Genomic DNA, 72089 nt, shown 5'->3' with positions numbered 1-72089 from the left:
AAGAGCATGTGATGATTATTATCTTCCTACCTTATGCTTGTGCACTCACGATTTGCTTAGTATAAAGGACTGCTGAGACCCTCAGCAGGATGATACCTGCACCCTGACTGTTTGCGTCTCCTCATTCGCCCTTGCCCCTCCCTTACCATTTCTCTACAATTGTGCCCACGCCTTCCCATCCTTCAGGAACCCCTGACACCCAGACTGCTGCAGCTGGCCCCCAACAAGCAGCAGCACACAAAGGAAGACTCTGTCCTTCCTGGGGGTTCAGGGATTCGTCTCTCAGTGCTATGAAGCTGTCGGAGGCCACTGTGGCCTGAGTGCAATCCCCGGCCAGGAAGCATCACGCCACCAAAAAAGGCAAACGGTTAGAAAAGATGAACCCAGTAAAAGATTGTGTGACAGAACACACAATCAGTATAGACACAAAACTCAGTTGTGTATCTAAACCCTCATTACGACCCATCAGAAAGCATCCATAGGAAAATAAGGGACCAGGAAAATGAATAACTATAAGAAAGTGAAAATCAAAATCAACAAAAAACTATGAACCAGAGACACTTTTAGGGGGGCGGGGGCGGGAGGGGAGGGATTGGGGTCAGAATGGGGGGCTGCAATTGTATGGGGAATATAACAATAAAATTTATAAAAAAAAAATTGTACAATTGCATCAAAAAAGAATGAAATACCTGGGGAAACAGTTAATGAAGAAAAACCTGTACACTGAAAAACTAGAAAATGACGGTAAAATAAATGAAAAGCAGAAATAACTCTGTGCTGTGATGGGAATAGGTAATAGTATGAAATGTGCAGACTTCCCAGAGCAAACCACAGAGTCAGCGCAGCCTGATCCCACAGCAGCTTTCCCAGAAACTAACCCTCCTGAAGCGCTGGGGTGGGGGGCGCAGAGGCCCAGAAGCGCCGACTCCCCAGAGTGAAGCTGGAGGCGTCTTGCTCCCTGACTCAAACTGTGAACCAAACACAAAGTCTCCACTGGAGGTAATTTCGTAGATAACGAAAGTGAGGATCTGAACCCAGGAAGCGGTGAGTGTTATTCTGGGCGAACGACGCCAAACAACAAATCTGAATTCAGCTTCTCCGGAAAGAGTCGCGGACATTAAGGATGTGCTTGTCCTGGGCAGGGGCTTCCATTCCAACCGGCCCAGCCTAAACAGACTCTGATGCAGGAGGATCTTCTTCCTTCTGAAGGATGCCTGGAGAGATGCAAAGGCTGAGCGCCCTCCTCACATCCTCTCCCCCACCTCCAGGGCCACAGAGGGGTGAGAAGGGGGGGGTAGCTGCTCAGACCCGGCCTCTGGGGTAGCTTTGCCTCCAGCCGGCTAGACCAGGGCGGGAGAGGGTCGTCAGGCCCAGAAAATGCTCCCTGCTCCCCAAACTCCATGTAAACCCGCTGTGGTAAACACATCCAGGCCAGGGGCGCAGAAGCGCCCGGAGGGGTGGGGGTGGGGGGGGGCGGCGCAGGAGGCCGTGCTTCAGCCCCTGGAGGCGGACACGGAGGGTCACGCTCAGGAACGAGTCCGGACCCCTCTATTCCTCCTGGCCCAGTACGAACCCCAAATGCCCCCCAGTTCTCCACATCCAGCCCTCGCGCCCTGGGTCCTCCACTGCCCTCCGCGGTCAGCCAACCTCAGGGAGGTGTCCTCAGCTCCCCTCGCCCTCGGCTCACCTCCTCTGCGGGCCCGAGTGGAACCCAGATAAATGCATAGATGACGACTCCTGGCTGGATCTAGAGAGACCAGGTCCCAGCAGCCCCAACCCCACCCCAAAGTCCCAGAAGCCGGAGGGAGCAAAGCAGCCACGAATGCACTGCGCGGATGCGTGGTCTGGGGGGTGCAGCGCAGGTGCGGCAGGTCGGACGGGCAGGTGGGGGCGGCCATGCCCACTGCGCAGGCCCGCTGCTGCTGGACAAGTTGGGAAATCAAACTCAAACAGAGGCAAATAGCCCTGTCTTCTCCAAAACTATGTCAATGAAAACTCCAGAAAGCCACTAAAACAGCAAAACGGGTCTACTTGGATTTAAAAACTTGCTCAGGGCCTCCCTGGTGGCACAAGGGGTTAAGACGGAAGCTATGAATCCATCCGTCGCCTCTGCAGCACGAGTTCGATGTCCAGCCAGCCAGGGAGCTACCCACATGGCGCAGCAGACCTCTCCTGTCTCCCCGCTGCTCCCCTCAGCAGTGTGTTTCAGTCAATCTGCCTGTTCGGTTCCCGGCTCTACCTCTGGTGAATCTTCTCACCCCCCAGAACTCTGGCCTGTACCCCAGTTCTTGTAGGCATAAATAAATGAATCTTCAAAAAATTAAAAACTTGCTCAGGATTATTTAGCAGTGACCACAGATGACTCACCAAACCCGCCCCTCCTCCTGGGAGACAGAATGGGGCGCTCTCCCCAGCCCCTTCCAACAGTGCTACTATCAGTCTTGGGTGGAGCCAACGCTCTTTGATCATATTTCTGTCATCATAATTAACACGATTACTTTTCTATTTAATGTAATAGAGCCTTCCACTTGATTTTAGAGCCCAGGTGTACAGGGAAATACTTTTGTGGCTACAAGTCACAGAAAAACCTGACTTCAACCATTAGGAAAATTCTAGTTTACTTAGGAATGCTCGAGAAGGCTGGGACTGTTCCAGTCCCACGTTCTTTCTGTCCCTCTACTCTGCTATCACTGGCTCTAGGGCAAGGGAGCACCCTGGGATGTGGCAGGACGGCTGGCCCAGTTGCAGGCATCATGGGACAGCCCAATAGTCACAAAAGGAAGAGAGAAGCAAAAAGCCTCTTCTTACACCTTTCTTCCCTACCAGGAAGGGGGATATTTCCAAGTAGCACCAGCAGAATTCCTTTTACGCACACTGGACAACACCGGGTTATACGTTTTCTCCTTGACCCACCTCTGGTAAGGGAATGGACTCCTGCACTTGGAGCCAATCGTGAGATGTTCCCTAGAGTTAATGTATTATTCAACGTAATTTGGGTTCCCTCAGGAAAGAAGAGAGGGAAACGCCCAGGCAGTCTTCCATGTGGAGAAGATGTGTGATGTGTCCTCAAACAAGTGAAAGGCAAGTGAAGAGTAGGAAGGAAGGAGAAGAGACAAGCAAAGAAGAGGCAGGAGGGAGAGAGGGAGGAAGGAAGGATGGAAAAAAGATGAATTTACTTTATAACTAAATCATATCTTTATGACTTACTTCAGTGCAATAGTTTTAAAACTTTTTTCAGCAATAGAAACTTTCATATAAAAAACATAAAATCTTGGTTTTTGTCATTCTGTGGGTCAGCGTAAAACAAAGATAACCCATTTTCCATCTATTATAAAAGTAACAGACACCAGATTTTTTTGTCTTATTCCTGTTTTAATTCTTGGGAAAAAAAAAGTTCCTTGCCATTCTAGCGTGAAGACAAGCACTTTCTTTGGAGAATTTTAGGGAAACTGGACAAAACTAAATAATATGCTTCTGCAAAGTTAATTTTTTCAAGGCAGTAATGTCTCCCAAATCCTCTTTGTGGACTGCCCTGTGGACATGCTCTTTGGATGCTTAGGCATTGTTGGTAGAATCTCAGGAACCATGTTCTAGAAGGCCCAGGTTGTGGAGGCTTCCTTCTGTGTATCTGGTCCAAGAAGCCAAGACAGGAGACGCACGTCAGAAACCAAGAGACAAAGGTGCAGAATTATACACCTCCCCACGAAGTCTAAAAGTAGAGGTGCTCAGTTAAGCAGTGGATAGCAAGGTGTGGACCTATTTTCACCACCTTGCTACCAGATGGATCCAAGCCATTTTCAATGGTTGGTTTTTTTTTTTTAAAGATTTATTTAGAGGTGCAGGAGGGTGAGCAGATTCACCAGAGACAGAGCAGGGAACAGAACAGGCAGTTGGACTGAAAACACTGCTGAAGGGGGCAGCGGGCGAGGCAGGAGAGGTCTGCCACGCCATGTGGGTATCTCCCTGGCCAGCCGGGAATCGAAACCGTGCTGCAGAGGCTACGGACAGTTTCATAGCACTGCGTTCAACCCGCTGTACCACTGGGGAGGTCCCAGTTTCAATGGTTTTGACAATGAAACTCACCTGGGTATGTGTGGTTTGCTTTGTCATGTGTAGATACTCCCCAAAGTTAAAATGAAACCCTTGAATTGGTGTCTTTAAAAAGGCTATGCTGTAATATGTAATATACTGTAATGTGTGCTTCAGTTTCATGTCAACTGAAACCAACCTCACAGCCCAAAAGGACCCATCTCCCCAATCACAGATCTCCTGGAGCTAAGGACTGAGTCAGAACGAAGGGCACCTTGACCCCCAAACAAACTCCATTCCCTTCAGACGCTTTCCCCTTAAACTTCCTTCTGATAGACAGAGATGATTCCACACATCTTCAAATTCATACGCTCATGAAATTATTATCAATATACACATATACACACAGAAATCCATAGCACACATGCATGCACATATATACTCACATCTGTGTGTCTGTGTCCGTGTATGTGGCTTTGAATCTTGCTTTTTACTTAGTAGTGCTATGACTTGCAGAAGTTGCCATGTCAGCATGTATTGGTCTATCTCATGCTGTTAATAACCGCAAAATATTCCATAATATGTATATACTTTAATTTATCTAATTCTTTTTTTTAATAGAGGCATGTTTTATTTATTTATTTATTTGTTTGTTTGTTTTGTTTATACAAGCACTGGGTACAGTCAGAAGCGCGGGAGGGTGAGAGAACTCACCAGAGCCAGAGCGGGGAGCAGAGCAGGCAGAAGGACCGAAGTACACTGCTGAGGGGAGCAGCGGGCGGCAGGAAAGGTCTGCGCACCATGTGGGACCCTCCTCCGGTGGCCGGTGGCCGGGGAGCAGCCGGGGATGGAACTGGCTCTGCAGAGGCCGCGGGCAGCTTCGCAACCCAGCGCTCAACCGTTGCGCCACTGGGGAGGCCCAATAAAATAAATCTTTAAAAAAATTTAAAAAAAAAAGGAGGCACAGTTACTAGTGTTGGAATGAACTAGTAAGGTTTAAATTCTGAAATTTTCAAGAGGTAATTTCAGGATTCTTTTTCAGCATGTCTTTCCTTTTTGGGGCTAAAATTGTGTCATGGAGTCCAGCTTAGTAGAAAAATAACTTTAAATAATAATACTATATACACAATAGTTCATTTGAGAAGGAATAAACTGACAAATACAATAGGTCATAACAATACCAATGTGCTTAAAAACTAAACAAAAATGTTAGGAAATTCAGAACACTTTGTTTTCTAGGTTGCTTTTAACACTTTAGCCAAAATAAAGTGATTTCATAGTGATAAATATCAGGAAGTATAAGTATCATTGTTTTAATTCTATGTATATTACATATATCAATATGTGCACTTACAAATATATTAATAAGTATCTGAGGAAGGAGATTTAGAGAAAAGAGGTTAATCATTTTTTCCAAGGTTATCTATATATGACATTCACTCAAAATAAACAATGACTAATAATTGAGAAACTACACTGTACTTTTGTAGAATTAATAGTGTTCTAGTGATCAAGATATAGAGAGAATGTTGTGGTAAAACTGACTTTTCAGTGACAGGTAAAAAAAGCAATATAAATAAGTTTTAAAATATCCAATGGAGAAATAACAAATGGTGATAGGATCTGTACAAAGGATCAAAACAATCCAATTGAATATTCAATGCCATTTAGGATAACATCAAAATATGAAACCCTTCAGGATATTTTTAATAAAATGTATGTATCTGTAAAGCTATGAAAACATTATTCTTTGATGGAAATTATAAGGCTTCAATAAATGACAATATGAACTCTATTTACAGACCAGGATGCATACAGCAAAGTTTGGGAGAAAGCATAACTGCAGAGGGGAGCACAGAAAGGCAGAAATGACTGAATCACCCTTCAGTAAGAAAAAGGAGGTCAGTGTTTCATGTGGACAAAGGAGAAGGAATTGTGAGACAAGGTCACAGATATTCACAGAAACTAGTCACTCAGAACTTCCTAATTCAGGGTGATGGCCTGAACTTCATGCTAATTGTGAAAATGGAGAGAGATGTTGGAGAGTGGAGTGAATTGAATAATTTGTGTTTGAGAAAAATCTCTTTGCATTGGGGAAACTAGATTGTAGGAGAACAAGAATGCAACAGGGAAAACAACCGAGAAACTTGCAGTAGACAAAGAGAGAGGAAGTGGGTCAGAGTGGTAAGTTGCTTAGGATGTTAGCTAATAGGGCTGATGTGGATGGGTATAGAAAGTGAGGGAAAGACAGAAATTAAAGATGCTGCCAAACTTTCTATCCTGAGCAACTTGGTAGACGTAATTGCTATTTGCATTTTTTTAAGACTTATTTATTTATTTATACAAGCACTGGGTACAGTCAGAAGTGTGGGAGGGTGAGAGAATTCACCAGAGCCAGGGCGGAGAACAGAATAGGCAGAGTGACGAAATACACTGCTGACGGGAGCAGCAGGCACGACAGGAGAGGTCTGTCGCACCATGTGGGACCCTTGCTGGTGGCTGGGGATGGAACCGGCGCTGTAGATGCTGTGGGCAGCTTCGCAGCCCAGCGCTCAACTACTGTGCCACCAGGGGAGGCCGGATATTTCTATTCTTAGTTTGGTTGGGGATTGCCACACTATTTTCCATGATTGCAACAATCGAAATTCCTAACAACAATATACAAAGATTTTTTCTCTCCACAACTTTACCATCACTTGTTTCTTGTCTATTTTGATAATAACCCTCTTAACAGATAGGAGATGATCGCTCATTTTGCTTCTGATTTGCTTTCTGAATAAGAGAAGAGGAACACATGTTCATGGGCCTGCTGCCATCTCTGTCCCCTGTGGACAAGTCGCTCTTCAACATCCCTGTCCACTTTTTAATGGATATATTTGTTCTTTTGGTAATGAGTTTAATGAGTTCTTTATAAAATTTCTATATTAAGCCCTTGTCTGACATATGTAAGTATTTTCTCCAAGTCATTAGCTTGTCTTTTTTTTAATGGTGGTTTCTTTCACTCTATAGAAGCTTTTTAGTTTAATATTGTCCCATTTGCTTATATTTGTTTTTGTTTCCTTTGCCAATGTAATTCAATTAACAAAAGTCTCTAAGGCTGATTAAGGAACTCAGTCATTTTTGTTTTTCTGTGTATTTTGTGATTTCAGAACTTATATCCATGTCTTTACTCCACTGTTGGTGGAAATAAAGACTGTTTCCCTTCCTAGAAAAGTAGGATAGATATTTCTGAAAACACTAAAAATAGTTCTACCTTATGATCCAGCAATCCCATTCTTTAGATATCTCTCTGAAGTATACAAAAACACTAATATGAAAGGATATGTGCACCCCTATATTCATTGTAATAGTATTTTCAATACTCAAGTTATGGAAGCAACCTAGGGGTCCAACAACAGATGAGTTGGTTAAGAAGATACGGCCCACAACACACGGATACTACTCAGCTACTAAAAACAAACCCACCAGATTAAATCTTGCTATTTGCAATAATATCGGTAAGACCGGAAGAGACTATGACTCACAGAATTAGTTAGAAGAAAGGTAATACAAGAGAGAGTAAATGGTTTGCTTACAGATACAAAACTATAGCCTAACTTGAAAATAAACCAAAACTCTCTTACTTAGAGACCAATTTTCCATCACCTACTGAAAAATTTATGGGCACAGAATGACCTACATCTATATCAAACATAGTGTTTTTCATTAGACTGTTATTTCATTGCAATCTGGTTCAGTATGCAAACTTGTAACATAAAAAGGTGATGAAGACCTATTTATTAAAAGAGATGGATAAAAGGGATCTGAAAAGTATTATCCTTCAGGGCTACCATGTGAAACCCTGCCATTTGTTATTTTCCATTTTGTTATAATAATTTCAGAGTCACTAAAAAACCAGAAAAGCTGTTCATATCAACCATGTAGTATATATTCCTTATACATGCATACCAATTAATTTAAATCTAAAACTTGCCTGTTACATGATTCATTGATCAGTAAAGACACATTCATTTTCTATTAAATTCTATATGGCCAATACTGCAGTGAGAAATTATTGGGAAAGTGGCCTGGCTGGTGGCTTAGTGAGTAAGTCTCAGCTCCGTCACTACTATAGTCTGAGTTCAATTCCCCCACGAGGGAGCTAAGCCACATAAGGTGCAGCAGCCTTCTCCTGTCATGCCTGCTGCTCCGTTTAGCAGTGTATTTCAGTACATCTGCCTGTTCTGCTCCCCACTCTCTCTGGTGAATCTTCTCAACCATTGCACCTCTGGTCTACACCCCAGTTCTTCTATGCTTAAAAAAATACATTGGGAAAAGGTGGCAGTCTTTGGAAAATCTGCAAAGCAGATCAAGGAGAAAAGAGTTTAAATGAGATACTATTTGAGAATAGCACAGAGCAATATGATGAAGGGATAAACATGGTAACTCAAACTAAAGCATAAACTAACTGAAGTATAAACATTTTGAGAATAAATCAATTGCTAATTCCGTTACATTACATTCATTTATCAACTGTTAATCAACTTGCTTCAGTGTACTTCTGCTACATTGTCTAGTGCACAAATCACTATACAACAGAATACAACTTAAATATGTGAAGGGAAACTCCGTTATGGAAGTTTGTGGATGGCTCACAGCTATTCCATGCAAACACAATTTGGGGACCTCACCTCAGGAAACCACAGGAAACAGGTCTTGGGCCCAAAATCTCTAAAAGGGTGGTGCCACAAAATGCCCCCAGTGTGGCAGAGAAGTGTGCATGCATGAGCCACAAATCCATGGTCCTCCTTGGAACCCAGGCCCAGGTTACTTATATAGGCTTATGAAACAGGACTCGGGCCCTATTCCAACATGTGCTAGGGATCAAAACCATGGCAATACAACCCTGCATTTCCATTACATTGTGAGTTCTCCTGCATCAGGAAATAATCTCTTTTCACCACCACAGAGGACACTTGATTTTCCTAGGGCTACAAGACTTAAGGAGTGATGTATTACTATCTCATCTATTTCTTTCTCTACCACTGTTCCCTATTGGAATTTTAATTTGGCATTAAAATTAGCCAAATCAGACTGGAAAGGAAAGGAAAACAATGAAATAACTGTAGGGGACTTTTTCCAGGACATAATTTGAGGAAATTCAAGGATTTTCTATATTATTGATGCAGATGTTGGCTACATAGATCAACGGAGGAGCAAACATTTTCTTACCCATGACCTAGATGTGGTATAAATGGAATTATAAATTTCCTCCATATCTGAGGATTGGAAAGCTGATAGTATAATATTCCATTTTATATGCATACATCACATCTTTTTATACAGTTATTATTGATGGACACTTAGGTTGTTTGAATGCCTTGGAAAGCCCAGGTGGAGTCTGATGAGACCAACTTTGTTCCTGAAGCCTACATGGACCGGATGTCAAGAGTTCTCTCTGATCCTATATGGAGTATTCCAACGAAGCCAGCTAAAATTGCTGTTTAGTTATTCTGCCCTATCATTTTATGCAAAATTAGGTAATATGGCGTGAAGGGACAGTCACTTTTCCAGTGACCCTAGATGTTGCGGATGAGGCACTGTCCTGGCGAAAGGCTGGGGTTGGGGCAATGTTTGGACCAGTAGCCCTCCAGGCCACACTTGAAGCAGGCTCCTGATGGTGGTTGATGGGGGCCCATGGGGCCCATTGTCGTCCTCTGTCAGGCAGCAGGTGCTGCGGTCACTGGAGGAGCAGAGCATGACAGCCTCAAGGCAGCTACTAGGGCCTGAAATTGAAGCTCAGGCAACTATGGGTCTCTATCCTGTCCTGTTCCTCCCAGTTGTTTAATACTTTAAAGGCCATATTCAGCAGATCCCAGAGAGGGGGCTGAGGACTGTCCTCACTCTTTTTTTTTTTTTTCCCTAATGTCGGGGGCTGAAAGATATAAAATGGGTAGCCAGAACTGTGGCACCTCCAGGCGAGTCAGGATCTAACCTACTGTATTACTGGAGGGCGTCAGTGAGGCGGCTAAGGAAAGTGGACGGATTTTTGAGGGGAACTGCGTGATCTCTCGCAGCTTGTCAAAATTAGCTGCTTTATGGGCTGCTGCTTGGAGACCGGTTAAGAGGCAGGTGATGAAGCATCTCAGGGAGCTCTGCCCCCCCACAACCCATGTCAGTGTCAGTCTGGTATTCTCAGCCAGGCTCCTGGGGGCACGGTTGTTTCAGTTAAGTGGACCTGATCTGTATGGTCTTGGGCAGACCAAAAAACATGTACCCTTTTATTAGAGGTCAGGGTGGAAGAGAGGGTAACATGTCAATCATGACACGTACGGTCATAGGCTTGGGTAAGATAATGAAACTCTTTGGCATAGGTAGCGGGGTCGTTAGTGAAAAAGCCGAGACGCTTTTCAATCTGGGAGAGATCAGACAGAGGGAAAGGATCGTGGACTCCACCTACTCCTTTGGTCCCCGCAACCTCCCTAAGGGCACAAAGAGGACGATTGTGAGAGCAGGTGTGGTGGCTGGGAGGTGGAAGTTGGGGGCTGGATTGGGGAGCTGAAGGAGGTGAAGACTGAAAATCTAGAGGATCAGAGAACGCAGAGGAGGGGTCCCAAGAGGGCGAAGAGTGAGAGGAATCTCGAGACTTGGAAAGTACTACAGGTTTTCGGGAGGGACGGGAGTGCAGGAGAAAGCAAGCCTGGACATAAGGGATCTCTGACCACTTTCCATTACAGTGACAGAAATTGTTTAGGTCTGTGTAGGATAAATGGTTTTTCAGGCTTTTCTGCCCTCCCACCATTAGGTTGCTCTGCCTGATGGGGCACCTGCACTTGTTACATTGTTGTGTTGTTTACTTCTGTGGGCCATGGGAGGAGTACTGAGAGAGTGGGCAAGAGAAGCAGGAGAAAGGCAGGAGAGAGAAGGCAAGAAAGAAGGCCAAAGAAACCCAGAGTGAAGGCTTGCAGGGGCATGGAGGCCTGCCAGGTACACTGCCTTCCATGTACCTGGTTGCTGCACTACATGTAAGAGCGCAATAAAAGCCTGAGAAAGCCACTGAGGGCTCCAGGACTCCTCTCCTTTACCTGTCTGCTGGATCAGAAAACCTGCACTGTGCCCATCCTATCCTGGTACTACAGTCTGTAAGGACCGTGAAATGGAAAGTGCCATGTTCTGGCCAGTGAGAGCCATTCTCCAATTGATATTGAGGCCATGCAGTGTTGCAGGAGAAGATGGGACACTTAGGGTGCATATCTGGCTTAAGTTCCAGCGAACTGAGGTTTGAGAGAAGTGGAGTGGCCGGGCTAGGCTTGGAATTGGCAGACCTCATGACTAAGTCAGCTCCTCTACCCAGTGAATGGGGGTACAGACTCAAGACCGCAGCGTCCCACGACCTGATGTGACCTGTGGGGGCACAGGCCCCGAATCACAGGGTCCCACGACCTGGTCCTGGCCTTTGGGATGGGGGCAGGCAAGCGAGGGGGACGTCTCCACCGCACGGTTGTTGCCTGGACTGGGACACCTGGACTGGATGGGCATCCCTAAATCCAGAACCAGGAGCAATGGGGGTCGACTGGCGTAGGCCCGCGGTTTCTGGAACAGTCGACCAGGATAGGGGGTGAGGAGAGGAGCCGGGTAACCAGGGGTGAGGGCCTCCTAGGAAGGAGGGTCAGGCAGTGACTCACCCCAAGGATCAAGGCAGGTGGTGGATGTGAGGCGTCTGCAATGGAGAGGAGAGGTCCCAGGGACAGGGAGGCGGCCCCGGCGCCAGGGAACACAGCCTTCCGGGTTTCGGGCACCAAGATGAAAGGTTTGGCGCGATAAAGAAAAGGGGAGCCAGGCCAAACTTTCTCAAAGGAAGGGAAAATTTATTGTGCCCCAGGGTCAGCTTCTCAGACCCAAGGTTGGGGTCCCTGAAGTCGTGCCCCTTGTGGGGGGAAATGTCCTTTTATAGGGTGAGGAGAGGTTAGGCATCGACCTTTCAATTTTATTTCCCTTTTCCATATTTTGGAGTGAGTTGGCTTTGTGGGTGGGGGAGGGATGCTGCTTTCCTCTCTTCTCCTCCTTTTTAATTGCAACTTTCCTCTTCAGGCAGCTTGCCAGCATCAAAGGTTTTTCTTAGGTGTCCCGGTTTTTATGGGAGAACTTACTCATAGCATTTCTTCACCGCCATGTTGATTTGCTGACTGTTCTGGAGATTCAATACTTGCTGTCACATCTGCCTCCAGGAGGGGAGAGGGGGATCAGAAAAGGAGCGAAGGTCAATGCAGGGGCCAGGAATGAGGAAGCCCACATAGAAAAAACAGGATGGCCCTGACTCCAGTACCCCTGATTCCATCAAACCATAACTGAAGCCATAAGCAGGAGATAAACAACTTGGCTCCACGGAAAACAACATTGTTCTGCCTAAACCTGTTTCCTGCCCTGCCAACCCAGTTTTCCCACCTAACTTCTCCTCACCCTATAAGAATGACCCTCCCCCGACAGAAGAAGAGACTTCACTGACCCCCCCACACTGGGTCTGTGAACCTTGCCCAGGAGTGCAATAAAGTTTCTGCCTGTTAGAAACTGGGCCTGGCTCTCCGTCTCTTTACTGCACCAATGCTTTCAAGGAGGAAGATGGATCTTGTGGACTCAATGAAGCAGTCCACTTGACCAACCTGGGGTGATCTAAAAAAGTTAATGAGTGAAACAGAAAATACTTTAATGATCATGGGGACGCCTGAGACCCCAGAAAATTTGTTCTTCTCAATGTTAGCTCACATTGACGCCAGAATTACAGGTTTTCAGGCCTAGTCTCCTAGCTAGGAATGGATCCCAGGCTGCAGTGGCAATGCTGAGTTTCAGTCCCTAGACCACCACGGGCTGGTGTCTCACAAATTCACAGAAGGAACTTTGCTGATGCTCGGGCAAGCAAGTGAGAAGAGGCAGAGTTGGTTAGAGAAAGAAAAAGTTTATTGAAGAGAAAGGAACAAAAATAAAGTGGGACTCCCAGGCCAGTGGAACCAGGCCAGGGAGGGGCAAGGAAGCCCCAGTGGATTGTGCCTCAGGCAACATAGACTTTCTTTCCCTAATTATTCTAAATCTCCACCAGCATCTTTGTGATTGCTTAGTTCTCAGTGGTCTGACTCTCTGCCTGAATGTCTCTGTGCCCAGAACTAAGCCTCTGTGTCCTAGCCCTTGTCTTTTTTCTTTATTGTCCTTATCCAGGAATGTTCTGTTGACCCTAGTCCTAGGGTGTGTGGTTAGTCCCATTAGGAATTTGTTGCCCTTATCTCTGGAGCCTTCCTTAACTCTGCTGCAGTCCCCACCTACAATGTCCCTAAAGACACCCTGATTATCCTAACTTGCCCTAAGACTCATTCCCCCCTCTATGGATGGAGCCCTAACTGCCATTAGCACGAAGTGTCCACAAAAGGGGAAAGTTCCAGGTTCCCTGCCCCACCCAAAGAAGAGTAGAGCTAAAGTGAAGAGAAGAACCTGGAGAAGAGACTGAGGAAGGAAGGAAGCAGCATGGAGAGCCAGAAGGAGACCTGGAGGACAGAGACGTGAAGAAACTGCACTTGCCTTTTGGTCATGGACTGGGTGACACAGAAATGGGTGAGACTCCTAGGGAGGTGACAATGGCGGCTTTTATCTTGATTTTGATTTTGCTTTTTTCCTCCCAGACTTGTCTGGTTGTTTCTGATCTTTTCTTTTGGGTCCTGGCCAGAAGGTGCTTTAGACTTTGGGCATTGTAATGCAACCATCCCATACCCTGTAGGTTTATCATCAGTTCAAGCAGCTATGTTGGTGTTTTCATGTTCTCCGCCTCTTTCCACCACACTCCACCACACTCCTCCGTTCTTGGCACCATGCCACAACACATCATGTACTCCGCACCATGCTACACCATGCTGCCATGCCATCCTCCACCCCATGGCTGAGTGTGCATACATGGCGGGAGGGCGGAAAAGCCTGATGCTTTTCCCTTTTACTTACCCCATAGGCAAGCTTCCAGGCCTTGCTCTGGGCTAATCCTGCTTGCGTGGACTTTTACCCACAAAGGGACAGGTAACTGTGGGTGCTTGATTTAAAAACTATATTCTTTGTATTCTCTGTATTGTTCCCTAATTGTATTAAAAGATCCTTTCCATTAGAAGTCTTATATGTTTTGTGTTGATTCAGTGGATGGCAGAACCTATATAGAGCAGGCAGGTTTGGGGGCTCTGGGGTGCCCCTCTCCCTGCCCTGTAACAAAATGATGTCCATTTGATCAATGACTGGTGAAAGTGGGTGACGTGGGGAGGCAGTCAGGGCTCCACTTCAGGGCAATGATCTAAGGGACCTCAGAAGAAGAACAGTGGAGGTTTCACAGTGGGTTCCATTGAAGGACCATATGGAGTTTGATGGCCTCCAGGCAAGAGATGATCCTGATGAGGGCATTGAGGATGCAGGTCCCAAGCAAGAGAAAAAATGAAGAAAAAAGTTTTATTTTTAATTTTTTAAAGATTTATTATTTATGCAAACCAGAGCTGGGGTACAGGCCAGAGGTGCAGGGGTAGGGGTGGTGAGAGGCTTCACCAGAGACAAAGTGGGGAACAGAACAGCCAGATTGACGGGAAGTACACTGCTGACTGGAGCAGCGGGCGAGTCAGGGGAGGTCTGCTGCGCCTTGTGGGTAGCTCCCTGGCCTACCGGGGGTGGAACTCATGCTGCAGAGGCTGCGGATGGCTTCATAGGTTGTGTCTTACCCCCTTGCACCACCAGGGAGGCCCTGAAAAAAAAGTTTTAGTAAGGGAATGAAAAAGGGGAACAGCCAGGGCAGGAATTGGGTTTTTTAAGGATTTAAGAGTAAGGAGGGCACAGACTCATGAGTAAGCCCTGAACTCCAGGTGTTACATAACCACTGAGACTAGGGACTTCAAGGAGCATTGTTGGACTTTGGCTTGAGGGTTATTGTGGTTCCATCAGGAAGACAGGAGTTTTCTTTAATTGCACCCTGAGAGGGGTGGCAAAAATACCTCATCCTGGAACTGTAGTGTCCTAAATGCCTGGAGGTGCTGTGGCAGCATCAGTGAGAATTAGGGCTTCCGTATTATTTCTATATTGGGTAGCAGCATCTGGGAGAGCCAATAGTGGCTGCCGAGGCTGTTAATTTGGAATTTAGTTACCAGGTCCTTTCTTAATAGAGGAAGCTAGGAAAGCAAGACTAAAAACCTATAAACATGTGGCCTCCTAGCGAGCAAGGAAGCCATGCTGTGCAGTGTCCTGGCTCAGGCTGGCCATCAGTACTAGTGAGGGGGACAATCGACCAGTAGGTCAGTCCAAGGAATTGGAGCAGCAAGGCAGAGTAAGTAGCCCCTTATTTACCAAAACGGCGATCTTTTTGTCTGCCATTTCTAGGGTCATTCAAGGCTTATCCATAGAAACAGTAAACAGAGGAGACTGGCTCACCTCTGGGCTTCTTCAGAGAAGGTCTCCTGCAGCAGGTTCTTCACAGTCAGAGCCAACTGGCAGTCAAGTCTGTCCTCCCAACCTGGCCTGTGGGTTGGGCTGGCCCCTCTCTCTCTGGAGAGTAGAACAGTCTTTCTTTCAGTGCCCTGTGCAATGGCACTGAGGGCATAACCCTGGGGGCAGTTTACTTCCCCTGAGGTGTCCCAGTTGCTGGCAGTAGAAACAAACTGGCAGCCCATTAAGAGGTTGAGGTCCTCCTTGCCCTGGGGCGCATGGGGCCTTGGGTGAGTCTGAGGTGGCAGGGCACTGACAATGGCAACTGCCATATACTGCCATATACTGGGCTCTTCTCTTTTCTTTCTCCCTCTCTTTTTTAGTCTAGTGAGTCCCCTCCATGTCACTGTACCTTGAAGGCCATGTCCAAAAGGGTTAAAAGGATCTTAGGTCCTTGGTTTAGTCTCTGGAGCCTGCACCTTATGTCAGAGCAAGGCAGGCTAAGGAAGGAGACCGCTAAAAGGCTTGTCCTTTTCTGGGTCTAGATTAGTGTACCTTTTTATAGCCTCAGCAAATTTAAGCTGAAATGATGGGAAATTTTCGGGCTTTTCAGTGTAACTTTTCTGGCTTACTAGGTTTAAGAAGTCTTATGTATTTTAGAATAATCTCATTAGTTTACATTTATGTTGAACAGGTGTAACAATCCTATGAGAATACTTCCCATGAGGTATCAAAATACCCAAATTGACTCAGTTGTTTGTTTTTCACAATGAAAAACAATTTTATCTTTTTTTTAAGATTTTATTTATTCATGCATACAAGAACTGGGGTACAGGTCAAATGTGTGGGAGGGTAAGAGGTTTCACCAGAGACAGAGCGGGGAACAGAACAGGCAGACTGAAATACACTGCTGAGGGGAGCAGCAGGTGAGACAGGAGAGGTCTGCCACGCCAGGTGGGTGTCTCATCTGCCGGCTGGGATCAAACCCACACTACAGAGGCTGCTGACAGCTTCACAGCGCTGTGCTCTACCACCTGAGCCACCAGGGAGGCCCTTATCAGGTGTCTTAAGAGTCCTCTTAAGACAAAATCTTCACTATTTCAGAATGAAATTGTCATAGAACAAACTTACAGATCCTAAAAAAACGATTACACAGAGTAACAAGGATTTTTTTTTAAAGATTTATTTTTTATTTATGCAAGAACCAGGGTACAGGCCAGATGTGCGGGAGGGTGAGAAGATTCACCAGAGACAAAGCAGGGAACAGAACAGGCAGACTGAGGAAATACACTGCTGAGGGGAGCAGCGGGTGAGACAGGAGAGGTCTGCTCGCCATGTGGGTTGTTCTGAGGCCGGCGGGGATTGAACCGGCACTGCAGAGGCTGCAGACAGCTTCACAGCACTGTGCTCAACCACCTGTGCCACCAGGGAGGCCTGTAACAAGGATTTTTAAGAGTAAATCTATTTCTTTGACAAGGCTCAGCAATGCTGACATGATAAGGGTTTTTTTCATGTAACCTGAGGATAAAAGAGCACGAGGATTTTTAGATTACCTGAATAGTCTTTAATTTGTTACAAGAAACAAGTGAAGGGCCTCCACTGGTGGCACAGGCAGTTAAGCGCTGTGCTGTGAAGCTGTCAGCAGCCTCTGCAGCACTGGTTCAATCCCAGTCAACCGGCAAGGGTCCCACATGGCCCAGCAGACCTCTTCTATCTTGCCCGCTGCTCCCCTCAGCAGTGTATTTCATCAGTCTGCCTGTTCTGTTCCCCTTTCTGTCTCTGGTGAATCCTCTCACCCTTCCATGCATCTGGTCTATACCCTGGTTCTTGTATAAAATAAATAAATAAATAAATCTTTAAAAAAAAAAAAAAAGACTAGTGAAGCTGTTTTAGAATACCTTAAATTTTATATATAAAAAGGACTAAAGATTGGTGTTACATAGGTGCACTCCTGATATTTATGTTAACTGAAATATTTTATAGTAAATCATTTGAGCACACAAATTTTTTTTTACTAAAATCCCTCTCTCAGGCCTTCATCACTTTCTTTTGCTTTCTTACTTTTTAATACCATTTCACTTTAAAGACACCCATCTTACTTTAAATTATTTTAAGGACCTTTAGAATATCCATTTTCAATACATTCCTACTTCTTTTTAAAGATCTACTTCTTTTTAAACACACACATATATTCCGGAGTTTTGTACCTGTAACCCATATATATATATATATATATATATATATATATATATATATATATATATGCTTGAAAAATCAAAGTTATCTGGATAAATATAATAAAAACAAATAACTATGAAGATAAATCAGGCATGGACTCTGTTCGGAGAAGAGTGTGGTCACAGGAATGTGCTGAGAATGGAAGGGCTCTTTGACTTGTTTAGTTTATGTTTGACACATCCATTTAGGCAAGTTTTTAATATCCTTTTTTATATCAAGGAGGTTTCCAGAAATATAGAAGCTAGAATCTTTACATAGAACAAAAAAGTATCCAAATTTAACCCTTAGTTAAAACCTAGGGTCTAAGACCACAACAATTTTAAAGTCAAGCAGTCTGTACTTTCTTGGATAAGAAAACATTTTGAGTTTGTATCTCCAAGTAATTATTCTTTGGCTTTATATTGTTTCTGCTCTGTCTCACTGAGACCAAGCACATTTTTAAGACAAAAGACATTTGTTGTTTCAGGAACCATGTATGGGAAGTGTAACATGGTGGTGCCTAGGAAAATGGAAGGTTCCAGGTTTCCTGTCCCACCCAAGGGAGTGTGGAGCTGAGTAGGTGGAGAAGAAGCTGGAGAGGAGACCGAGGAAGGAAGGAAGCAAGATGGAGCCAGAAGGAGACCTGGAGGATGCACATGCAGCAGAGAGACATGTGGAGAAACTGCGCTTGCCTTTTGGTCGTGGATAAGGTGACACAGATGTGGGTGAGAGACCTGTGGGGAGGTGACGATGGCGGTTTTTGTCTTGATTTTGATTTTGCTCTTTTCCTCCCAGACTTGTCTGGTTGATTCTGATCCTTCTCTGAGGGTCCCCACCAGAAGGTGCTTTAGACTTTTGGCAGGCTTTAGGGCCTTCCTCTGGGCCAATCCCGTTTGGGTGGACTTTTACCCATGAAGGGAAGGGTAAACCAATCACACGTTTGGGTGCTTGATTTAGAAACTATATTCTTTGTCTTTTCTGTATTTTTTCCCTAATCGTGTTAAAGTTCCTTCCCATTAAGTGTTTTCTATGTTTTGTGTTGATGTGGCAGATGGCAGAACCTATTTAGGACAGGTAGGTTTGGGGGTTCTGGGGTGTCTCTCTCCCTGCCCTGTATCAGAAGGACAGGAGAAGAGGTAGATTAAGTAGATTAAGATTTTATTTTACAATTTGTTTTTAAACTCTTTTAAAAAAGAAGATTTATTTATGCATACAAGAACTGGGGTATAGGCCAGAGATGTGGGGGATGAGAGGATTCACCAGAGACAGAGTGGGGAACAGAACAGGCAGACTGACTGAAATACACTGCTGAGAGAAGTAACAGGTGAGTCAGGAGAGGGCTGCTGCTCCATGTGGGTATCTTCCTGGCTGGGGATCAAACTTGTGCTGCAGTGGCTGCAGTAAACCTCACAGGTCGCCTTTAACCCAATGTGCCACCAGGGAAGCCCTGTTTTTAGACTCTTATCAGAAATCTGAGGTTTGTAATTTAGCTCAAAGAAAGTTGTGTTTGTATTTTATAGTTTTTACCATATTAATTAGTCTTAATAAGAAACTAAACTTTTACAGGCCCGATAAGCAATTTAGAAGTTTTTACTCAACCAAGAAGCACCTTATATAGCTTGTTAGCAAGTCCCAAGTAACTCAGTTTTTACCTTAAACAATCTAGACCTCAAGATTAGGAAAACACAGGGAAATAGAATTTTTTCCCAAAGAATGAACCAAAACAGTATCTCAAGGTGGACAAAGGGAGAGTCCAGTTTAGCTGGAGAGGAGTGTTACAGCTCAGGATGCTGGGCTAGATGTTTTGTGCTGGGGCCAGGCAGTGTTTAAAGAAACACTAAGTTCTCTTTTTTTAGAGCCTGGGCCAAATTGGGCTCGTTTTTAAGAATGCGGCTCAAGGGCATGTCCCATAGAATTGAGATAGAGCATTTTATGATTTCTGCAGTACTGAAAGAAAAGTACCCACAAGAATGGCAGAGAGATGAAGCAGGGGCATCCCTGCAGCTAAGTTAGAGGCCCTCCCGTAAGACCAGGACCATGTACCGTGGCCTCTTGACTGGCTATGTCGAGACTCAAGTCTAAGTGACTTACTAAGTAAGAGAAACAACAGGTGCAGTCCGAGAAGACTGCACCCGAAAAGTGGTCTGAACTCTAGGATGCAGGAGAGAGGTGCACCCTTTTTCAAGACAGATGAGGAAGCTCCCATCCACAACAGGAAGGCGGGTGTCCAACACCAACCTCTATCTACAGGAGGCGTTCCTCCTCTTAACCTTGAGCTCCAGCTGTGAGTGATGAACAGTCTCCTCGCTCACGAGGGTCTATTGGACTTAATCACTCCCTTTTCAGTGTGACCTGAACACAATGTATGGGGGACTATCTGCCTCCCACTGAGCAGAAGGTGAAGGGGTTCCAGACTTTGTGGGACCCTACCAGTGACCCTGACCCTGTCGTTCTGCAAAGGGCAGCCATTCCAAGAGTCTAGCAAGCTTATAGTAGCCACTCTCCTCATCTGACGAAAGAGACCCTGAACATACCTGAAAAGCAGAGACTCAACACAAGCTACAGACTAGGTCCTGGGACCTAATTTCCAATGATGCCCATTTACCAGACAACAAAAGTGATTTTCAGAGTCATAGCCCTTAAACCAGCAGGAGCACAGGGCCTGATATTTACTTGCTTAAACTCCCTTTGGGAAACTGCCATGAGACACATTTACTATACCAAAGGTGTAATCAATGAGCAGGACCTAGAATTTGAGGCAAACCTGTACATACATCCCTGACGTAATAGGAAACTCAGCTTCTGTCTGTGTCTACTGGCAGGGTCATAGCAGACAGCAGGGGAAAGGCTCCCGGGGGTGTCCCAAGAATTTTATAAGAACATTTTTACCTTATGACTTAAAAGTTATCTTACTAGAAAATGAAAAAAGTTTGCCCTATAGGGGAGGGCCAAGAAGGTAAAAGTCCCTTTTTAGATAATCAGGCCTCCATGACTCTCGCCTGGTGCTGGCCTAGCAGAACGCCTTGTCTTGCACCACTGGATCTCCTGGATGTCCAGGGGCCCCAGGGCATGCCCATGTTCATGGACACCTGGCCCAGGCAGCAGGGGCACCTGTGGAAGTGTGGGCAGCTGTGCTGAGAGGCCAGGGATAAAGGGCAGAGTCACGCTGAGGCAAGATGACAGCTATGAGCGACCTCTCTGGGGTGAGACAACATGAGACGGACTCCAGAGACAGGACACAGAGAAACACTGGGAGAGGAAGATGGCGTGTCCGTGATGCAGCATTAAAGGCCTGTGTACATCTACTAAAGCCTCCAAAATTATCTTTTCCTTGGTGAGAACCAACAATGAACTTGCCGGCCTGGGCTGGTTGCAAAACACTGACTCAGTCAGAGCAGCCTTAGGAAACATGCTCGGTTTTACTTACTGTGGTGTCAGGATGGGATCCTGGGACAGAACAAGGAAAAACTAATGACACACAAATGAAGCATGGAGTTTATGAATAACAAATCAATATTGCCTCACTAGCTGTGCAGTAAGGTAGTGATATAAGATGTTAACAACAGGGGAAATTTGTGTGGGAACGTCAGGAACTCTGTGCCAATTTTACAAGTTTTCCATAAATTGCAAACAATCCGAAAATGATAATGTTTATTGAAAAGAATAACCCTAATGAACGTGGACTGTTCTAGATCCTATGAAAAAAACTGTTGAGGTTTCTTAAAACAATAAAAATAATATACCATATAATCCAGCAATTCCACGCTTTTGGTATGATCCAGGGAACACAAAAACACATCCTGGGGTGAAAAGTTTAGAGTTGATTCCCTGGGGAAGGAGCTTCAACCCTGGAGTCAGCAGAGAAACAAGAGACTCTGGGTCAAGATTTCATCCCAGGACACTGAGGAGACCTGGTATGTTTGTGGGGCCCCTCTGGTCCTGGGACCCAGCTGTTATGGCCTGGAGACCTGCTCCTCCCTAAAACAAACTCTATGGTTATTAGTGGAGAGGGATCATCACGTCAACATGTATTTGAGGAAACAGGTCAGACACAACCTGAAGCTGTATGTGGCTCCCCCTCCTGTGCACAGCCCTGTCCCTCTGGGAGCTCTAGGAGAACCTGGGGAGACCTAAGGGTTCTCGCCCTCTGCCCTCAGCCCCGTGGCCACACGGGGCTGCGGCGCTGTCCTAGTCTGGCAGCCAGGGGAGAGGCTGGGTGTGTGTGCCTCAGGCTGAGAGGGTGAGCTGGGGCTGAGCATCACTGGGGGACGGGGTGAGATGGCCTGTGAGCAGCCCTGGCACCAGGCTGGGGTGGGGGGAGTGGAGGAGAGGTGAAGAGGCTCTGGAGCTGCCCCGTGTCTGAGGCGCCATCTTCTCTCCCCACAGCCTCTCTCTGCAGCCCCTTGATGACCACACCCTGGAGACCGCAAAGCAGATGCTTTTCCCTTCGGCTCCCTGTGCCTTTCCTGAGGGCTACTTTAATTTTTTTAACTGAAGCAACACTGATTTACAGTACTGTGTGTGATTTAGGGGAATAATCTCACATCTCTTCGGATCTGTGTTACCAAAGCAGGTAATTTTCTCTTCCACTCCCTGTCCCTTTGCTGAGGGCTGTTTTTCAAATCGCAGTCACGGTGATTTACAATTCATGTAGGGAACAGGCTCCCATCTCTTCAGAGGTAGTGACCACACCACCCCCTCCCCCCCCCCCAGCACCCAGAGTCCCTCCCCAGATCCACTGTGCCCCCCACACTCTCTCTCCCCCTCCCTCCTGGACAGAGAGGCAGGGACCTGCTGTCTGGGTCCCTCAGGCCTCGCTCCTGCCAACTCCTGCAATGACAGTAAAGGTTTGTGGTTCTACTTTCTATTTCCTTGGCATATCCTTTCACCCTTTCACTTTTAACCTGTATTTGTTTGTATAGAAAGTCTTTCTAGCACGCATAGAATACAAATCTCCTTGATATTATCCAATCTGGGAATCACAGGGTTTTGATTGAAATTTAGTTATTTTTTTTTTTCAGTATAATAACAACTTTATTGAAGACGGGCGGTGGGAGCTTGGTCCAGTTGGAAGCTGCTCTGGCCGCAGGTTTGGGCACCGGGGGCTCTACTCGGTGGTGCTTGGTCCTGGGAGCGGGGGCGGGAAGAAGCCCCGAAGGAACAGCGCGCCCCCCCGCACCTGGATCACTAGGAGGCTGAGGCCGGCAGCGAAGGTCCCTGAGCCCAACCGCATCGCGCGCCCTCCTGGCCGGGTCTGGACTCAGCCCAGACCCAAACCTCTCAGGTCACTAAGCTGCGCGCCCAGGGGGCCGCCTCTCAGGGTGCCCGCAGTGCCTTATTTATTTATTTGTTATTATTATTTTATTGTATATATTTTTTACATCATTTTTCATTGTTGCACAATGTATGCATTTCAGTCTTGGTTATATTCCCACCCCCCTTATTTGGACCCTAATCCCTCCTCCCATTCCTCCCCCCAACCCACTCCTCCCCCCCCCCCCCGTGTCTCTGGTTTATAGTTGCTTGTTGATTTTGATTTTTACTTTATTATAATTAGTCTTTTTCCTGCTTCCTTATTTAGATTTTCTAAATTCCTGCTATGAGTGAGACCATCCGGCATTTGATATGGTTAGATTTGAGTCTATCCTTTTGATGTTTATTTTTTCATTGTCTCACATCTTTTTCATTCCATTTCATCATTTTCTACCTTTCTTTGATTCAAGCAAATATTTTTCTGTGAAATTAATTCTTCATGTGCTTTAGATATATTTATTTCAGTACTTTTTATTGTTGTAAATACTTAAATCTATCTTTCATTTTTCAAAATCTACTTAATTGAACTACATTCCATAACATATAGGAAATTTACAGCACTAGAGTTTTATTTAACCACCTTGATGTTATTAATGTAATATATATATTAAACCAAAATAAACATAAGCCAAATAAAAGTATAAAACAAAAAATGTAAACAGTCATATCTGTTCAATAAGTTAAGACAAGCATCAAAAAAAAAGAGTATTCTGCGTGTCTCTGTTGCTAGTTATTGCTCTAATGTGTGAATTATCATCTACTGTCACTTCCCGAGGCCTGGAAGATATCCTTTAACATTCCTTGGGACTGAACTCCTAGCAATGAATTATCTTTTTAATTAACTCTAGTGTATTTTCTTTGTCTTCTTTCTCCCTGCTTTTATTTCTTAAGATCTTGACATGAAACAAAATTTACCAATTTTAGATGGACAGTTAAGTAAATATAAATAATAGAATAAATAGACAGATAAATAAATATTCTAAATAAATAGAATCCTGGAACTACCATAGAGCACAGACAGCACAGCCCCCTCATCCTAAAATGTCTCCTGCACCTTTATATTTGTTTTTTTAAATTTATTTATTTATATATTTTACATTGGTCTTCATTTTTATACAATGTTTGATTTCTGCTCTCAGGTGTTGTCCCCATGAAAGTGCCTCCACCAGGACACCCTGGAGCATCACCACAGACTCTGCTGCTCTTCCCTCCCATTTTGATCGCTTTCCCTCCCTCTCCCCAGATGAATGTCTCCAATGTATAGTTTGCTGCTACTTTTGTCTTTTTCCCCCAATCCCTTGTATGGTTTCCTTATGTTTCTCCTCTAAGTGAAACCACCCAATATTTTTCCTTTTCCTTCTGACTTATTTCACTGAGCATAATCCCTTCCAGCTCCATCTATGTTACTGTAAATGGCATCTTTATCTTTTTTGATTGCTAAATAGTATTCCCTTGTGTATATATAGCACATCTTCTTGATCCAGACATCTGGTTTTGGGCATTCAGTTTGTTTCCATATTTTATCCCTTGTCAATAGCTGCACCTTTATATTTGATCCTCTCTCCATACCCCAGCCAGGCAACCGTGTCTCCTTTCTATCTGTACTCTGTAGTTTCTCACTCTATTAGATTTTATCATCATGAGGGAGTTCTCTATTTCTGCCAATGAATTCTATTATGAAATCTTTTATGGCTGATTTTAATAGAACCACTCCAATCTCCTTGTGATGTCTATCTTCATAGCTTATCTTTTTTCCATCAATTTACCTTCAATGTGTCTTTATATTGAAACTTCATCTCTTGTAAGCAATATATAGTTCATTTCTACAGTACTGTAAGTTTAAGCTTAATCCTCTTATCGCCTGTGTGAGGCAAACAACCAAGACTATATTAGTCCCATTTTACAGGTGAGAGTGGCAACATTCCCATATTTAGCATGACACAGATCTAGGACCCAAGCCCAGGGCTTCCACACTCATAACTTCTTTCTCCAAGACTTCTTTTGTTGTTGTCTAAGATTTATTTATTTATGGGCCTCCGTGGTGGTGCAAGGGGTTAAGACATGACCTGTGAAGCTGTCCACAGCCTCTGCAGCACAAGTTCAATCCCCGGGCAGGGAGCTACCCACATGGCACAGCAGACCTCTCCTGACTCGACTGCTGCTCCCCTCAGCAGTTTATTTCAGTTAATCTGCCTGTTCTGTACCCTACTCTGTCTCTGGTGCATCCTCTCACCCTCCACACCTCTGGCCTCTGCCCCAGTGGTGGTTCCAGCTTGGGGCCTCACATTATGCAATCACAATGTTACACTGAAGAAAAGGCTTGGCGGACATGGAAGGATCTATATAGAGGCTCATGCACGTGGCTGCTGGAAAAAAGCTTCAGTTCCTCCCCATGTGAGCATCTCCTTATCTAAGTGCCCACACAGCGCGGCAAATGTCTTCCCCCCAGAGAGGAGCAGGAGAGATCAAGCAGGAGATCCTGATGCCTTTTGAGCCTCATTGTGAATTGGTGCAGGCACCCCAGCCTCCTCCATGAGCAGGGAGCCAGCAAATCCAGGGACTCGCAGGAGGGGAATTGGTCTTGACCTCTTGAGTGTATTAAAAAAAAAAAACCTGTGGACATTCGAAAAACTTCTACCCTGCATCATCTGGCCACTAAATATTTACATCCTTTTGTCAAAGAAAGAAAATCATGCCAATACCTTGTAGAGAGTAGTCAGGCTTTAGTCAAACAAGCACCATGGAGAAAGCAGATTTAATTCTAAATACATGAAAGATACAAGATTTAACACATCTGGACTCTTTTATTTTTCTGGGGGTTCCTTTTTTTCCCCACTGAAGTTGGACATTTTCCAGAACCAGGCGAAATCTGCCCCTGCGGTGTGCAAAGCTGGGCCCCTGCTCTGTTGCTTCAGTCTCCACTTGCTGCATTTTCATGCTGGGTCTTGAAGGGTTTGACTTGTCTCCATGTGATTCAATGGTCAACCAAGGTTTTGGAGAGTGTCTACCCAGATGTTGGCATTCACTCACTTGTTGGTTACCTTGTACCTGGTGTATCCAAATGCTGCCACCAAATCTGATGTTTGATTCCTCAAGTCAGTAAGATTTTTGTTGGCTCTCTGAGCTTGTGTGGATTGGGGAAGTCATCAGTCATAGGTGCAGACTCACAGATTGCACCAGGATGAGTCTGTCACTCAAGGGTAGAACACCCTCTTAAGTTCTTTCTGGTTTTCCGACATTTTCTCTTGAGTGTCCCACACCTCAGCACAGTTCAGTCATCAGCCATGGATTTGACAGAGTTTGTATTCAGATTTGGGCTCTTACCTCTCCATCTGTTGTTAAAATACATGTTAATCAAACTATTTGGACATGCCATATTTTAAGGATATACCTAAAACCCATGTAGAAAAATCCATGATTTCCACATGAGGGTAATTTTATTATACATTGTATTTTATTATACTATTTTATTATACAACAAAGTATTGGGGGGCAAATACTGAAAGCTAAGAACATTCTAGATATGCACCGTCAATATGGTAGCTACTAGCCACATATGGGCATTTTAATTTTAAATGATATATAGTAAAATATGCAACATCTCAGCTCATGAGCCACATTTCAAGTGTTCAATAGTTAGAGGATGCCGGGGACCAGCCTCAGCAAAATGTCATGTCAGGAGTTCCTGAAAGGATGAGATGGCCTAGGCGACATGTTAGGGGCTAAAGGGAAGGGGATTAGGTAGTGAGGAGACACTGACACTGGATGAGGTGCAAGTATCTTCTGCCTAGAGACTCAGCAGGTCTTTATTTATTCATTTTTAGTAATCAAAAAAGTTACATCATCATGTGCAAAGCAGAAACAATTAGTGTATTATATTCCCATGGACTCCTGGCTCCTACGGGTCTCAGCTAGATGGTAGCCTTCAAGGTTAATAGATAAAAAACTAAACCTAACAGTAAAACTTATTATTTCAGCTAGACAATTACCTAAGACAGTTGATAGCCACCAGTACACCCCTATCAGCTAAAGCCTAAGCATCAAAAGACTCTTCTATTCATATGGCCTTCAGCTGGAGACCAGATGCTACTCAGCTATCAGAACTTTTTCTACCTACAAACTTCTTAACACAGTTAACTTTATTTAAAAATTTATCTAAGAAACTTCTAAATAAAAAGGAATGTCTAAAAAAGCAAAAGAAGGATTTACTATAATAGTTGTGCTGGTTTGCTTGTCAGATACATGCAATAAATTGTCTCCCATTGTCAAGTGGGCCAAATTGTTTAATAACTAATTTCTAAACAGATAATTTTCCGTGCCATTTATTTGCAGTATACTGATGCATATAATTTATTGCCTAATGTACTTTTTGAGAAATTTTGTCTCTCTTAATGACCAAGAACAAAAATGAAGGAATGTTAGATCTTCAGCCCCAGGGTGTGAGGCACAAGGAAGCTTCAGCCCCAGGGTGTGAGGCTCTTCAGCTTTGGGGTGAGGCCCTTTGACTTAGCTGCTTGCCAGTGTCTTATCTGGCTGGGGCATCAAGGCCCCCTGCAGCAATTTTTATTTTTATCTCTTAACAATTTTAGCCAAGTCCAGGCTGGAAATTTGGGTTGGATTTTGGAATGGTCTCATAATTGGGAGCCGATGCCTTTGCAAAGAGGTCAGTATTGGCTCTAGAATTAACTTTTGGCTTTTGAAAATCAATTCTATCATCGAAGAATCCTGATCACTTTCTCCAATACTGCCGGCCAGTTTCTCTTTTACTTTTGCATTTCTCACTTTGCCTCCAGCCTGGCTAAAGTGATCTATTTTTTCAGGCAATAGTTTTGTTAATACCGAGCTGTTAGCCAAGGACTCTTTGATGTCCTCTAAGGATAAAGAAATACCAGGTGCAGGCAGCGGTAATTCTCTGAATTTTTTAATTATTTTTCTAATTCAGACCCTTGATCTAGCATATCCTGTAGCAGCCCCCACAGTGAAAAGGCATCTATGGGGACCTTTTCAGGTCCATGGAGAGTATAACAGGTTGTTATTTCCTCTCTCACTCTGGCCCAAGTTCTTACATCCAGAGTACCGTCCCTTGGAAACCAAGGACAACACATTTCAACAAAATTTAGGAAACTAGCCAATTGCGCATGAGCGGTCTTAAGGCCTCTCTTAAGAAATATACTTAATTATATCAATAAAGAGTCCTCTTTCCCTTGACTCAATATGGCCCAATGGCTTCTCAACGATAAGACACCCACTCACCTTATCACGTACTAAGACATCCACTAGCCTTATTACGGTTCTGAACTACTGCTCCCCCAACCCTGCTTTCTCTACAGAGGAGTATGCTCCCTACCCTATGGAGCAGAACCTAGCCTTCCCCGCACGGGAAAGAAATCTTACCTTTCAAGACCCTGCTTTGGGCACCACTTGCCAGGGACCAGCCTCCGGCAAAATGTCGTGTCAGGGGTTCCTGAAAGGATGAGACGGCCTAGGCGACACGTTAGGGGCTGAAGGGAAGGGGATTAAGGAGACACTGATACAGGATGGGGTGCAAGTATATTCTGCCGAGAGACTCAGCAGGTCTTTATTCATTTTTAGCAAGCAGAAAAAATACATCGTTATGTGCAAAGCAGAAACTATTAATGTATTTTATTCCCATGGACTACTGGCTCCTACGGGTCTCAACCAGATGGTAGCCTTTAAGGTTAATACATAAAACACGAAACCTAACACTAAAACTTATTATTTCAGCTAGACAATTACCTAAGACAGTGGATAGCCGCCAGTACACCCCTATCAGCTAAAGTCTAAGCATCAAAAGACTCTTCTATTCATATGGCCTTCAGCTGGAGACCAGATGCTACTCAGCTATCAGAACTTTTTCTACCTACAAACTCCTTAACACAGTTAACTTCATTTAAAGACTTTCCTAAGAAACCTCTTTTTTTTTTTATAGAGGCATGTTTTATTTATTTGTTTGTTTGTTTGTTTGTTTTTTTGTTTATACATGCACTGGGTACAGTCAGAAGCGCGGGAGGGTGAGAGAATTCACCAGAGACAGAGCGGGGAGCAGAGCAGGCAGAAAGACCGAAGCACACTGCTGAGGGGAGCAGTGGGTGGCAGGAGAGGTCTGCGCGCCATGTGGGACCCTCCTCAGGTGGCCGGGGAGCAGCCGGGGATCGAACCGGCGCCGCAGAGGTCGCCGGCAGCTTCGCAACCCAGCGCTCAACCGCTGCGCCACCAGGGAGGCCCAGAAACCTCTTAAAAAAAAGAAAACTTCTAAAAAAGCAAAAGAAGGATTTACTATAATTGTTGTGCTGGATTGCTTGTCAGATATATACAATAAATTGTCTCCCATTGTCAAGTGGGCCGAATTGTTTAGTAACTAATTTCTAAACAGATAATTTTCTGTGCCGTTTATTTGCAGTATACTGATGCATATAATTTATTGCCTAATGTACTTTTTGGGAAGTTTTGTCTCTCTTTATGACCAAGAACAAAAAATAAAGGGATGTTAGATCTTCAGCCCCACTGTGTGAGGTCCTTTGACTTGCCAGTGTATTGTCTGGCTGGGGCAACAAGTCTTCCTGCATTGATCCCAGTGTAATCAACACTGTATCTATTTAACATGTAGTTAGTTGAAAGGTTTGGCGCGGTAAAGAAAAGGAGAGTCAGGCTAAATTTCTCTAAGGAAGGGAAAATTTATTGCGCCCTGGGCGGACCTCAGGGAGCCAAGGTGGGGGTCTGTGAAGCCGCGCACGTTGTCAGGGGAAAGAAGGCTTATATAGGGTGAGGAGAGGTCATGTGGGAGACTGGGTTTGTAGGACACGGAAAAGATTTGTAGGGCGGGGGAGGTTCATTATCTGAATCCTCTAGGCAGGCTTCCACATTCCTGTTCCCAGGTGGGCTTCCTGGTGGGTTTTAGCATTCAGGCCTCCTGCATGGACCTTTCATACCAGCCTTTTGTTGACAGGAAAAAGGGCGAAGTTTCTTTCTTTGGCTATTTTCTGCTGGAAGGGGGTGAAGACCAAGGGGGTGGCTCAGGCCTGGTTATGAGGGTCTTCTGCAGGGATGCGAGAATACGGGTGGAGAAAGAGTTGGTTAAAGGTGGTAGGACACATTTCCCGAATGTGAGCCTGTGTGAATTTTGGGAGGCAAGGAGCGAAAAGAAAAAGCAAGGTTATTATTAATATTGGCCCCAAGAGTTGGAGGAGCCATGACACTATAGGATTTTGAAACCATGTCAGCGGAGAGTTGGAGCCCCCGCTTTCCCTTTCCACGTCTTTGCATAGTTTCATTAAGACTTTTACATTTTGTTCTACAATCCCCGACTCACTGATATAGTAACAACATTCTTCCCTGAGATACAGGCAGGTGCCCCCCCTATCAGATGTTAACAGGTCCAGAGCCCGCCGGTTTTGGAGAGCGGCCTGTGCCAGGGAGGGGAGCTGTCTTTGTGATGATGCTAAAGACACAGAGGCTTTTTCTAAGGAGGTATCTATCCTTTAACTGAAATGTTAGAAGTGCAGGAATGAAAGCCGACAAGGGCATCAGTTTGCTAGCAGGGGTAGCTGTGATTGGAGTCCCATAGGGGGACTGAGAGTTGGGGAGTCTGGCAAGAGGCATTCCGTTATCTTGGTCGTAGTGGTGTTGAGATTAATTGGAGCTGCCACCAGTAGAGGCCTCTGAAGGGAAGCACAGAGGAAACAAGAGGAGGTATTAGTCCCAAAAGAGTTATTTAGGAAGGTTATAACATTTTGGATTATAGAACCCAGGTTGAGGGTGTCTCAGTCTTTTCTGATGATGTTAGCTGATTTTGTAGGACTTGCTCTGAATGGAGGATGTCCTGGGAGATGTACTGTGGCATTTTGTGTCGGGACATATTCCCTTGAAATGGGACAATGTTGCCACTGGGTAGGAATGCCAGCCAGTGTACCCTGTGGCTTGAACTCCCTGTACCCAATGTTGGTCTCAAGGATCTGAAATAGCATAATTAACTTGATTTGTATTGAAACCCATATTATGATGGACCGGAGAGAACATTCGGCCTTTGTCTGGAAGGTGCACTGTACATGACGGGTAAGGGCACCCCCCATATTCTTGGTAGTTATTTTTGCAGTGATTTAAGGTTTGATGGTAAAAGAAACAAAACAAGGTGTTCATAGGGTTAGTAATCAACGAAAGAGTTAGGATGAGAGTGATGGGTGCTATGCATCCGGCCTGTGGGCACTCCAAAGTACCCTCCAAGTAGGTATTCTCAGTGGATCCTGAGACAAAGGTCTCCCTAACTTTGAATTTCCACGCACAGACTCTGAGCTAGGGGAGATTTTGACAAGAAATGCGCATCCTAGTAGGACCCAGGTTACGACATGCATACTGTTTGTCTTCGGGGGCACGTTTGACCCGAGAGAGATGGTGCCAGGAGGGATGTCCCAGAAGTGTTAACTGCTGTAGGCAAGGGGAGAATGACTGGTCCATGGAGGCTGCAGTGGCTTTGGCTGAAGTGATTTGAGCAGGACTTGGTCTCCCGGATGCAGTGGTGGTGACGGTCAGTTGAGAAGGTCGAGATTCAAGGCAGGACTGACTAAGTACCGGTCTGAGTGATCCCAGAGCAGCTGCGGAGCTCTAATGAGAGTTTAGTCAGGTAATCCTTGATTAGCCCATTGGTGCGCTCCACTTTCCCTGAGGATTGTGGGTGGTGGGGAATGTGAAGCTTCCAGGTGATACCCAGAGCCACGGAGACCTGCTGAGTAATCTTTGAGATAAAAGCTGGACCATTGTGAGATTGGAGAGAGGTGGGGAGGCCAAAGCGTGGGATAATGTGGTTAAGAAGGGCCTCGGTTACCACCTGAGCCATTTCTCTAGCTGCAGGAAGACCTCGACCCAACCTGTCACTGTATCAACCATTGTTAGCAGATATTTAACCTTTTTGTGAGTAGGGAGGTGAGTAAAATCAACCTGCCAATCCTGTCCGGGTAAGTGTCCACGCAGCTGGTGAGCTGCAAGGCTGCTAAAAGCTTAAGTATAAGTTTAGCGTTCATGATGGGTGACCCCTTGGTGGAGAGGAACCCTCTTTCCTGCAAAATCGCAGCATGACTGTGAGCCATAAGGAAGGCATATTTTGAACCCGTATAGATGTTGACTTTCTTATGGTTGCTGAGGGTAAGGGTCCTGGTTAAATGCTGCTTTGGGACATCCTTTTCCCCCCTAACACTATGAGTTCTGCCTTTTGGAAGGTGGTTTCTCTGGGCAGCTTTCCTGCCTCAAGTACCTGATCGAAGGTAACAATGGCCTAGGCAGCCCTCCCTGACCTCGCGCATTTACGCAAGAGCCACCAGTCTACACACACAGTAGGCATCTGACAAAGGGGAGTCAGTTAAACCCAGTCTGGAGGTTTGCATTTTTTTCCCCCAGGATTTCAGGACATGAATGGGTGACGGAAGAGGGGCCAGAGACAGGTAGAAGAGTGGCTGGGTTGAGAGAATTAGACTGAATAAGACTCGCCAGAGGGTTTTTGATAAAGGGCACATGGAAGTCCTGTGAGCGGGCAAGAGTGAGAGTGGAGAGCGGGCGGGGAGACAGGAGGGCCTGAAGGCGGTGCGAGGAATGTGCTTGGACAGGTCTTCCCAGAGTAAGTTTCAGGGGTTCCCGGGTGAGTAGAGCTGCCGCCACCAGGGCTCTAAGGCAGGGTTGCCAGCCCCTGACGGTGGGATCCATCTGCTTGGAGAGATAAGCGACAGGACGCAGGGCTGGGCCCAGAGGCCGGGAAAGGCCGCCTGCCGCCATACCCCGACGTTCATCTGTGCACAGGAGGAAAGGCTTTTCTGGATGAGGAAGGCCAAGGGCAGGTGCCCTAAGGAGGATATGTGTGAGTAAAAGGAAGGCCCTGCGGACCTCCCCGGGGGATTGGAGACGTCCTTTGGGCGAGGCTTTTGCTGTGTCGTACAGTGGCTTGGCTAGGGAAGCAAAATTAGGGATCCAAGATGGAAGAATCCGACTGAACCTAGGAAGGAAAGAATTTGTTCTGCCGATTCAGGGGAGGGAAGATCCCAGATGGCCTGTGTGCGGTCCACCGTCAGCTGTTTGGAGGAAGGAGTTGGTTGAAGACCCAGATAGACAGCTGTGGGAACTGAAAGTTGGGCTTTGGATGGGGAGACACGGTTTCCTTTGGAGCACAAGAAGGTGAGGAGTTGTGCAGTGTGTTGCTGAGAACGTGGCGGAAAAGGTCTGTAGAGGAGGAGGCCAGCAACATCCTGGAGGAGAGTGCTGGGTGGTGTATTACATGAGGAGAGATCACTAGCTCATGCCTGACCAAACAAGTGAGGGCTGTCCCGGAACCCCTGAGGCAGGACTGTCCAGGCCAGTTGCTGGGAGGTGTGTGTGTCCGGATCTTCCCAAGTAAAAGCAAATAGAAAATAACATTGAGGATCCAGAGGGATGGTAAAAAAAAAAAAAGGGCACTTTTGAGGTCAAGTACAGAGAAGCGTGTGGTAGAAGATGGTACATGAGATAGAAGGGTGTAGGGGTTGGCACTATGGGATGGATAGGCACCACCACCTCGTTAATGAGGTGAAGGTCTCACACTGGGCAGTAAGAACCATCAGGCTTTTTTAACGGGGAGGATGGGAGTATTACAGGGCGGGTTGATAGGAGTAAGAACTCCCTTTCCCAGGAGTCGTTGGATGATGGTTTGAGACCCTGACAGTGAGTGAGGGAGATTGGAAACGGGGGGTGAGAGGGAAAAGAGGGATCCTTAAGGCGAATGAGGACTGGGGTACAATGGGTGGCAACAATCAGGATAGACATATTGCAGACCAGGGGGTTGACAGTGGGAGGAGACAGCGGGGAGTCCTGAGGAGGATCAGGAGATGTTTGGAGCAGTGGGAGGATGAGAGCAGCGCTAGGGTGTTGGAACCATGAGCAGCAACGAGTTTGGTGAGGACGTCGCGACCCAGGAGTGGTGTGGGGCAAGAAGGCATGACTAGGAAAGAGTGGACCAGTGGTCCTGGGCTGAGAAGGAAGGCTGTCAGCACCCGTAACCGGGACCTGAGAAGGATAAACTTGACCAGATTAGGAGGGGAGGACAGAGAAGGTAGCCCCCGTGTCAACCAGAAAGGAGATGGACTCACCTGCTACCTTGACCGGTACCCTGGGCTCCTCGAAGTTTATCGGAGTTGATGAGTGCGGGCCTCTTCAGTCCTCAGCCGCCAAACCCAAGACCGCCGGTGGAAGTGTACCCGGGGCTGGAGGGACTGGCCCACCACTGCCAGGTGTGGAGGTGATACCGGAATTGTCAGGCCTAGTCTCCCAGCCAGGAACGGATCCCAGGCTGCAGGGCAGCGCTGAGCCCCAGCCACTAGAACCCCACGGGTTGGTGTCTCACGAAGCCGCAGCAGGAACTTCGCAGACGCTCAGGCAAGCAAGCGAGAAGAGGCAGATTTGTTTATAGAAAGAAAAAGTTTATTGAGGAGAAAAAGAGCAGAAATAAAGTGGGACTCCCAGGCCAGGGAACCAGGCCTGGGAGGGGCAAGGAAGCCAAAGTGGAGTCGTGTCTCAGGGAATATATACCCTCTTTCCCTCATTATTCTAAAGCTCTACCAGTCTCTTTGTGATTGGTTAGTTCTCGACTGTCTCACTTAATTTGCTACTGAGTGGGGATCCTCACCTTCCTTATCTAACAGCTTTTTCTTTCCCCATTTGTTGCATCTTTAAATTTATGGCCCAGTCTTCTGGATGGGCATCCCTGCATTGAAGTTAAACAGCTGCCCTTCTAATGTGTCCATAAATTAAACCATTTTCCATTTCTCCAATCTCCGCCTCCCTTTACCATCTGAAGGAAACCAGGACTAGCATTAACAATGTTGTCCTTGGTCTTGGGATGTTTGTTTTACCTAGTGGAATGAGTTACTTTCCCTGGGTTGTCCTTATCTCTGAAGCCTCCCCAAATTCTTCAGAGGTCCCCTCCTGCACTGTCCCTGAAACTGCCTAATAACCCTCCTTGCCCTGTCTCATTCCCCCTGAAAAAGCAGAAATAACAGAAGAATAAGCCGAAAAAGCAGAAATAACAGAAGAATCAGCTTAAGAAGAAGCAGAACAAGCAGAAGAAGAATTAATTGAAATAAAAAAGTGCAGAAGAAACAGAAGAAGATGAAGAAGAAGAAGAAGGACATGTAGGACTACAAGACGAACAAGAAGAACTAGAATAACAAGAAGAACAAGAAGAAGAAAGACAAGATTGAGAGGAAAAAGCAGAAATAACAGAAGAATAAGCAGAAAAAGCAGAAATAACAGAAGAATAAGCTAAAGAAGCAGAAGAAGTAATTGAAAAACCAGAAAATGCAGTAGAAACAGAAGAAGATGAAGAAGAAGAAGAGGGTGATGTAGAACTACAAGACGAACAAGAAGAACTAGAAGAACAAGAAGAACAAGAAGTAGAAACAGAATAATAAGACGAAAAAGTAGAAATAACAGAAGAATAAGCCGCAAAAGCAGAAATGACAGAAGAATAAGCCGAAAAAGCAGAAATAACAGAAGATTAAGCTGAAGAAGAAGCAGAAGAAGAAGAAGTAATTGAAAAAGCAAAAAATGCGGAAGAAACAGAAGAAGATGAAGAAGAATAAGAAGGACATGTAGGACTACAAGACGAACAAGAAGAACTAGAATAACAAGAAGAACAAGAAGAAGAAAGACAAGATTGAGAGGGAAAAGCAGAAATAACAGAAGAATAATCCGAAAAAGCGGAAATAACAGAAGAATAAGACGAAACAGCAGTAATAAAGAAGAATAAGCCAAAAAAGCAGAAATAACAGAAGATTCAGCTTAGGAAGAAGCAGAAAAAGCAGAAGAAGAAGTAATTGAAAAAGAAAAAAATGAAGAAGAAACAGAAAAGATGAAGAAGAAGAAGAAGAAGAAGAAGAAGGAGATGTAGAACTACAAGAATAACAAGAAGAAGTAAAAAAACAGGAAGAAAAAGAAGTAGAAACAGAAGAATAAGACGAAAAAGTAGAAATAATAGAAGAATAAGCCGAAAAAGCAGAAATAACAAAAGAATCAGCTGAAGAAGAACAAGCAGAAGAAGAAGAAGTAATTGAAAAAACAAAAAGTGCAGAAGAAACAGAAGAAGATGAATAAGAAGAAGAAGGACATGAGAACTACAAGAAGAACAAAAAGAACTAGAAGAACAAGAATGACAAGAAGAAGAAACATAAGAATCAGTGGAAAAAGCAGAAATAACAGAAGAGTAAACCGAAAAGGCAGAAATAACAGGAGAATAGGCCGAAACAGCAGAAATAACAGAAGAATAAGCCGAAAAAGCAGAAAATAATAGAAGATTAAGCTGAGGAAGAAGCAGAAGAAGCAGAAGAAGAAGAAGTAATTGAAAAAACAAAAAGTGCAGAAGAAACAGAAGAAGATGAAGAAGAAGAAGGACATGTAGGACTACAAGACGAACAAGAAGAACTAGAATAACAAGAAGAACAAGAAGAAGAAAGAGAAGAATGAGAGGAAAAAGCAGATATAACAGAAGAATAATCCGAAAAAGTGGAAATAACAGAAGAATAAGATGAAACAGCAGTAATAACAGAAGAATAAGCCAAAAGAGCAGAAATAACAGAAGATTCAGCTTAGGAAGAAGCAGAAAAAGCAGAAGAAGAAGTAGTAATTGAAAAAGGAAAAAATGAAGAAGAAACAGAAAAGATGAAGAAGAAGAAGAAGAAGAAGGAGATGTAGAACTACAAGAAGAACAAGAAGAACTAGAAGAACAAGAAGAAGAAAGAGAAGAATATGAGGAAAAATCAGAAATAACAGAAGAATAAGCCGAAAAAGCAGTAGTAACAGAAGAATAAGCTGAAGAAGAAGCAGAAAAAGAAGATGTAATTGAAAAAACAGAAAATGCAGTAGAAAGAGAAGAGGATGAAGAAGAAGATGAGGGTGATGTTGAACTAAAAGAAGAACAGGAAGAACTAGAAGAACAAGAAGAAGAAGAAGTAGAAACAGAAGAATAATACGAGAAAGTAGAAATAACTGAAGAATAAGCCAGAAAAAGCAGATATAACAGAAGAATAAGACGAAACAGAAGAAATAACAGAAGAAGAAGCCAAAAAAGCAGAAATAACAGAAGATTCAGCTTAGGAAGAAGCAGAAAAAGTAGAAGAAGAAGTAATTGAAAGGGCAAAAAATGCACAAGAAGCAGAAGAAGATGAAGAAGAAGAAGAAGGAGATGTAGAACTACAAGAAGAACAAGAAGAACTAGATGAACAAGAAGAGCAAGAAGTAGAATAGGAAGAATAAGCCGCAAAAGCAAAAATAACAGAAGAATAAGCTGAAAAAGCAGAAATAACAGAAGAATAAGAGGAAAAAGCAGAAATAACAAAAGAATAAGCCAAAAAAGCAGAAATACCAGAAGATTAAGCTGACGAAGAAGCAGAAGAAGCAGAAGAAGAAGAAGTAATTGAAAAAGCAAAAAATGTGGAAGAAACAGAAGAAGATTAAAAAGGAGGAGATATAGAAATACAAGAAGATCAAGAAGAACTAGAAGAACAAGAAGAGCAAGAAGTAGAATCAGAAGAATAAGCAGAAAAAGCAGAAATAGCAGGAGAATAGGCTGAAGAAAAAGCAGAAGCAGCAGCAGCAGAAGAAAATTAATTGAAAAAGCAGAAAATGCAGTAGAAAATAAGAAGATGAAGAAGGAGAAGAGGGTGATGTAGAACTACAAGAAGAACAAGAAGAACTAGAAGAACAAGAAGAACAAGGGTAGAATCAGAAGAATAAGACGAAAAATTACAAATAACAGAAGACTAAGCCGAAAAAGCAGAAATAACAGTAGAATAAGCCGAAAAAGCAGAAATAACTGAAGATTAAGCTAAGGAAGAAGCAGAAGAAGCAGAAGAAAAAGAAGTAATTGAAAAAACAAAAAGTGCAGAAGAAACAGAAGAAGATGAAGAAGAAGAAGATGGACATGTAGGACTACAAGACGAACAAGAAAAACTAGAATAACAAGAAGAACAAGAAGAAGAAAGAGAATAATGAGAGGAAAAAGCAGAAATAACAGAAGAAAAATCCGAAAAAGCAGAAATAACAGAAGAATAAGACGAAACAGCAGTAATAACAGAAGAATAAGCCAAAAAAGCAGAAATAACAGAAGATTCAGCTTAGGAAGAAGCAGAAAAAGCAGCAGAAGAAGAAGTAATTGAAAAAGGAAAAAATGAAGAAGAAACAGAAAAGATGAAGAAGATTAAGGAGATGTAGAACTACAAGAAGAGCAAGAAGAAGTAAAAGAACAAGAAGTAGAAACAGAAGAATAAGACGAAAAAGTAGAAATAACAGAAGAATAAGCCGGAAATGCAGAAATAAGAGAAGAATAAGCTGAAGAAGAACCAGAAGAACCAGAAGAAGAAGAAGTAATTGAAACGGCAGAAAATGCAGTAGAAACAGAAGAAGATGAAGAAGAAGATGAGGGTGATGTAGAGCTACAAGAAGTACAAGAAGAAGTAGAAGAACAAGAAGAACAAGAAGTAGAAACAGATGAATAATACGAAAAAGTAGAAATAACAGAAGAATAAGCCGAAGAAGCAGAAATAACAGAAGAATAAGCCGAAAAAGCAGAAATAACAGAAGAGTAGGCTGAAGAAGAAGCAGAAGAAGAACAAATAATTGAAAAGGTAGAAACTGCAGTAGAAACAGAAGAAGATGAAGAAGAAGAAGAGGGTGATGTAGAGCTACAAGAAGAACAAGAAGAAGTAGAAGAACAAGAAGAACAAGAGGTAGAAACAGATGAATAAGACGAAAAAGTAGAAATAACAGAAGAATAAGCCGAAAAGCAGAAATAACAGAAAAATAAGCCGAAAAAGCAGAAATAACAGAAGATTAAGCTGAGGAAGAAGCACAAGAAGCCGAAGAAGAAGAAGTAATTGAAAAAGCAGAAAATACAGTAGAAACAGAAGAAGATGAAGAAAAAGAAGAGGGTGATGTAGAACTACAAGAAGAACAAGAAGAACTAGAAGAACAAGAAGAACAATAAGTAGAAACAGAAGAATAAGCCAAAAAAGCAGAAATAACAGAAGAATAAGCTGAAGAAGAAGCAGAAGAAGAAGAAGTAATTGAAAAAGCAGAAAATGCAGTAGAAACAGAAGAAGATGATGAAGAAGAAGAGGGTGATGTAGAACTACAAGACGAACAAGAAGAACTAGAAGACCAAGAAGAACAAGAAGTAGAAACAGAAGAATAAGACGAAAAAGTAGAAATAACAGAAGAATAAGCCGCAAAAGCAGAAATAACAGAAGAATAACCCGAAAAAGCAGTAATAACAGAAGAATCAGCTGAAGAAGAAGCAGAAGAAATAGAAGTAATTGAAAAAACAAAAAGTGCAGAAGAAACAGAAGAAGATGAAGAAGAAGAAGGACATGTAGAACTACAAGAAGAACAAGAAGAACTAGAAGAAGAAACAGAAGAATAAGAGGAAAAAGCAGAAATAACAGAAGAATGAGCCAAAAAAGCAAAAATAACAGAAGAATAAGCTGAAGAAGGAGAAGAAGCAGAAGAAGAAGACATAATTGAAAAAGCAGAAAATGCTGTAGAAACAGAAGAAGATGAAGAAGAAGAGGGTGATGTAGAGCTACAAGAAGAACAAGAAGAAGTAGAAGACCAAGAAGAACAGAAGTAGAAACAGAGACTTCAGGCTCTAGAAACAACCACCTTGGGGGCCTCCCCTGGTGGCGCAGTGGTTGAGTGTTGGGCTGGGAAGCTGCTTGCAGTCTCTACTGCCCGCAGCCTCTGCAGCCCGGTTCGATCCTGGCCACAGGTGAGGGTCCCACATGGCACAACAGTCCTCTCCTGCCACCCGCTGCTCCCCTCAGCAATGTACTTCAGTCCTTCTGCCTGTTCTGCTCCCTGCTCTGGCTCTGGTGAATTCTCTCACCCTCCCGCGCTTCTGACTGTACCCAGTGCTTGTATAAATAAAATTTAAAAAAAAGAAGAAGTTCCGTTTGCAGAACTTCTAACCTCTTGGAACCCCCTGTGCACAGTAAGCAGGTGCTCTCAGAGAATCTGGTTCCCTTTAGGGCGGCAGGTGCCAGCACACCCGCAGAGGACCTTACACTACTTCAAAGGAAACAGGCACCCCCTGATCACTGCAGCACTATTTACAGTAGCCAAACTGTAGAAGAGATGGTACATAGATAATAGGATACTACTCATCAAAAAACATAAACTCATGCCATCTGGGGCAACATGGATGGAGCTAATGGAAATAAGCTCAAAGGAGAAAGACAAATATATCACTTAGATATAGATATAGAAAAATTAAACAAAGGGCTTGTTTAAGCTATCCCTTGAGTCTCCCAGGTGGTGCCTGACTACTGGCTGGGGCTGCAGACCAGCCCAGACTTTCTGGCCTGGCAGATGGATGGTGGACTGACCCTCTCTAGTTTGCCATCAAACTCACTTGACGACAAAGCCTGACTCCAGCTGACTGAATCCCCCATTGTGTCTTGTTTCACCTGCACCACCACTGGGTCCCCAGCCTCTGCTGTTTGCTGGGTCTGAGATAGATCTTGTACTGGATGTTGCATGTGATTTTTTGTTTGTTTGTTTTTAAGAATCATTTTTTATTTATCTATGCATACAAGAACTGGGGTATAGGCCAGAGGTGCAGACGGTGCAGAGGATTCACCAGACACAGAGTAGGGAGCAGAATAGGCTGATCCACTGTAATCCACTGCTGAGTGGGTGAGACAGGAGAGGTCTGCTGCCCCATGTGTGTTGCTCCCTGGCCAGGGATCAAACTCAGTTCTAAGCAGTGATAGCACTCAGAGTTAAACCTTATGCCACCAGGGAGGCCCTGTTTTTTTTATTTTTTTACATCTTTTGATATTATTTAAACTGATAGAAGCACTCCTACTGCTCTACTTTCATAATAAACATGCTCCTTCCTCCCAACCTTTGGCTCAGGTCGGGTTTACCCGTGTCTTTGTCACCTTTACTCAGTGTCCATCTCTCATGACAGAGCAAGCTCCATGTCTCCAGGGTCCTCTCTCTGCTCCCCATTGTGTCTACAGGGGAGGCAGCTTGGGGAGGCAGGAGCCAGCCAGGGAGAGGATTCTGGGAAGTGAAGAGGAGGCAAATGCAGAGAACACTTGGGAGATGCTCCCTGGTTCACTGAGAAAAGCATTTCTCAAAGTGTGGTTGTGGAATCCTTGAAGTCACCCAGAGCCTGTCACAGGATCCACGAGGTCAAAACTATTTTCAAAATGTCACTTAGACACCATTGACTTTTTCACTATTTTGACATCTGCTGAGAGGTAAAACTTACTAAAAATGGAGCTTATATTACTAACTGCAGTTATTCTTCACAAGTACTTACCTCAGAAACACAACTCCAAGCCAGTTTCATTTCAAAGTGTCTTGGTTGAAGCATTAAAAATTATCTTCATCATTCTATCATCTTCGATCCACATTTTACAGCACCTGATGCGATGACACGCAAGTGAACACACCACACTCCTGCTGCGTTCCCAGTTATTATGTGCCAAGAAAATATTTGCATGTGATGAATTAGACTATTTTTCTTTTTTTGTAAGCAATACCATCTTCACATGAAGGAATGAATGACAAAATCTGTGGTTATTTGATTTGGTTAATTAGCAGACATTGTCCTGAAAATGAGTGTGTGCTCCTTTAAGAAAATCAACTGACACGGGCCTCCCTTGGTGGCACAGCTGTTGTGCGCTGGGCTGTGATCCCTGGCCACCAGCTAGGGTCCCACATGGCACTCAGACCTCTCTGGCTGCCCGCTGCTCCCCTCAGCAGTGTATTTCGTTGTTCTGCCTGTTCTGCTCCCCACTCTGGCTCTGGTGAATTCTCTCACCTTTCCGTACTTCTGACTGTACCCAGTGCTTGTGTAAATAAATAAATAAATCTTAAAAAAAAAAAAAAAGAAAATCAACTGACAATTGATAACTGAGAGTAACTTCACCTTGACCAAATATAAGTGCTCAGAAAAAAACAGAATCATGAAATTGTGTCCTATCACTTGACAACTTCCAGTAGACTTTTACTTTTTGGATTTGTAGTGAAAAATAAAATGATTTTTTTAAAATAATTTGATTCTGGTGTAATAAACATTGAAAACCTTTATAACTTGTGGAACAATATATTACTTTTAAAAAATCACACATTAAAACTAACTGCAGTTAGTTTTATGCAAGAGAGGGCTATGGAAATGTAACAGAATAAGAAATATTCAGTGACATAGTTTCAGGTTTCGTTTTGCAAATAACCTGGGAGAAAATAACACCTGTATAGATTTAATTTAGTATCAAAGTGGAATAGTCACAATAATGTGAAAACACTACTCCAACATATTTGTGTGAGGCTGTAGACATTTTTTCATAGTCTTCAACCAGAACCACAGCTAAATGCAGAAGGAAGCATGAAATTCCTACTGTCTTCTGAGACAGACAAAAAAAAAAAAAAATGAGACAGACAAGAAAGACAACTGCAAACATAAAACAGGTGAAAGATCCATTCTTTCCATTGCCCTGATTATTTTCAGAAATAAGTTATTTTTCTTAAGAACACTTTCTATTAACATGCTTGGATTATTACTATTATTCTAAATAAACAGCTGCATGATCAAACTCAGTTTTATTCCCAGTGTGATAAATACGGGGATACCTCCTAAACAAGATTATACTTGGCGATACCTCCTAAACAAGATTATACTTGGCGTCCTCCCTAATTTGTAAGACTGGACATGGATCCTGGAAGGAAAATGACTGAGAATCGCAGACCCAGCGCTTGGGTCATGGAGACAGGGTGACAAGCTTTGGGTGAGGAGAGGAGGGGCCAGAGCAAAGCCCCAGGTCCCCTAGTCTGGTTCTCATAGTTCGAGGCCCCAGGGCTGTGTCTAGGGCAGGAAGGTTACTGTTGGGGATACCCCACTGCCCCCTTAGCCTCAGTCTGTCTCCACCACCTGTGCTGGGCCCTGGACACTTGTGACTCTTCCCCAGTTCTCAGTCCCAGTGCCTGGAGGCTCCCAGAGAACCAGTCAGCATCACTGCCTGCCCAGATAAGTCTCCACCCACCAGCCTGGAGTCAGAAGCTCCCCAGACCCCAGCAGTGCTGGTCATGGGGCCCCCAACCTCCTCCTGCTGCTTCTCTCCAGGGCTCTGACCCAGACAGACACCTGGGCTGGTGAGAGCAGGGTGGAGGGAAAAGGTTTCTGCAGAGGAAGCTGCTGCCTTAGGCCACCTGTCACCCCCGTGGCCCCCTCAGTCCTGGTCCCTTTCTGTCCCCCCACCCTGCCTCCTCCTTTTGTCCCCCTGAGTCTTGCCCCTTCTGGACCCGATGCCCATGTTCAGTCTCTGGAGCTCCCTCCCTCCTGGACACTTTCTCCCCTGCCCCATCTCCCCGGGACTCAGGACCTGCCCAGGGGGGAGGGTCCGCCGGCTTCACCCCTCCCCGGCCCCAGGCTCCCCCTCTTTGAGGCTTTTAGAAATGGTGATGTCCCGCCCGGCCTCGGGGAGCCCCGGTACCTCGCGGGGGACTACGTGGACGACACGCAGTTCGGGTTCGACAGCGACTCCCCGGGCCAGAGCGCGGAGCCGCGGCCCCCTGGGCGGGCGGTCAGACGAGGAGACGCGGCTCCGCAGACACTTGGCGCGGAGGCTCCAAGCGCTCCTGGAGGCCCCGCGCGGCCGCCGCAGCCAGAGCCCGGCCGGGGAGCAGCGCTGGCCTGGGCGGGTCACCGCTCCAGCCCCACCCCCACCCCCCACCCCCGCCCCTAGTCTCGGGGCCCCGTGACCCCCGAGGCCGTGGCCCCTGCCAGGCCCCTTGACCAGGGAAGAGCCCGCGGGACTTTCACCCTTTAGGTTTTTTTTTTTTTTTTTTAACCAAAGAGTAATGTGTTTATTTCACTTGAATTCTTAAAAATACCTTTTTTTGTCAGTTGACACATAAAATGTCCTAATATAAAAAATTTCATTAAAAAATGAAAGCATGAAAAAACAGGCCCAAAATGTTAAGATTTTATTTACAAAGCTTCTTCGTTGTACAGAAAGTAAAAATGCTGTTACAACTTCAGCATAACTGGTAGTCACAGATGGTGATTCACCAATCACAGCTGTCCCCGCTACAGCAAGTCTTACACGAAAACCTAACAACGCTTACAATTTTGTTGGGGTGAAGTCTCCAAGCTTGGTGGTGGATTTCCAAGAGGGACTCAATGGAGGGCGGAATGTCACAGGAACTGTTCTTTGGCTCTTTGGGTGGGTGGGTGTCCTGGGGTTTGTGTCACAGCTACCTGTTTTTTTTTTAAACATCTACCAAATCCTTATGCGCAGTCCAACCAATACTGAACAGTTCGCTCTTTTTTTTTTTTAAGTTTATTTGGGTTTTAATCATCTTCTCCTTCATCATCTGTTTCCCGCTTTCTTTTTTCTCCTTTTCCGCTCTCTTCCTCCTCTTCATCCTCATCCTCATCCTCGTCATCTTCATCTTCATCAGCTTCTCCATCCTGTCCAACATCTCCTTCCTCCCCACTGACTTCGTCTTCGTCCTCGTCTTCGTCCCCTTCTACATCTTCATCCTCATCCTCATCCTCTTCATCAACACACTCTTCCTCCTCACCATCCGCATCTTCCTCCTCCTCTGCATCTTCTCCTTCTCCATCCTCCTCCTCTTCATCCACACCATCCACCTCAGCATCTGAGCCGGAGGCTTCTCCATCCTCTTGGTCACAGCCGTCCAGACAGGTCAGCCGAGGCAGAAGCTTGAAAACACCCTCTCGGTGGTCATTCAGGTCAGTGACCTCACAGTTACACAGATCCAGGCTTTTCAGACATTCCAACCTTTTCAAAGGTTCCAAGGTGCTGGTGTCTTTCAGTTTATTTCCACTTAAGTTAAGATGTTTGAGATTTGGAAGTTTTTCTGCTAACATGTCCAGAACGCCGAAGATTCTATTGTCACTGAGCTCAAGCTTTTTCAATTTAGGTAGTTTGGGGAGATTTGAGACTGAAATCCAGCCTACACTTATCAAACTGAGGAACTCTAAGTTCACAGATTCATCTGCCAGGCCCTCAATGTTCCCGTCATTTGCTTTGCAATTGTCCAGGACAAGTTCTCGAACCGCGGCCGGGGTCCGGTTCCTTGGCTCTAGGTGGATCCTCCTCTTCATTTCCACGATTCCCTCTTCCCCGCTCTTCAAACTTCACTTTCCACGGCAGAGGCGGAGCGGGGAGAGGCTCCCGGCCCGCGCGGCGAGGGCCGTCGGGAGGGGTCTGCTCGCGGCAGCGGCAGGCGGCGCGGTCCCGGGCGGCGGGCGGCGGGCGGCGGGCGGCGGGCGGCGGGCGGCGCCCCAGGAGCCAAGTTACTCGCGGGAGCGGAGAGAAACCATGGAGGGAAAAAGCACCCTTTAGGTTTTATTTAAGTTTAGGATTATTCAGGGCGGGAGATCGGGTGCGGGCGGGAGACCACGGGGTTACTGAAGGGCGGGGCTGAAGAGGGGCTGCGGGGCTTTGGTCTCCCTGAGGCGCACACCCCGCAGGGAAGTGGAATCATGGTGAGAAAGCGCCCCCTGCTGGCCAGAGAGGGAGCTGTCGGCCACGTTTTCAAGCTCTGGGATGAAGACTGGCCCAGAGGCTCCTACTTTTTCTGAAGGACAGTTAAGGAATCCAGTTTCTCCTAAGAAAGAAGGGACACCACCCCTGAAATCTCCCTTCACTTTTGGCCGGCAGCCATCTTAGGGACAATGAGTTTCTCTCTCGAGATCCTGTTTTTTGGTCAGAGAGCATTTTTGGAGCTCTCACTCCTGCCTGTCTGTGTCATCACCCTCCACCCAAGTCAGTAACAAAATGCTTAGAGACCTGCATCCCTCCCTGGGCTCTCACCTGCTATCCCGGACTCCCAGACCAGGCTGGTTTCTGGGGTTTGTGCTTCCTCCCTCCAAGCATATTGTTCTGTCCACTGGAGGATGGTCACATGAGGCTGCTTCAGTGTCCATGCAGGAAACACAAAGCATGAAATTTCCGGTTCTTCCCACTCAGGCCCCCAATCGCCATATGTGACCCATCACCCCATCTCTGAGCATGAGGTCACCCTGAGTTGCTGAGCCCTGGGCTTCTACCCTACGGACATCACCTTGACCTGGCAGCGAGGTGGGGAGGACCTGACCCAGGAGACAGAGCTGGTAGAGACCAGGCCTGGGGGAGATGGAACCTTTCAGAAGTGGGCGGCTGTGGAGGTGCCTTCTGGAGAGGAGCAGAGATACACGTGCCATGTGCAGCATGAGGGGCTGATAGCACCCTGAGTTCTGAGATGGGGTAAGGAGGGAGATGTGGGCACGTGGCTGACTCAGGGGCATCAGAAGCCCTTCTGGAGACCTTCAGAAGGTCAGACTGAGGCCTCAGGTTCAGGGTCTGACCTTCCCTTCCCTTCCAGTGCCACCTCCTCAGTTCTCCATCCTTGCCGTGGTCCTCATTTCCGGCTCGGTTTTCTTTGGAGGTGTGCTCATTGCACACAAGGTGGCTTCATGTGTGAAGGGAAAGAAGAAGTGCTCAGGTAGGGAAGGGAGTGGGGGATCTTGTCCACTGAGGACTTTCAGGTCCCAGGGAGAACTTGCCCTGCCTGGATCCTGTAAAAGGTTCTGGGTGATCTCAAGGGTTCCACAGACCTACTTTGGAAATGCTTTTCTCAGTGAACCAGGGGGAGTCTCCCAAGTGTTCTCTGCCTTTGTCTCTTATTGAGCTCCCAGAATCCATCTCCTTGGTTTGGATGTCCTATTTCCGAAGTTTTTCTTAGAGCTTTGCCCCTGGATGCCTGGAAGAGAACTCATTCCTCAGAGATGATGAGAGAGAGTCCTTGGTCTGAGAAGGGAGGTGGAGAGACAGGTGCTTCCCTTTGGAACTGAGACTGTTTGTGTCTGGAGGCACCAGACCCACTGATAATCTTTTTTGATTTTGTTTTTCACCTGCTTAATATGTATTTCCATCGAGGGACCTCACCTCATCTTTAAGAGAGATAATACTGGTCCCTTGATTTTACATGTGTTTAATGCATCTGACTTGATGCTCCCAAAGTGCGGCAGGCTGCGCCTCCCATGCTGTCTCTTGACATGGTCTGGGCATTGGGGGAGACTCCCTAGAAGCAGGGAGTTCCTGTGCTCCCCCGAAGAGGGAAAGTTGTACTTCCCAGAAGAGGGGAGTTCTTGCACTTCCCAAAGAAGATCTGAACTAGGGAGTCTCCATGGCAAAGCCTGCTAAAGCTCTCCTCTTTGTTCTTGGTTAATGCAGAAGTTAATTAGTAATTGGCATATGAAAACCCAATTCGGAACTAGACATTAATTGATTTGTTATTCTTACACCTGAATTAGTATCAAGAAAGTAAATAATGCAAAAGGTATAGCTAGGAAAGAAATGTTCGGCCCTGAGAACTATGGAGAACATGCTGCCCTGAACCAGCTGTGCTTGGAAACCATAGCCTAACCTGGGGGGTACCTGTTTGTGGTAACAATACATTTCCTGGTGTAGGCAAGAGGTCAATAGTTCGCAGGCCTTGTGGAGGTTAGGAATTTCTAGTTAAGAGTTAGACTTCAGTAGAACTTACATAGATTTGATAAGTTGTTTTAGACCATTTTGAAGTAATTAATATGTTAACCAAGTTAATTGAGTACTAGGAGATAGACTGATTTTAGTAATTGAATATAGAATAGGAATTTTACACCCATTTTTGTAATTGGAAAAGTTTAATTGTTGCCAAATGTTGTGCTGTCTTGTATGATTGATCATGCTAGTAAATGAGCTATACCTAGGAAACTAATTGTTCTTAGGTTACCAAAGAAATGACCTACAGATGTAAGGTCAAGGGAGTCTTTACATGATCATGAGAAAATATGTATTGATTGTCTTTGCTCTGCTTCAATGCTTACGCTGACGTATTCCCACCGCTTGCCTTAAGGTATAAATAAAGAACCACTGAGACCCTCAGTAGGAGATACTTGCATGAACTAAGGTGTCTGTGTCTACCTCACTTCTGCCTCGCGCCACTTCCCCTTAGCCCTCCGAGAAAGAGAAAAAACTTTCACCGACTCCATCCTCTCCTTTCTGAGATCCCTGACACGACTTCAAGCTGGAGCTGGTCTCCAGCACCAAAGCATGAAGAGGTGTGCTATCCAACAGAAAGTTCTGGAAGAAAAAAAATGTTCTATATTTGTACTGACTATATGGTGCCTCTAACTATTGAACACTTGAAATTTGGCTCATAAGCTGAGATATTGCATATTTTACTATATATCATTTAAAATTAAAAAGCCATATGTGGCTAGTAGCTACCATATTGACAGTACATACTGAACTTTCAGTATCTGCCCCCCAATATTTGTTGTATAATAAAATTGTATAATAAAATATAATGTATAATAAAATTACCTTCATGTGGAAGTCATGGATTTTTCTACACGGGTTTTATGTATATCCTTAAAATATGGCATATCCAAATAGTTTAATTAACATGTATTTTAACAACAGACGGAGAGGCAAATCTGAATACAAACTCTGTCTAATCCCTGAATGACCACTAAACTGTGCTGAGGTGTGGGACACTCAAGAGAAACTGCTGGAAAACCAGAAAGAACTTAGAGGGCGTTCTACCCTTGAGTGACAGACTCATCCTGGTGTAATCTGTGAATCTGCACCTAAGCCTGATGGCTTCCCCAATCCACACACGCTCAGAGAACCAGAAGCAAAAACCTTACTGAATTGAGGAATCAAACATCAGATTTGGTGGCTGCATTTGGGTATTTGGGTGCACCAGGAACAAGTGAATGGAAGCCAACATCTGGATAGACACTGTCCAAAACCTTGGTTGAACATTGAATCACAAGGAAACAAGTCAAATCCTTCAAGACCCAGGATGAAAATGCAGCAAGTGGAGACTGAAGCAACAGAGCAGGGGTCCAGCTGTGCATACTGCAGAGGCAGATTTTTCCTGGTTCTGGCAAATGTTCAACTTCAGTGGGGAAGAAAAGGAATCCTCAGAAAAAGAAAAAAGATTCCAGATGTGCTAAATCTTAGATCATTAATGTATTTGGAATTAAGTGTGATTTCTCCATGTTGCTTGTTTGAATAAAGCCTGACCACTCTCTACAACGTATCAGAATACTTCTCTCTCTTTGACAAAAGGATATAAATATTTAGTGACCAAATGATGGACAGTAGAAGTTTTTCAAATGTCCACTGTTTTTGTTTTTTTTTTTATGCTCAAGAGGTCAAGACCAGTTTCCCTCCTGTGAGTCCCTGGACTTGCTGGCTCCCTGCTCATGGAGGAGGCTGGGGCGCCTGCACCACTTCACAGTGAGGCTCAAAAGGTGCTGTGATCTCTCTCCTGCCAGCGGTGCGCGGCCACTCAGATAAGTTGACAATCACATGGTGAGGAAGTGAGGCTGTGGATGAGCCAGCAGCCACATGCTGAGCCTTTACGTAGATCCTTCCATGTCCATCAAGCCTTTTCTTTGGCCTGACATCATGATTGCAGCCTCGTGAGACCCCGAGCTGGAATCACCAAACTGAAGTGCTCTGGACTCCCCACCCACAGAAAATGTGTGAAATACCAAATCTTTATTGTTTTAAGCTGCATACCTTTAAAGTAATTGTTACAAACATGTAAATGACTAATGCACCAGGAGCAACAATTTGATCAATGGCTGGTTTCTCTTAGGAACAGCAGAGGACAGAAGAGCCTGCAGTGAAATACTCAAGGCCCTCTAGGAAAAGGAGGCCAAGTAAGAATTCTATATCCACCAAAACTGTCCTTCAAAATAAAGTTGATTTAGGGGCCTCTCTGGTGGCACAAGGGGTTAAGACGCAGCACTATGAAGCTATCTGCAGCCACTGCAGCACAAGTTTGATCCCTGGCCAGGGAGGTGACCCACATGGAGCAGCAGACCTCTCCTGTCTTGCCCGCTGCTCCCCTCAGCAGTGTATTTCAGTACATCTGCCTGATCTGCTCACCACTCGGTCTCTGGTGAATCCTCTCAGCTCCTGCATCCCTGTCCTGCACCCCAGCTCTTGTATGCATTAATAAATGAATCTTTTAAAAAAATAAAGTTGATTCAAAAAATTATTCATTTCCTTTAGCATTTATTTAAATTTTCCTACCAGCTTTCTGTATTATTATAATTTGTATAGTGGTAATGATTATAAAATACAGAGTCTGCAGAGGCTGTGGACAGCTTCACAGCACAGCGCTAAACCCGCTGCACCACTGGGGAGGCCCCATCCTTAAAATTTTTTTAAAGATTTATTTTTATTTGGGGCCTCCCTGGTGGCGCAGCGGTTGAGCGCCAGGTTGTGAAGCTGCCCGCAGCCTCTGCAGTGCAGGTTCGATCCCCGGCTGCTCCCCGGCCACCAGAGGAGGGTCCCACATGGCGCGCAGACCTCTCCTGCCGCCCGCTGCTCCCCTCAGCAGTGTACTTCGGTCCTTCTGCCTGTTCTGCTCCCCGCTCTGGCTCTGGTGAATTCTCTCACCCTCCTGCGCTTCTGACTGTACCCAGTGCTTGTATAAATAAATAAATAAATAAATAAATAAAAATCTTTAAAAAAAAAAAAGATTTATTTTTATTTATTTATGCATAGAAGAACTGGGGTGTAGGCCAGAGGTGGGTGTGTGTGAGAGAGGATTCACCAGAGACAGAGTGGGCCAGAGAACAGGCACCAGAGAACAGGCAGTCTGACTGAAATACACTCCTGAGGGGAGCAGCCGGTGAGACAGGAGAAGTCTGCTGAGCCATGTGGGTTAGCACCCTTGTCAGGGATCAAACTCATTTGCAATGGCTGCCTATACTTCATAGTGCTGAGACTTTAACCCTTGTGCCACCAGGGAGGCCTCCATACCCTTAAATTTTAACAGTCTAATTCCAATTACTAATATATTAGTTTACACAAATACAGAATGTTGAAACTATTTAGGCTTTTTTTTGTGCTAATATATTTTTTTTGTGCTAATATATTTTTTTAAGATTTATTTTTATTTATTTATTTATACAAGCACTGGGTATAGTCAGAAGCGCAGGAGGGTGAGAGAATTCACCAGAGCCAGAGCAGGGAGCAGAACAGGCAGAAGGACCGAATCACACTGCTGAGGGGAGCAGGGGGTGGCAGGAGAGGTCTGTACGCCATGTGGGACCCTCCTCCGGTGGCCGGGGAGCAGCCGGGGATCGAACCGGCGCTGCAGAGGCTGCGGGCAGCTTCGCAACCCAGCACTCAGCCGCTGCACCAGTGGGGAGGCCCAGTGCTAATATTTTTTTTTAAGATTTATTTATTTATGCATACAAGAACTGGGGTACAGGCCAGAGGTGCAGGGGGTGAGAGGATTCACCAGAAACTGAGTGAGGAACAGAACAGGCAGACTGACTGAAATACACTGCTGAGAGGAGCAGCGGGCAAGTCAGGAGAGGTCTGCTGCGCCATATGGTTAGCTCCCTACCTGACCAGGGATCGAACTTGTGCTGCAGAGGCTGTGGATAGCTTCATAGTGATGTGCTTAACCTCTTGCACCATCAGGGAGGCCCTTGGTGTTATTTGTAATAACGTTAGGGCAATTTCCCAGAGAAATCAGGCAGGGCTCATAGAGGTAGAGAGAGAGATTTATTTGTCACACCAGTGGGCTCAGTGGGATCCTCCCAAAAGTCTGAGCCCCAAATTGCAGAAATGATGAGGTTTTATACAGTTTGTATGTGGAAACTTGTTACACCATCCATCCAAGACTTTATTATTTCTTTATTGTAAGGGGTTCAAGGAAGCCATGGCTACCCCCAAGAGGGTCATAGCGACTGGACAAGCAGCACACCACAGGAACTTTCCACTCCAGCAAGCAGCAGACTTGCATGGTTCCTGGAGGCAGCACTGTGACTGGGTGTGTCTCAGATGACTGGCCATGAGACCACAGGACTTGGGAGGGCCAGATAAGGATTCCCTGTCTTTGTTGCAGGCATCCGAAGTATCACTGAGCTGAGTTTATGGGTGCAGGTGACCACTCCACGCCTTCACTGAAAAGGATCATCGGTGGTGTCTTTGACAGGTGACCCCTCAACCCACAAAAATGCTTCTTCCATGGAACCTTATATGACCTAGGGATTTCCAAACCTGACATCTATCTGGGAATCATCTTGAAAAGTGGACAAGCAAGGTCAGGAACAAGCCCATGCCGCTGACAGGTGGCACCGTGATTGAGGAGCACCTGGGAAAGTTTGGAGTCATGTGCCTGCAAGATCTCATTCTTGAATTTGTCTTCCTGATGGAGTTTATCTGGATGATCTCAGGGTTCTCCATCTCTCAGTGCACGCCTTGCTATTAAGAACGGAGTGGGCTTCCTTAAGCAGATGGGCTACGTGTCTGTCGAGGTGATTGTATTAATCAGCTCAGCCAGCAGCTGAACCACAACCAGAATATTTGAAAGCACATTGTATTGAAAGCATGTGTTTTTGTTTTCTGGAAATATTTTCTATACAATGGGATGTGGATTATTTTCTGTGTATCTTCAGAAACCAGAGGGAAAGCGTCAGAGAAAAAGGGGGGGTGTCCATGCAGGCCCTTCCCTCCCAGCCCAGCCAAGGAGAGTCCCCCGAGTGTCTCCTCATGGGTCTCTGCTGCCTCCTCTAGTGAGCAGAGGACTCACGTCATGGAGGATGGCTTCACTTGTTGGAAGAACATAAGGAAACCATACAAGGGATGGAGGCTTCTTCCAGACAAAACTAGCAGGTAAACTATACATTGGAGACATTCATCTGGGGAGAGGGAGAGAAAGGGATCAAAATGGGAGGGGTGTGGTGATGTTCCCGGGTGTCCTGGTGGAGGTAATTTTATGGGGACAACACCTGAGGGGAGAAATCAACATTCCTCAAAAATGAACAACAATATGAAAATACAACAATAAATAAATTAAAATAAAAACAAATATAAAGGTGAGGGGGACGTTTTAGGATGAGGGGGCTGTGCTGTCTGTGCTCTATGGTTGTTCCAGGATTCTATTATTTATATTTACCCAACTGTCCATCTAAAATTGGTAAATTTTATTTCATATAAAGATGTTAAGAAAAAAAATGTCAAGAAAGAAGACAAAGTAAATTGCGGCAGGCTGCGCCTCCCATGCTGTCTCTTGACAAGGTTTGGGACTGGGGGAGACTCCTGAGAAGTGGGGAGTTCCTGTGCTCCCCTGAAGAGGGAAAGTTGTACTTCCCAGAAGAAGGAAGTTCTGGAACTTCCCAAAGAAGATCTGAACTAGGGAGTCTCCATGGCAACGCCTGCTAATGCTCTCCTCTTTGTTCTTGGTTAATGCAAATTGGCCTGTGAAAACCTAATTCGGACCCAGGTAACAATTGGCTTATTGTTCTTACACATGAACTATCACAAAAAAGTAAAAAAATTGTTTAAGGTATAGTTAGGAAAGAAATGTTTTGGCCTTGAGAACTATGGAGAACAAGCTGCCCTAAACCAGCTTTGCTCGGAAACCATAGGGGGTACCTGTTTGCGGCAACAATACATTTCCTGGTATATGAGGTCAATAATTCGCAGGCTGTGTGGAGGCTAGGAATTTCTAGTTAAGAGTTAGACTTCAGTAGAACTTACGTAGATCTGATAAATTGTTTTAAACCACTTTGAAGTAATAAATAAATTAACCAAGTTAATTGAGTGCTAGGAAATAAATTGATTGTAGTAATTGAATATACAATAGGAACTTTACACCCACGTTTGTAATTGGGAAAGTTTAAATGTTGCCAAATGTTGTGCTGTTGATCATGCTAGTAAATGAGCTGTACCTAGGAAACTAATTGTTCTTAGGTTACCAAAAAAATGGCCTTCAGGTGTAAGGCCAAGGGAGTCTTTACATGATCATGAGAAAATATGTATTGTCTTTGCTCTGCTTCAATGCTCACACTGATGTAATCCCACCACTTGCCTTAAGGTATAAATAAAGACCCGCTGAGACCCTCGGTAGGAGATACTTGCACGAACTAAAGTGTTTGTGTCTTCCTCATTCCTACATCGCTCCACTTCCCCTCAGCCCTTTGAGAGAAAATTTTCACTGACTCCATCCTCTCCTTTCTGAGATCCCTGACACGACTTCTAGCTGGGGCTGGTCTTCAGCAGTAAATATGCTATAGTAATTAAAAACAAAGAATTCATTGCTAGCAGTTCTGTCCTAAGGAATTTTAAAGGAATTCTTCCAGGTCAAGGGAAATTTATAGCAATAACTAACACATTTATAGCACACATTTACAGCAATAAATAACAACAGACACACACATAATACTGTTTTTATCTAGACTTGTTTTAATTTATTGAACTGATATGATTGCTTAAATTTTTTGTATTATAAAGTTTTATTTGGCTTAAATGTATTTTGGTTTAATATATATATTACAATAATAACATTAAGGTGGTTAAATAGACCTATATTGCGGGGGGGAGGGGGGGGCAGCTTAGGCAAACTGTCCTGTCAGGGGTTCCTGTAATGATGAGAGGGCGTGGACAAATCTGAGAGATTAGAAAGGGGGAGTGAGGAGAAGCAAACACTTGATCAGGGTGGGGACATCATTCAGCTGAGGGTCTCAGCAGCCCTTAATTTATACATTACAAGGTACATAAGCATATGTACTAGAAAAGGAAGAAAACAATGATCACATCTTCCTCTAGAACCACCAGGGGTTCATTTGCCCTTTAACAGAGGTTGTAACATTCTTTGAAGAAGGCACAGTTGCTTAAACAAAAGTGTTCTTAGAACAGTCATTTATTTTAAACAACTATTTTATTACTAGCAAAAACTCATGTGACTGAAACTAACATTTCTGTGTTTACTGCGGTGAAGAATTAACTAAGGGCTGGGGAAACAAAGGACAGGGAGTTACCTGGGGTAAGGGAGACAAAAGGATTTTTTCTAACAAACATATAAAGTTTAGACTAACATATAACCATGTTTAAAGCAAAAAACAGAAGGCTTTTATATAGAAATCATTATCTAATAGTATATGGTTTTAATAATGAATCCAAGGGCAAGTTAGGGAGAATGAGGCAGCCTCAAGGACAGTGCAGGTGGGGACCTCGGAGAATTAAGGAAGGCTTCAGAGATAAGAGCAACTAGAGGAATGGAACGAATTCCACTGGGAATAATAAACATCCCAGGGCCAAGGACAATATTGTTAACGCTGGCCTTGGTTTCCCTCAGGTGAAAAAGGGAGGTGAAGTTTGGGGAAAGGGAGAGTGGTTTAATGTATGGACAAATGAGGAGAGCAGCAGACTCATGTCTGGTAGACCACCCTCCTCCCCTTTGTCAGAGTGCAGGATATTTATGCAAGGGGGGATGGGAAGGGGTCAGCACTGAGACTGGTGAGTGCCAGCCTGTTTTTCTTCAATAGATAAGGAATGTAAAGATCCCCCCCCCCGCCCCCCCCGCCCCGCCCCCAGTAGCAGATTAAGTGAGGCAGCCAAGAACTACCAATCACAAAGAGACTGGTGGAGCTTGAAAATAATGAGAGAAATAAGGTATATATTCCCTGAGACATGACTCCCCTTGGTTTCTTTGCCCCTCCCTGGCCTGGTTTCATGGCCTGGGAGTCTCGCTTTATTTCTGTTCCTTTTCTCCTCAATAAACTTTTTCTTTCTTTAAACAAACCTGCCTCTTCTCACTTGCTTGCCTGAGTGTCTGTGAAGTTCGTGCTGCGGCTTCGTGAGACACCAACCCGTGGTGGTCTAGTGGCTGGGACTCAGCGCTGCCCCTGCAGCCTGGGATCTGTTTCTGGCTGGAAGACTAGGCCTGACAATTCCGGTATCAATAAGATATTAATTCAATATTGGGGAACCAAGAAGAGCCTGGAGGGCATTGTTGTGCCCAAGATCAGCATAGCCTCCAAGAATCCAAAGACAGCTGATGTAAATGCAAAAGGGAGTTTATTATGGGCTCGAGTCCGGGCCCTCGACACGCACCGATGCAACGGCAGAGGTCGAGAGCCCCGAACAGAGGAAGCAGGGGTATCTTATAGGGTCACGAGTGGCGCGAATTTTGAAAGAAGCTGGCAATTACTCATTGGCTACTACAAAGGCATTTTGGCGCGCGTGGTTACCGTTTCAAACTGATTGGACGGTTAGAGATGCTGTCCCATTTATGGATAGGACTGCCCTCATTGGCGGCTGGGGTGGTCTGCTTTTTCGTCACCAAGTGGAGTGACGGTTGTGACTGCTGAAACTATCTCCGGAATGCGGCTGGACAAGGACTAACATATCAAGGTGGAGGATATACAAAATGGCGAAAGCTCGGCTAAGCTTGGTTCCACAGGCATCAATGCCAGACAAGCCACACTGACTCTTCCCTAGCCCCAAGCTCTCAATTAAGGGAGGAATTCTCCTAATCTAACAGAAGAGTTTTTCTACCTATTACTGCTATACTTATTTAGTCAGTCTAGTTTCTGTATCTAACTTTAAGGTCAAGGGAAAATTCCTTTTTCTGTAAGATTGCTGATTGTTGTTTTAAGGAACTACAAATATTTCATCAGAGGCAGGGCCGGAGATGGTTATAGCTTTTGGTTCTCAGAATGGTTAATACGGGACATATCAGTAGTTGTAACATTGACTATTTCCAAGTGCATTATTTGTACTGCCATGGTTATTAGCTCGACCAGTCACAAAATTGTTGTTGACTTATTCTTGAATGCATCCTCTAACAGCTACCATACCCATTGTCACTGAAAGGTAACTGTTAAGGAAAAAGGAACTGCCAAGGAAAAAGGGAATTCTTGATGAAAAGGAACTCTTTCCCTCCTAAAGGGCCATAGACATGGACATGTAAGTAAAAGACAAGTTTGCTTCCTTAGTAAGCATATCTAAACAAGACCTGGCAGCCCGCTAGGCTGGTTGTTCTCCTGGGCCATTCTCAAAGATCTGCCTCCTTCCACTTTTGGTAGGTTTCCTAAGTCAAGAGTTTGCATGCTAGCTAACCATGAGTCAATGAATCACACAGTGCCATTTGCTGTCAAATTGGCTATTCAGAAATTGATAGAAACTAGCCATAAACAAATGAGGAGAATCTAGCAGGAGTCAGCTAACAAGATTCCTGACTTTTCAGGAATCTACCCCATGCCTGGACCCTTGTCAGACAACATGAGTAGCATGGCTCCCAGAACTATATTGCTGTAAATTTCCTATATTTTATGGGATGTAGTTTAATTAAGTCGATATTGAAAAATTAAAGATACAGATTTAAATACCACAATAAAAGGTATTGATACAAATATATCTAAAGCCACATGAAGAATTAATCTCACAGAAAAAAATATTTGCTTGAATCAAAGTAAGGTAGAAAAAGATGAAATGGAAAAAAAAAGACAATTAAAAAATAAATATCAAAATGATAGATTCAAATCTGGCCATATTAAAAATCATGTTAAAACTAAATTTAACTAAAATTCCTATCAAAAGTCTGAGATTCTAGGGGCCTCCCTGGTGGCACAAGGGGTTAAGATGCAAGCTATGAAGCTTACCGCAGGCACTGCAGCACGAGTTCGATCTCCAGCCAGGGAGCAGATCCCTCCTGACTTGCCCGCTGCTCCCCTCAGCAGTGTATTTCAGTCAATATGCCTGTTCTGTTTCCCACTCTGACTTTGGTGAGTTCTCTCACCACCCGCACCTCTGGCCTGTACCCCCGTTCTTGTATGAATAAATAAATAAATCTTTAAAGAAAAAATTAATTTCACAGAAAAAAAATTGCTTGAATCAAAGAAATGTAGAAAAAGATGAAATGGAAAAAGATGTGAGACAATTAAAAAATAAATATCAAAATGATAAACTCAAATCTGAGTATATAAAAAATCATGTTAAAAATAAATTAACTAAAATCCCAATCAAAAGCCTGAGATTCTCAGACTGGATAATATCAAGGAGACTGCAATCTATATATGCTAGAAAGACTTTCTATACAAACAAAAATAGGTTAATAGCGAACGGGTGAAAGGATATGCCAAGGAAATAGAAAGTAGAACCACGAACCTTTACTTTCATCGCAGGAGGTGGCAGGAACGAGGCCTGAGAGACCCAGACAGCAGGTCCCTGCCTCTCTATCCAGGAGGGAGAAGAGACAGGACCCCAGGCCTGGGCTCCCAGGGCTAGGGAAGGGGGAAGGGCCACCCTCCAGGCTCCAAAGTTGGGGGTCTCACCCTGGGTATGAGGGCCCATCTTGGGTATGAGTGTGGACACCTGGCCTGGAGGGTGGAGATGGGGAGACACATTCTGTTCTAGGGAGAAGTTACATAAAAAACTTCTATTCCTGGCTCATCTCCTGTGGCCACCTCAGACTCCAGGTTCCTCTGTGCTCTGCCATCTGTGCTCCAGGAACATGGAGTCCAAGGCCTGGGCCACTCCTCCTGGTGCAGGGGCTCCTGGTGCCTGAGATGGTGCCGAGGGCCTGAGGGCTGTGAGCTGAGATGGCCTCAGACTGGGCTGTGAGGTCCCAGCACAGGAAAGGGCTCTGGGATCCCCGGTCAAGGCTCAAGGCTGTCCCCAGCAGGTGGCACAGGCCTTGTGCTGTCCCTCTCTGGGGTCCTTGATTCTCCCTGTCACCCCAGCATAAGGGGGTCCTGCTCTGGAAGAGGGGAATCCCTTCAATCATCATTCCCCTCTTCCTTTCCTGCCTTCCCCTTGAATGTGAGTCACCCCACACCTACAGTGCGGAGATGCCTTTAACTTCAGTACAGTTTCCAATTAGCTACAGAGCTTTCAACACAGAACCAGCAGATCCTGCACCCCCACACTCACTTCCCCTAGGGGGGTCACTGCTGGATGATAACACAGACTCTACAGCCAGAGCCCCTGGGCCTCTCCCCACACAGAACACCCCTCCACCCAGTGTCCCCCAAGCTGACCCTTTCCTGCCCCAATCCTCTCTGGGCCTCCCACTCCACTCCTTCTGGCCTCCCTCCCCTAAAGCCCCTATTTCCTCTCTCTCTCTGCACCCCTCCAGGAGCCTCCCTCTTGCCAGCCCATGACCTCTTCCCTCCTCCAGCCCATCCTAGGGGTGAAGAGTTTAGAGTTGATTCCCTGGGGAAGGAGCCTCAACCCTGGAGTCAGCAGGGAAACAAGTGACCCTGGGTCAAGGTCTCATTCCAGGAGACTGAGGAGACCTGGTATGTTTGTGGGGCCACCCTGGTCCTTGCATCCAGCTGTTATGGCCTGAGGACCTGCTCCTCCCTGAAACAAAGTCTGTGGTTATTAGTGGAGAGGGACCAACATGTCAGCCTGTGTTTGGGGAAACAGTTCAGACACAGAGCCTGACTCTGGATGGAGTCTCCCCCTTGTATGCACACTTCTGTTCCTCTGGGAGCCCCAGGAAGACCTGGGAGACCAGAGGGTACCTGCGCTCTGTCCTCAGCCCCGTGGCCACACGGGGGCGCTGCGGCGCTGTCCTAGTCTGGCAGCCAGGGGAGAGGGTGGGTGTGTGTGACTCAGGCTGGAGGGTGAGCTGGGGCTGAGCATCACTGAGGGGAGGGGGTGAGATGCCCTGTGAGCAGCCCTGGCACCAGGCTGGGGAGGAGGGAGTGGAGGAGAGGAGAGGAGGCTCTGGAGCTGCCCCGTGTCTGAGGTGCCATCTTCTCTCCCCACAGGCTCTCTCTGCAGCCCCTTGATGACAACCCCCTGGAGACTGCAAAGCAGATGCTTTTCCCTTCGGCTCCCTGTGCCTTTCCTGAGGGTTATTTTAATTTTTTTTAATTGAAGCAACACTGATTTACAGTACTGTGTGTGATTTAGGGGAATAATCTCACATCTCTTCGGATCTGTGTTACCAAAGCAGGTAATTTTCTCTTCCACTCCCTGTCCCTTTGCTGAGGGCTGTTTTTCAAATCGCAGTCACGGTGATTTACAATTCATTTCATGTAGGGAACAGGCTCCCATCTCTTCAGAGGTAGTGACCATGCCACCCCTTCCACCCCAGCACCCAGAGTCCTTCCCCAGATCCACTGTGCGCCCAACACTCTGCTCTCACCCTCCCACCCCCTCTAGTAGCCTCCTTTCTGCAATCATATGTCTAGGGTTTGTTTTGGTTTGGGTTTTTTTTTCTGACCTTTTTTTTTGGTTCTTCTGTATTCTGCATATGAACAAAGTTGTTGTCTTGGAACAGAGTCCATGCCTGATTCATCTTCATAGTTATTGGTTTTTGTTATATTTATTCAGATAACTTTGATTTTTCAACTCTATCTATCTATCTAGAAATATTGAAAATATTGAAATATATTTCATATATAAAATATTTCTATATATAATGTTGAAAATATTATATATATTTAGGGGTTATAGGTACAAAACTCCAAAATATATGTGTGTGTTTAAAAAGAAAGGAATGTACTGAAAATGGATATTCTAGAGGTCCTTAAAATAATTTAAAGATGGTATCTTTGTAATGATATGGTACTCAAAAGTAAGAAAGTGTTGAAGGTCTGAGAGCGGGTTTTAGTAAAAAAAAAATGTGTGCTCAAATGACTTACTATAAAATATTTCAGTTAACTTAAATATCAGTAGTGCACCTATGTAACACCAAGCATTAGTTCTTCTGTTAGGGGGAAATGATGTCCTGAGCTAATTCCGTGCAGGCTTTGTGGAATCCACCCCCACTCCAGACCAAAGCCATCCAGACATTGGGAAAGACAAATCCTGTCACCACCAAAGGGAAGGTGGCTGGGACCTGAGGGTGGAGTTAAGCAGCCAGGTTTGGTATAAAACCCAAACATGTGGGCCTTGGGGTCTCTCTCTCTCTCTCTCTCTCTCTCTCTCTCTCTCGCTCTCGCTCTCGCTCTCGCTCTCGCTCTCCCTCTGTCGCTCCCCTCCTGGCTTCATGGCTCCTGGCTTGCGGCCAGCTCTCAGAGTGCCATTTGGGATTCCAGATCGGCAGATCGGGTAGGATGCATTTAAAACTTTGTCTCCCACTTTTCTCCCTGAGTTGTACATTTCCTCATTTGCCCTTCCCTTGTAAATAAACCTTTTATTAACCTTTCGTGTGTGCCTGCAGTAGAGCATTGATAAGTCCTTTTAAGCGCGGGTGAGGACCCACAGTCAGGCAACCCGTTTTGTATCAGAGCTGCCCTATAACACTTTCATATATAAAAATTAAGGTATTCAAAACTGCTTTCTCTAGTTTCTTGTAACAAATTAAAGACTGTTCAGTTAATCTAAAAATCCTGGTGCTCTTTCACCCTTAGCTTACCTGAACAAAAACCCTTATATCACCATTGCAAAGCCTCGTCAAAGAAATAGATATATACTTAAAAATCCTTGTTACTCTTGTTATAGGGCAGCCCCTAGGGCTTAGGCTCCCCACCCTGCCCCCCAGAGGAGCTGCTTCTGGGCAGCGCTACCGCCCTGCAGTGGGTGCCACAAGACAGCTTCGCTGAGGCCACCTCGCTGGGCTAGGGATGAGAGCTGGGGACACAGCTGGGTTTGAATGGTGCCACCCACCCTGGCAGGCTACAGGAGGCTGCTGCTTGAGGACAGGGCCCGGCCACCCTGACAGCTGTGCCCACTGCAACCAGCAGCGGGAGTGGCAGTGGGTGACAGTGGGTGGGCACTTTACCACCAGCCACCATCAGTGTCATGGACAAGGGTGGCAGCCAATCTGGCAGCAGAGGCTCTCTGTACCCCCACATACCACCCCAGGGCATGCAGCCCACTGGGGCTACAGCAGCAAGATCCCCTTTGAGAACTGTCATTGCTGCTGAGTGTCCGACATCACCTCCAGGTGCTGTTGCCTCCTTCCCATCCAGCCAGGCCATCAGACTGTGGCTGTGCCTGCTGGGGTGTCTCATCAGAGGGGAGCACCTCCTGGGAGCACCTCCTGCTGCCACTGTGAGTTGGATCCTGGCCCAGTGCTTGCAGCTGTGCCCCCACCTCCAGGCCCTCCCTGGCGGGACTGTACCACCTTACACGGGCAGCCTTAATTTAGGACCATCGGATACTGTGGACACTATCTGGGGTGACACAGCTGGCCACGGAGGCCTTAGAAACTCTATTTCCCTGCTCTCCTGTTCATTAGAGAAACCTCATTGCTGTTCCCTGAGCTTGAGTGGTTGCAATTGAGCGCACGGGTGAGAGCCACAGACAGTGCCCTGTGCTCTGCCTTAGCTCTGTCCTTCTGAGAGGGGGCCAGGGAGGAAAGGCCCATACCTAGTACAGGAATCTGCAGACACACAGGCTGCACACACACGCTACATGACTCATGATCTGTTTTCTTTGAACTCAAGTTCTTGTTTTAAACTGAGATCTTGCCCTGCGGATGCCCCAAAGAGTGCCGGACACTGATGCCCTCTGATGTCTGTCAGCAAGTTCTGGGGCTGATCATGACGGACAACAGGAGTGTCAGCTGTGATGGGCCGTTTTGATGGACGATTTGCTCAAAACATAAAGGTTTGTCAGCACAGAGAGCACCGGAAGGACTCACAGGAGAGAGATATGTAGAGAAGGCCGCCTTGCTTCTTGGCTTTGGACTTGAACCAGGAACTTACAGACATGGAAGGAAACATGTGGAAGAGACACTGTGATGGCCTGAGTTGAATCCCTGCCCAGGGAGCTACCCACATGGCGCAGCAGACCTCTCCTTTCTTGCCCGATGCTCCCCTCAGCATGGCATTTCAGTAGATCTGCCTGTTTTGTTCCCCACTCTGTCTCTGATGAATCCTCTCACTCCCCTCCCCCGCCCACCTCTGGCCTACACCCCAGCTCTTCTACACATAAATAAATCTTTAAAAAAAAGTTTGTTTGCATAAATCCAATAAAGTTCTTCTTCCCTTTCTCTTTAATAGACAATTGGAAATATGGGTATTTTACCAAGGCTTTGTCTGGAATGTTGTGTTTTCAGAAACCAGACTGATCTCAGAGCCTGCAAGAAAACAGTAAACTTGCACCTGTTTTAGGGGTACAAGGGTCTGTCAAGAGGGTAAAGAAGGCAACGCCTTGATAGGTCCAGAAACCCCAGATGTCTTGGGAGCCTCGAGAGGGATTTCCCCGAAGATACAGGTACCGCAGGCCAAGTCTGATGGTGAGATCTTGGCATGGTCCTGAGCCCTGACTCCTGGCTTTAGGAGCTCTCAGTCTGAGGGTTCCTATGTGAAGTTCCAACAAAGCAAAATTAAAAGGTCTGCATAATAATTTCTGTTCCTGTTGAATTCGTGCAAACTCACTGTGGTAATGTGGTACCTGGGTGAAGTCAGGTGCTGATTGCAAGTCCTAGAGTCTGGACGTGCTGGAGACCAGGAGCAGCAACTGTGATGGGCTGTTCTGATGGCTGTTTGCTGTGACTGTCTTTATGTAACTGATTATAACAAGGCCAGCTGGAGATGAAATGGGGGAACGGTGCGATGTCCCCCCATTCTCTCAGATCAATAGCCTGTGATCTGAGAAGTGAAAGTGCTTGTAGATTCAAATCCTGGCTCTGCTTGTGGCTTTCTGGTAGTGAGGGGCAGCAGATCCAGGCCCATTCCTCTAACACTTGTAGATATTTGCTATCTGTCCCTTTTGTTTTATATTCCCTTTTCTTTTCCTTGCTGCAGGGGATGGAGCCACAAAGATATCTGAAATGTATGTCATGGCGCGTTCTGTCCTTGTTGTCTTCCATGGATTTTATGGTTTCTGGTCTTACATCCCAGCTTGTTATCCATTTTGAGTTGATTTTTGTGTGAGGTGGGAGACAGTGGTCTAGTTTCATTCTTTTGCACGAGGCTGTCCAGTGTCTCCAACACCGTTTATGGAAGAGGCTTTCCTTGTGACCCCTCATCCTAACCCTGTCAACATGAATTTTACTGGATGGCACGTTGGAGAAAGGGGTTTATTCTTCCCATCAGTAGTTGTATTTTCAATTCACAATTCATTTTACCTTCTCCACGGTATTTGGGCAACCTTAGGTATTTACCTGAAACTATTTCAAAAGCACTTGAAACAATTAAAAAAAGCTAGAGGTATATGCCCATTAAAGCGGGAAATAAATGATTAACCCATCAGGATCAGGACAATTTGTATCTGACAAGACAGAACAGGGAACAGGGAACAGTGTGTGCTGAGAAAGCAGCAGGTACAGACTCTGAGGAGCTGGAGAGGCGGTGAAGGGGGTGAGTGTCCTTCCTGCAGGGTGTCCAGTGTCCTCCCGGGTTGTCCAGGGACACCTACCTTGTGCTCTGTACCTCCTCCCCCTCTTTTTCCTCCCCACATGGGCCCAAGGGCAGCATTGGGGGGAAATGAGGTTTCTGGGTGTGTCCTCCAGGCATGGTTTTGAGTCCAAGTTTCCCTCCTGCTCTCCTCCTGCTCTCCTCCCTGGTTGGAGCTGGGGGCTGGGCTGGGCTGAGAGCTGGGGTGGGGGTGGGGCACATCCTGCAGCTTTGGCCTCTCCCCAGGGAGTCTGGCTGGTCCTCTACCCTGGGGTGGGGGTAGGGGGGTAACTTTCAGTGTTTGGTTGGGAAACTGTTATCCCATCTTTCCCCGCAGGGGACTCTACTGAGAGCTCACGCTAGGAGTGTGCTCTGCCTTTATGCGGCAAATGGCAGAACCCAGATAGAGCATGCAGGCTTGGGGCCCAGGGGGTGCCCCTCATTCTCCCTGCTAACAGACTGAGTGTGTTTTCTCTGATCAGGACTCATTTTCCCTTCTCTGCTGCTCTGTCCCAGCAGGTCCCTGACCCTGGGGCAGAAATCCCACCCCCTCCACTTCCCCCCACCAGGGGTTAGCAAGGATAAGGACAAGGAGGAAGCCTGGAAGCCCTCAGTGGATATCTGACCGGGCTCCTGCTGTGTTTGGGGCAGGACCTCGTCCTTGTCCCTGGCACGTCAGGGCTGGGGAGAGACTGACCTTCACTGAACAAGCAGACAGAGCAGGACAGGGGTCTGTAGAGGGACCCTGGGGGGACTGACTCCTGGGGGATAATGTCCTGTGTCCTGATGCTTCTCAGGGACACCTGCTCACACTGAGGGGGACAGGACCACAAGCAGGCGCTAGCCTGTGCTTCATGGGGGCCTGGGTCTGGGCCTCTGTCTTGGGGAGTCACCAGGTGTGATGATGGGGATAGGAGGGCAGTTTACACCCCAGGCCCAGGTGCGGGGAAAGGAGGGGCCTGGTGCTCTGAGCAGTGTGGGTCTGGGGTGTTGTTCCACAGGGTGGGAAGGGAAGGGAGGATGTTTTTCTCCAATAAACCTCATGTTCTAGCAGCACAGAGGCTCGGAAGCCTTGAGAAGAGCCAGGTCTGTCCTTTTTGGTCTCAAGGCCTAGGGTTCACTAGGAAGGGCCCTGCTCCTGCTGGTGGGGGGGGGGGTCCCTGGGCCCTGCTCCCCCCTGAGCCTAGAGCTCTTGGCTGCCTGATCCTCTATGTGGGCCTGGCTGCCTCCTGCCCTGTCTCTCCCCAGCCCTGAGGAGATGGCTCCTGCTCCAGCTCTGTGCTCTGCCTCCCCCCTCCCTGCTGCTCCTCCTCCAGCTGCCCCAGGGGGGTCCCCAGGTGAGTGTGTCCCTCCCAGTCCTGTGTCTCCCTCAGTGGGTGGGGCCCAGGGGCTCTGGGAGCTCTTCCTTCAGGAAGGACAGCTGTGTGGGGGCCCTGGCTCTTGAAAGATGGGGGTGCTCCCCACCACTCATGTGACGACACAGTTCAGAGCAGTCTCTGAGCTGGAACATGGGGGGAGGGATGACATTGCTCAGTCAGGGATTTATGGATTTTAAAAAGTCAACTGTCTAAAATGTGAAAATACCTTTCACCTCATTTTTTTGCTCTTGTTTATTTGTATCAGAAACACTTGTCAGTTATTAATTCATTTCACTCCACCAATATCTATATATTATGTGCTATGTGCTGTGCATAAAACAAACAGATTTGCTGTATTCACAGAGCTGCTTTCTCGGAGGAGTCAGTGCATAATAAAGGCAGGAAACCCATCCCCCCCCATACCGAACGCCGACCTCAGTTTCCCTCAGCCAATAAAAGGAAACAGAGTTTGAGGAAAAGGAAAGCAGTTTAATTTGTCCACAAATGAGGAGGGCGGCCGACTCATGTCTGAAAGACCACCGTCCTGCTCTTTGGCAGAGGGCAGGGGTATTTATACAAAGGGAAAAAAGGGGAAGATGGGCTGGGGTCTGCAAAGGGGAGGGGGAAGGGGTGAGCATGGAGATAGGCGGGCGCCAGCTTGTTCTTCTTCAATAGCAGATGTTTCACTTCCTCTTCCTTGAAATACAGGAACGGGGCCTCTCTGGTGGCACAAGGGGTTAAGCATAACACTGTGAAGCTGTCCACAGCCTCTGAACTACCAGTTCAATCCCAGCCCTGCCAGGGAGATACCCTCATGGTGCAGCAGACCTCTCCTGTCTCGCCCGCTGCTCCCCTCAGCAGTGTATTTCGTCAGTCTGCCTGTTCTGTTCCCCACTCTGTCTCTGGTGAATCCTCTCACCCCCCCATCCCCCGTACCTCTGGCCTATACCCCAGTTCTGGTATGCATTAATAAATTAATCTTTAAAAAAAAAAAAAAGAAGGAAAATAATAAAATCGAAAAAAATAAGAAATGCAGGAATGCTCATGTGGGAGATGAGTCATAAAGATAAATCTCTCAAACAAGGGGGAAATTGCAACAAATGGGGGGAAGACAAACTGTTCATCTTGTTAATGCCCATCAAAGACAAATCTGTAGGGAAATAGGAGAAAGACAAACTTGTTAATGCCTGTCTAAGAGACTGCTCATTTGTAACTGTATCACCCCCACCTATAGAGGGGCTGAGAGGAGGGACAGGCAGGGAGCAGGTCGGGCATCAGGGGAGGGTGTGGGGGTTCCTGTGTCCATTAAGGGGGTCAGTGTAGATGGTGGGATGGGAGCAAAGCCCTGGGGAGGAGTGATGGGGGTGAGGGTCCCATGGAGGGAACAGCCTGTGGGGGGCTGGCTGGTGCCAGGTGAGCAAGGACAGAGGGGGTTGCCCTGCTCATTACTCACAGAAAGGACATGAGAGGTGAGCCTCAACAAGTGACTTGATGGTCATAAGTTATATCTCAATTAAGTGACTTTAGAACCATATTAAGAAATGGGTCTACAAGTTGCCTGTGTCTGTCCTCCACTGTGTCCACATCCAGGACTTGTGGGGCAGGAAACTGCCTCAGCCCACGAGGAGCTGAGCACAGACGGCTTCACTGCACAGATGCTCTCAAGGAGCCTCCTCTGCGTGGTCCTGAGTCACGTGATGAGATGCTGACGTCATGCTGCTTCTGTGATGGATGAGACTTTTAGGCGCCTTGGGTGGGAGGCAGCTTATTTTTCATGTGGGCAGAATGGAAATAATTAGTGCCCAGAAGGTCTTCTGTGTTGATTTTTGAATTTCCACCAACTCTGTGATAAACATGAGGGGAGACAACTCCCCCCCCCCCCCCCCGTGTGTCTGACTTGCTGGCTCTTCCTCGTGAGGAGAATGAAGCAGAAGGGACGCTCCACGTCACAGAGTCAGGCTCACAGGGGCTGAGACTTCCCGCCCGGGCTCCCCTCCTGGTCCCTCTCTGGGGTGACTCCCTGCACACGGTGGACCCTCAGCTAAGGGGACGCTAAGGGGACAAGGACCTGAGGGTTTTCTCCAGGAGCCACATGCAGGAACTCTGAGGCAGTTCCTTCCACGCTGATCACGGCTGTTCAGATCTGCCAACATCTCGTCCCCATCGCAGCCTCGTGGGACCTGGAGCTGGAGCCTCTGAGGGAGGCCCCTCCTGCTGCCTCCCCCTCAGAGACTGTGGAGACGCCAGATCTTTGTTTTAGGTGCAAAGTAGGAAGTGATTTGGTATAAACCAGTAAAATATTCAGGCGATAAAGTGATCAGTGGCTGTTTTCTCACAAGAAACAGTGGAGGCCTGAGTAGCTCACGTGACGGTCAAGGTCCTGATTGCAATGAGCTGTCAGACAAGGATTCCACATCCTCTGAAGTGTCCTTCAAAATATGTGATTTTAAAAAATTAGTTCTACCGTTTTTAGAGTCCCAATTAATTTTGCTGTTTTGTTTTCTTTATACTATCCCCAGAGCGGTGTCTGCAGGGTCACGGCACAGAGGGGCTGTCAGCAGCCTGGAGCTGTGAGCGGGGCTGACTCTGACCGGCCTGCAGGGAATGGAGCCCCGGAGCACCAGAATCAGCCCCCAGGGCTGGTCCTCCAGGGCAGCACAGGCCTCTCTCCTCTAGATTCCCTGAATAACCTCCTCGTGGCTCCCTGAATCTCCCTGCCACCCCAGCATTGGGGAGTTGGGGAGGATGTTGTGGCTCAGGAAATGGGGGCCTTCTCCTAATCAACTGTCCTCTCCTCATCTCCATCATCAGCCTGAGTGTGTGTGTTTGAGTCACATCAGCCCTGCAAGGAGAGGAAAGGCCCAGAACTTTAGTAGTTCCCTGGTCAGTTACAGCATCCACCCCTCTGCAATCCCACCAGGGGAGACAGAGTCTCTCCCAGAGCCCCCCCCCCCCCCCTCGCAGAGCCCGCATCACCCACACAGACCTTCCCCTCACAGTGTCCCCGATGCTGCCCCTGTAACAGGGTGGTACCCAGGAAAGGGGGAGGTTCCCTGCCCCACCCAAGGGAGGGTGGAGCTGAGCAGGAAGAGGAGAAGCTGCAGAAGAGACTGAGGAAGGAAGGAAGCAGGATGGAGCCTAGAGACACCTGAAGAAACTGCGCTTGTCTTTTGGTCGTGGACTGGGTGACACAGATGTGGGTGAGACCCGTGGGAGGTGACCATGGCAGCTTTTATCTTGGTGTTGATTTTGCTCTTTTCCTTCCGGGCTTGTCTGGTAGTTTCTGACCCTTTTCTGTGGGTCCCCACTGGAAGATTCTTTAGACTTGTGGCAGGCTTTGGGACCTTGCTCTGGGCCGATCCCATATGGATGGACTTTTACCCACGAGGGGACGGGTAACTTTGGGTGCTTTATTTAGAAACTAGACTCTTTGCCTTTCCTGTATTGTTTCCTAGTTTTATTAAAGTTCCTTCCCATTAAAGTCTCATGTTTTGTGTTGATGCGGCGGATGGCAGAACCCATTTAGAATAGGCAGGTTTGCGGGGTTTGGGCTGCCCCTCTCCCTGTTCTATAACACCCCTTCCTGGCCCCACCCTCTCTGGTTCCCCCACTACTCCTTTTGGGCCTCATCCCCTAGTCCCCATTTTCATCCTCTGCTCCATTTCCAGGAGCCTCCCCATCTTCCTAGTCATGCCCTGGGGGCTCTCCTCGACCTCCCCTCATTCAGAGATAGAGAATTTTTAAGCGTGGGTCATCTTTCTATCGTTATTGTTCCTCTTAGGTGCGGCCCTTCCACCAAAGATCCACCACACCCCACCACCAGCTCCCCGGGTCTCTCCCTGGCTCTGATCACTCCTGCTCCCCCCTGCTCTAAGACGTGGATGGGTGGTCGGCCCACGGGTCTTGGCGTTTCCTGGAAACTTGTCCTTTTCCTGGGCGAGGACCTGGGCTCCTGGGTAGAATTGAATGTTAATTCCCAGGAGGAGGCGCTTTCACCCCTGGAAGCAGAAGCAGAAACAAAGTACAGAGACGCTGGAGTCCAAGGATCCACCTAAGACCGTAGGAACCTCTATATTTGGGGGATCAGCCCATTATCTGGGAATCAGCCATTATGACCTGGAAACCTGCTTTTGTCCTTTGTCCACAGGACCAAGAAAATTTGAGGACTTTGGACCTGACACTGGACTTGGGCGCCCCCTTGTGGCAGATCCCTGTCCTGCCGCTGGAGGCCCAGGGAGCCTGGGGAGGGCCTGGCTGAGCAGGAGAAAGGGCAGCTCTGGGCTCCTGTGCTCAGCCCTGTGGCCACACGGGGGCGCTGCCGCGCTGCTCCGGATTCTGGTGGAGCCGCCAGGACGGGGCGGGGGCTGAGGTGGGCAGAGTTGGGGGTGCTAGAGGGCGGCGTCCTGGGGGTGAGATGCTCTGTGAGGAGTCAGAGCCGCAGGGCTCAGAGGAGAGAAGACTCCGGAGCCTGCCCTGGGTGTGAGGTTTCCAGCTTTTCTCCCAGAACCCCTCTCTCCAGTCCCTGGATGGTGATACCTGGGAAAACTGGAAAGAGAAAATATTTCCTTCTATAACCTATTAAATATTGAGAGTATTTTAAAAAATAACATTTAAAGAATACTGTTCGATTTACAGAAAAGTTGCGAAGGCAGTACAGGTCTTGTTTATCCCACACCATTTCCATTTTGTTAACATCCTACAGGAGTACAGTTCCTTTTTTTTTTTTTTTTTTTTTTTTTTACAACTAATGAAGCAATGTTGACATAATTACTAAACACCATACTTTCCTTTCAGTTTTTGCTAATGTCCATTTGATGCTCCATAATCCCATCCAGTTTGCCTGGATGACAGTTCCTCAGACCTCCTTGTTTTTATAACATTGACACTGGTGAGGAGTGATGTTTGGGAGAGGTGTTGGGGTCACAGATGGGGGTTCTCAGGTCACCTCTGAGAAAAGCTTCACCAGAGTCCTCCTCTCAGTGGCGTGAGGGCACACACACACACACACACACACACACACACACACACAAAAGGAAAGAAGATGATGCTTGTGCAGACACCAGCAGGCAGGAGGAGCTGCCCCTGGAGAGGGCTGGTGTGTGAGGAGAAGCCTGCAGGCCCCAGGTAGAGCCCTGGGAGCAGAGCTGCGTCTTCCCAGGCCAGAAAGGGCACTGAGGTAGTGTTATAATTGGGAGGGCTCATTCCTTTGTGGAATTGTTATCTGTTGTTAAATTAATTACTTCTATGGTGTGACTGGGCTGATTTGTCAGGAGCAGCGAGTCTCTGCAATGGCTCCATCCCTGTATCCCACCTCTGGTCTGCACCTCCTTATACTTCCTGTAGCATCTGATACTTGCTAGCAGTTGGCCCACAGCGATTTTCATTTCCATAATTGATTTAATGACTATGTTAATCACTTCTACCCCCACCTCCAGTTTCAGGTCTTGTGATCCTTCCACCCTAAATTTCCTACTCTTAGCCTCCATCAAGGAGCACTGCTCAGGACTATTGTCCCTCAATTTAGGTTTTTTGTTTTGACTGGGACTGTGGGTTTGGGGAAGCGGACTCCAGGGGTTCAGGGACATTGTCCATTTACCACAGCAGTGCTCATTATGTCCACCTGACTCATCACTGATGGTGTGTGTGGAACCAAGCATAAGTATTCATAGCCATTGCTTTGTGTAACTGCCATTTTACAGTTTAAGGTTTTGCTGGGTAAAGACTGCATTCCAGAGATAGTTTGGACCCTCACTCCACCCTTACTCTCTGGTCACCAATGAGGGCGAACTTGCTGTAATTGGAGCTGCATCTTGGCCTGGCCAGTCAGCTTAGAATGATAGCCGGGCAAAGTTGGAGAACGCATCCTTTTAACACTTTTATTGGACATGGCCTTCAAGGCCTACAGTAATATGGAGGGGACTAGCTAGACTAAAAAGAAAGGGAGAGAGGCAAGAAAAGGGCCCAGTAGATGGCAGTTGCCATCACAGTGCTCTGCCACCTCAGATTCACCCAAGGCCCCATGCGCCCTAGGGCATTCGGGACCTCAACCTCTCAATGGGCTGCCAGCTTGCATCCACTGCCAGCAACCAGGATACCGCAGCTGCAAGAAGCTGTCCCCAGGGCCATGCCTTCAGTGCCATCGTACAGGGCACTGAAAAGAGGGACTGTCCCACTCTCCAGAGAGGGAGGGGGCCAGCCCAAACCATGGGCCAGAATGGGAGGACAGGCTTGACAGTCAGCTGCCTCTGATGAAGAACCCGGTGCAGGAGAAGACCTTCTTTGAAGAAGCCCAGAAGTGAGACAAGCTCCCCTGTTTACTGTTTATATGAATAAGCCTCGGGTGACCCTAGAAGTGGCAGACAAAAAGATTATCTTTTTGGTAAATAAGGGGCCACTTGCTCTGCCTTACTCCAATTCTTTGGATTGACCTACTGGTCGATTGTCCCCCTCACTGGTACAGATGGCCAGCCTGAGCCAAGACACTTTACAGCACTGCTACCTTGCTCGCTACGAGGCTGCTTGTTTGTACATTTTCAGTGGTTAAATAAAATACAGAATAGCTTTGTATTTTTTGTCATTGACAAAATTGCACCAGAAATGTTTATAAAAGT

General features: G+C 46.1%; 1 protein-coding gene across 1 annotated transcript; it reads right to left on the bottom strand.

Annotated features, from left to right (window-relative positions):
* Positions 1–44168: 44168 nt before the first annotated feature.
* On the bottom strand, positions 44169–45133 carry LOC311188027 (acidic leucine-rich nuclear phosphoprotein 32 family member B-like; the record flags this gene model as incomplete). Its single annotated transcript, XM_084259800.1, has 1 exon — positions 44169–45133. The coding sequence occupies one exon, from the start codon at positions 45131–45133 to the stop codon at positions 44354–44356; it is 780 nt and encodes a 259-aa protein (XP_084115926.1). The 3' UTR covers positions 44169–44353.
* Positions 45134–72089: the final 26956 nt, after the last annotated feature.

Source organism: Talpa europaea (assembly GCF_964194135.1).
Source record: "Talpa europaea genome assembly, contig: HAP1_SCAFFOLD_123, whole genome shotgun sequence".
NCBI lineage: Eukaryota > Metazoa > Chordata > Mammalia > Eulipotyphla > Talpidae > Talpa > Talpa europaea.
This window is presented reverse-complemented; position numbering and strand designations above follow the sequence as displayed.